Source organism: Conger conger, chromosome 3 (assembly GCF_963514075.1).
Source record: "Conger conger chromosome 3, fConCon1.1, whole genome shotgun sequence".
In the NCBI taxonomy this organism is placed as follows: domain Eukaryota; kingdom Metazoa; phylum Chordata; class Actinopteri; order Anguilliformes; family Congridae; genus Conger; species Conger conger.
In genome coordinates, this window is record NC_083762.1 from 2,463,269 (window position 1) to 2,535,357 (window position 72,089).

The 72,089-nt window shown below is 45.8% G+C and overlaps 1 protein-coding gene across 1 annotated transcript; it reads right to left on the reverse strand.

The window, feature by feature from the left end:
* Positions 1-29,331: 29,331 nt before the first annotated feature.
* On the reverse strand, positions 29,332-56,548 carry LOC133125281 (uncharacterized). Its single transcript, XM_061237079.1, has 18 exons — positions 53,016-56,548; positions 52,366-52,411; positions 51,998-52,103; positions 45,258-45,407; positions 44,126-44,419; positions 43,714-43,990; positions 43,164-43,209; positions 42,802-42,907; positions 42,434-42,669; positions 42,142-42,300; positions 41,963-42,034; positions 35,923-36,028; positions 35,557-35,792; positions 35,265-35,423; positions 35,086-35,157; positions 29,805-29,910; positions 29,437-29,672; positions 29,332-29,353 (listed from the first exon to the last, which is right to left on the reverse strand). Exons 1-18 carry the CDS (start codon positions 56,410-56,412, stop codon positions 29,332-29,334), a joined length of 5,826 nt encoding a protein of 1,941 aa, XP_061093063.1. The 5' UTR covers positions 56,413-56,548.
* Positions 56,549-72,089: the final 15,541 nt, after the last annotated feature.

The following is a 72,089-nucleotide window of genomic DNA, read 5'->3' on the forward strand; positions in this document are numbered from 1 at the left end:
AGCAGGCGAGTCGCCCCCATGACCTCCACCAGGGCCTCCAGCAGACGGGCGTTGCAGGCCCTGATCCCTGCGTTCCGGTCACTAGCAAGAGAAAAACCCACTTGTGAACACACCCACAACTCAAATTCTGTCTGATTGGCAAATTACACACATTAAACACCATGCCAAGTTTGACTGAAACTCCACGATGGTGTTTGAGGGTAAGCCCGCCCACCTCAGGCCCCCGTTCAGCAGGACTTTGATGCAGCGGTTGGGGCTGCAGTTGTGCACCATGTGACCCAAGGCCACATGCACATCCTGCTGGATGAAGTGGCTGGTCTCTCCAGCCTTCTGGAGCAGCACCCTGGCGGTCCAGTGCAGCTCGGGGTCCATGGCTCTCTGCAGGCAGAGGTACATGTCCCCCAGCGTTGTCATGGCAGCACGCGATATCATGGAGCGCAGATTCTGCACCTGGAGACAAACAAACAGGTGTGTGAGCAACTGTACACACCATCAGAACAATGGCAGAAGCACAAACACAAACCAGTGTGAAGCAGAATAAACACACACACTCGACAGGTTCAGACAGGAAAACCCGAGTACCTCTTGCGTGACTGCCAAGCAGACCCTATGGAGGTTGGCGGTCAGTAGCTCAGGGTGACAGTGAGCCAGCCGGCGGATGGAGGTCAGCCCTTCGATCTTCTTCTCCCTGCAGGTCCACAGACACCAATCATAACTATATTTTCACACATATGTGCAATAAATCGCTGTCTATTCCATTTCTACAAGAGAGTTGTGTTTTGTCCTGTTGCAAAATTAAATTACAACATCACCAATAATACATATTGCAATATCTGAAAGTGTTATTGACTGCCATTTAAGTATATTGTAAAATGTTTGTATATCTTGAAAAATTGAAGATTATTTGTTTTGGATCAGCGTGGTTAACATTAGCATCTGCCTACCAGTTTTCACCATTGATGAGCTGCAAGCTCTGGTCCAAGGCCACATCTGGATTTGCAAATGGCAAAAATCCAGGCACATCTGTGGAGTCACATGATCAGTGAGTGATGTCATACCAGTGAAAACAAGACAGAGCATAAACCAGTCCTACTGAACCATTCACCTTCGGTACAGAATACATGCCACATGTCATCTATTAATACATTTCAAGTGTATTCTGCTTGTCGGCCATTTTATTTTGCTAGTCGGCCATTTTGTTTTTTCATCTCATTTTTCCCTTTCAGCAGATGGTGATGCAAATCCTATTGGCCATTTTATTGACATTAATGTAATCTGTCTGTTTAGTTGTCATCACCATGTGCTCATTGGTTTTTTCCATGTTTTCTTTTTATGCAGATAGCATTGCAGATGGTAGAGAAATTCCTTTGAGAGATTCCCCATCTGTACACCGTGAGATGGTTTCTGATACAAGCAACAAGATAGGACCGATTGAATCGTCACACGTAAATGTGAGCGTAATTATGAATATAATGAGCCGTTCAGGGTGGGGTGGGCTCACCGGAGTTGGTGGAGCAGGGAGTGGGAGCCGCTTTGGCCGAGAAGAGAGAAAAGCGGGATTTCTTCTTCTTCGGCTCGGTGGGAGGTGTGGGGATCAGCAGGGGCCCCTGGCTCTCTGCGATGACTGACGGGGCGCTTTGGGGAGGAGGGGGGGTGGCTGCAGACCTGGATAGGCGCTGCAGGAGGGCCCTTGCCCGGGCCGGAATGGCTCTGCTGGGAGTCGAGCTGGGAGGCTTGGGGACTCTCGTGGGTGGGGTCTCAGGCGGGGTGGAGCTCCGCTTTTGGAGGAGGGCACGTGCCCTGTGCCGCGCAATCATGGCCTCGGAAGTCTCCGGAGTCGGCAGGCATGATGGCAGGCTGGGGGTGTTGGGTCTGGTGGGGGTGTTGGGGCCGGGGGTGTTGGGGCTGGTGGGGGTGTTGGGGCCGGGGGTGTTGGGTCTGGTGGGGGTGTTGGGGCCGGGGGTGGTGGGGCTGGCTTCCTCTCCCTGCAGGTCTTCCAGGGACAGGTCAGGCCTCTCCCCGGAGCTCCCCAGGGTGAAGGAGAACCCAGGCAGACGCAGCCAGGGCTGAGGGGGGTTCAGTGTGGAGAGAGAGGGGAACGCAGTCCTCACTGTGGTCTGGGGCGAACAGCGTGAGGCGATGGGCGGGTGGAGCAGGTTCTGCCGCCGGGCGGGGCCAGGTGAGCCATCAGCCTGCAACGTCACACCTGTGTGTCAGCCTCCCACATTCAGAGCAGCAACACCACGGACAGAATCGTCATCCCCATTTCACATTATACACTAAAAATACGATAAAGAATCTGCACTCAAGGTCAGTTTGTTGTACAGCGATACTTTATGTCTACATTGGGCGTCTGCTAAATTACTCAAATGTAAGTTAATACATGAATAATTATATAACGATTATAATCACAAGTAAACTTGTGTTGTAGGGATTTGGCATTTAATTTTACAAAACAATTTACACTAAGTGAGCATTTTATTAGGTATTAGGTATTATTGTTAGGTTTTAGGTATTAGACTCATTTATTTGACTTATTAACTCTTCTGTTGCTGTAGCCTATCCACTTAGAGGTTTGACACATTGTGTGTTCAGAGACGCTCTTCTGCATACCACTGTTGTAATGCATGGTTATTTGCGTTCCTGTCACCTTCCTGTCGGTTTTCACCTGTCTGGCCGAGTCTGGCTCCTCTGACCTCTCTCATTAATAACGTGTCTTTGCACGAAGAACTGCTGTCTTTTTTTTTTACCTTCAGGCCACAGACTTATTACCAGTGTCAGCCATGTTTCCATTTCCCGTGACTGTCTTTAGTTTTTCAAGTGTTAAATTAGCTTGTTTTGGATGAGAGCTGTGATGGAATTAATAATGGCTTCCAAACAAGTTTGATTTATCCTTTGGATTTCCGGGTTGTAACATCATTATTGCATACAGACTCATGGGAAACCTGACTAAAGTACATTTAAGAATATGTCATGCAAATTACACGCTTTAGAGTTTCTAAAGATTTACCTGAATGCGGATGAACGCTTCTATCTTCTGGAGTCGCTCCTCAAATGGAGCCAGTCTCCGGGCCACCTCCCTCGCCACCTCCCTCTCTATCACCTCCTTGAGGGCCTTCTCCAGCTGGGCCAGAGAGTCCTTCATTGCCTGTTCCCCTCTCTGCCCAAAATCATTAAGCCATAATGTCCAGCATTATCAACATGCACAAACACACACTAGGATTTAGACCAGGGGTCTCCAACCCAAACCCTGGAGGGCCACAGTGCCTGTTGGCCTTCTGGCGATTTCAAGTCCTCAGTTATACTTTTCAGAATTTGTTTCCAAAGAATCCACACATGTCATTTATGTTGGACAGTGAAATAACAAATATCTCCAGGCCTGGAGGTAAGAGATCTCCGGATTATCATTGCCTAAAATTCATGAGGCTTTAGGATAAATAATTAAAAACTCCTTTCAATATTTGTTTCTCTTCTTTAAGGTTTTTTAAACTATGTTGCAGCTCTGGAAGCATTACTCCATTCCATACAGAATAACAGATCATTCGCATTTTGCATTAATAATTATGAAAAGTACATATTTACAAGCTATAGACTACGTCAGAATTCCCATGGAAGGTTACTTCAATTGTATTTTTTAAACCAAGCAGCAACACGCGCGTTTAGACACAGAGTGTAGATGGAGCTACTTACAGTTTTCTGTAAATTTGCAGTTAGATACTGCTGAACAATCTCCATTATGTTTTCCATAACTAAATTGTTTGATAAGTTACTTAATAACTAACTTCGATAAATAACTTCGTGGTTTATATAGGCCAAAGAATAGTGAGATTATTCGCAGTGTTACCTCATAGAGCGAAGCTCACCTTGAGATGACGTCATACGGGCCGGTTGCATCTTTCCCTGTATGGTTTGATGTTGTTTGAAGAAGAACCTTCTGCGTCACTTCCATTCTTAAAAACATTGTATTGACCAACAGCGTTTGGATAATCCTAAGTGCGCCCTTAAAATAAATTGGAGGTTTAGTGTTTCAAGTTTATTACATTTATTGAGTCAGCACATTTAAAGGCATTGATTTATCAAAAACGTCCCATCTATGTGCCACCGTTGTTTCACCCCAACGTGCTATGAGCGTTCATGTACACATAAGCTTATGTTACATTGGAAAGTAGACTGATGGTTATCTGCATTGGTGTGCGCACTTACGTAAGGCAACTTGGATGTTTAATTTCTCATTAGGCTATTTGAACGAATTATGCAAAAGTTTTTTAGCTGATGCTTTCGCACGCAAAACTACGCAAAATGAACAACTTGAAACTTTGGATCTATTGCAGTCCTTTGTCGTTTTTATAAACATTTAGCCCAACATATATAATCCGTTATTGCAGTTCTAAGAGGTTTGGCACACAACAGGTAACATACTGCCAGGCCGATAAAAAATGAATCTTTCCTAAAGTGTCCACTAGGTGGAGGTAAACCCCTGGCTGTAACCTGTGACCTGTAACGTGCACCCAGCGTACGGCCTTTCCCTGTCTCCATTTCCTCAGCACGGTTATTTCATTTGATTTTATTGGATCATGGGACAAACCTACTTAATTCCTTTATTCGGACTCATCAGATGGCACTAGTTTAGCCCAACTACGGAATGAAATGTTTAGGCTATTGTTTATTGATGAAACGTTTACCAGGATCCACATGGGTAGTTATTTAAAGTTTCGAGATATTTTGTGAATGCGGTCAGTGTTGCAAAACACATTTAGCATAACTCATCTAATGATTCGCCTCGATGGGCTGATTGGCTTGTTTTTGTCATGTAGCTTATTCTGATGTGTTGCTCCGTCACCCTCTTAACGTAGATCTTTAAAATGATATTATAACCTTTGAATGTAACTGAAAATGGGCTCGGAACTAAATAGGCATTAAGCATGCATATGTTAACTTTTTCATGAAAAAGTTATTGTCGGACATATATGAAAATAATAAATGTAGATATCGGTTGTTGATTTTCACTTGCCATGATTATATTTTTAAGACACTGCTCTGAGTGCTAACATTGTGGTTTTTAGAACACAGGAAGGTATGGGACGCATATAGCCAATAGAAACAGACACAAAGCCAACCCAAAATGGCGGCCGTGAACCTGGCCGTTTTCTGAGAGTCTGTGACGTCGCGACGTGAGTCACGTGCTCCATTTTCTTCTTCTTCTGTTCTGAAGGCCTTTGTTCTCCGTTCCTATCCGGAGGCTCTGCAGCATGGTAGTGTTGCAACAAATTCTAACTTATCCCCTGCTAGATAGGGAGCTAACTTAAATATATCTACCTATGTCGTGCTTATGTAATAGAGTGATGATGTTACACTATTTATGAACAAGCACTTTTACTGTGAAATATAGCACTCGCAGAGGTATTTGGCCGAGTGTATCAACACTTTCGGATAGTGTTGTTAAAATGAATGTTTTTATTGCTTTAATAAACGTAAGTACTGTATATTATTATTTTATCTGGAATTCCAGGTACTGTTGTTGTTACGTGAATATTTGGTGCTTGATAGGATCTACCCTGTTAGTTACGCCCACGAAGGGTTAACGTTCTGACGTCAATCTCTGATCGTTCCTTTGCTAAAGTTAACGATACGAGGATGTACGTTTTTCTTTGCCCTCATGATATTTTATTGTTAATCGTATACAGACTGTATTTTCAATTAAATATTTTGTTATGAGAAGTTTATGTCACTTGTTCGGGACATCTTCCTTTTAGTTTATTTTTACCATCGTGCACAAATGGTTTTAATATTGGTAAAGATCGCCATCACAGCGGCTACGCAACATTGATAGTATGACAGTCTGGACGGTGCTAAAACTGCAACATTCATGCTTAATAGGCGCTGCTAAGGGCTGGTGTGGTATCCCGTGTATGCACCGTTGATGAGTTCTCTATTATCACAGGTATGATTTGTGCACTGTATTTTATTTTTGGTATGTCTTTTGTATTTTCGTAAAACCAATACTGTACGATTCGCACTACTTTTGTACTATACGATGTTTGCTGCGGTGTGTCGGTCTGTTTATATTGTCACCGCCCTCACGCACGCTGGGGCCCTTTTGCAAAAATTAACGGTACGAGGAGGCGCTGCTAAGGGCTGGTGGGGTATCTATTATCACAGGTGGAGAAATAAAGTGCCTTTGAAGGGGATTCAGCGCGTCGATCTCGTCATTATCCAAAACAGACACAACGCAGATTAGACCCCGCTACACTTATCTACTTCTCTACATATATTTATTGCCGAATGGTTTGCTGTCCGTTTCACTAACTAGCGAGCGGTACTGATATTAGCCCACCGAGAGATGAGCAGAGATGGGGACTCGAGTTTGCGACTTGGACTCGAGTCGCACTTAAGTCGCACACAGACTTGACTTGAGACTTGACTCGAGTCTCGTCCTCAAAAGATTTGAGACTTGACTCGGACTCGAGGTTTGCGACTCGTGAACAATTCTTATTATTTTTTTCTTTAATTTTTTGGCGCATTAAGGAAATGTCTTGCGAGCTGAATGTCGTTCCCGCCATCACACGTAACCGTACGCATGTGGCGCGCGCCGCCACGGCCACAGATGACTGTAAGACACCATGGCTAGCACACCTGCTACTGCTCTGCCATTTGTTATAGCCTTTGGCTATACTAATTTGACACAAAGCCCAAAGAAAAGGATCGCTAAATGCAAAGTCTGCGGGCTCTACATGAAGGGTGCTGGGTCGACCAAATCCAACTTTATCAGGCGCCTGAAAACGCACCCAGATAGGTCAGTCACTTGCTAATGAAGTTAACGTTAGCGCCTGACGGTTAGCAAACATGTTTAGCTCAGCATCAGCTATCGTAGAAATGGACTAACGAACGCCAATCTAATCAAGTTAACCTCATTAGCTAGCTACAAAGCTAGGAGCACGCTAACGTAAAATAGAGTAGCTAAGAGGTTAACTTGATTAGATTAGCGTTCGTTAGTCCATATCCATTTTTAGCCACCCTCTATATTCAGAAATAAATATTGATATAGCCTGCAACATTATTAGAAGAACCAGTTCTTCTCTCAGAGCCCGGTGGTTCCAGATGGATTTTTCTAGTTGCTACACAAAGAAAATGGTAGTTAACGTTATATCATCCAGATCTTAGTACTATAATTGTTTGCTTGCCAAAGACGCAAATTGTTCTTTCTATATAATCTTTACTTAGTATTATTCCTGGTTCTTCCAGACGTATCTCCTATAGTTTTTAAGCTAGACATGTGGCCACCGTAAGCTATACTGGTCAGGTTGCTTTTTCTAGATTTATACATTTTAAACTATAAAGCTTGAAAAAAACTACCTAAATTGACTTAACATTGGTGGAATGTTGAGCGTGCTAAACTGCTAAGAGGCTAACGTTACTAAGCAACAATTAACGTCTTTTTTGTGCTCATTGATGTCTTGGGGTTCTTTAAGCGATTATATGTAATATGTGCGGTATAATTGTGCATTTCAACAAATTTGGTACACGAACGGTATGGCTGTGAGAAAAAAAAGCTCCACCTCTGAACGCTCGGTTTCGAAAGGTTTTTCCTACTCGACAGTCTGATATATTTCGAGGTCGCACAGATTCAATTAGTATAGTTCCCCTTTAATAAATAGTTCCCCTTAATAAATTTAGCTCTAACAGCATGCTTGGCAGTTAGATGGATTGCCGGACATTTTGAAATAACTTTCCTTTTGATACGGAGGGCAAAGTGGAGCTTTAGAATGTAGACCGCTGTGTGTGCACGTGAGTTCGCCAATACATTTCTCACAGAAAACGTAATTTGTCCACTTTTTTACTTCACAGTAGAGGTGATCAAACTTGTGCTCGCGTGTCGTAAGCCTTTACTGGTCCCTGTACGATGTTAGCATGATGTTGCTAGCATACGCGAATAGCACAAAGCCAGACAATTTGCTTTTTAATGGCACTTGGTCATTCGAACGATATAAATAAAAGCATTCGATTAAGTTCAACGGCACCGAAAGTTTCTGTCTCACCGTCCATGAATGGCAAAAGTCCCACCATAGGATTGTTTTAAAACTTTAAAAGTTATACATTTTCTGAATCGTCATTAATATCTCTTGGCGCTATCAGTGATTCGGCGTGATCAGACAGTTCAGTTGCTATGTAAATTACGTTAGAAGGATACAACACGGTTATTTGCAACTTAAACGTAGACGCACGCTCGTTATACCAAACAACTAATCAATGCTGATACTGTATGCTAATAGATGAAGGAGTAATACAGTACATGTTTTGAATTCCTTAGATATAGCTATGCAGTGTTGGCATGCAGCAGATGATAGAACGCTCATTACAACCATAAGAGACTTGAGGCTTGACTTGGACTCGTGACCAAAGACTTGAGACTTGACTTGGACTCGTGACCAAAGACTTGAGACTTGACTTGGACTCGTGACCAAAGACTTGAGACTTGACTTGGACTCGTGACCAAAGACTTGAGACTTGACTTGGACTCGTGACCAAAGACTTGAGACTTGACTTGGACTCGTGACCAAAGACTTGAGACTTGACTTGGACTTGTGACCAAAGACCTGTGAGCATCTCTGGAGGTAAGCACTAGCTATCTCATTGCTATCTTAAACTGTTGGGGAATTGGCAATTCATATGTTTCGCTAACTTAGATACACCTGACTAAATAAATGCTTATTGACAGAGTAATGACTAAGCGTATGCCGTTCACAAAAAGACATGCTAGCCAGTTGGCGCTACCATACGCATCAGGGGAATGTATCTTATAGATCGCATCATAGCATAAAGCTTGGCAACCACGCTGTCGACTTGACGCTAACTCATGACGCTAACTTCCACATGAGGGGAACGTAACCGGAAACCGGAAACGTGATCCCAGAGGGGATACGTTCTGTCAATCCTGGTCAAAATACAAAGTCAATCCCACAAGAACATTTAGGAGCAAAACGTTTTTATTTGTTCAGCTAATGTGTCCCCTGTTGACGTTGAAGTTATTGTGTTATTAGGACAATAGCGCAATACGATGTGGACAAATCAGGGACAGATCACGTCACTCTCTCTCACACGCTTAGTGGAGGAGCCACATCCGCTTCCCTACTGCGCCGTCTCTGGCTCCCTTTGTACAACATGTCGTCGCCTGTAAAACTAAACTCTGGCTTGAAAAAACACTTTTCACAAGCCCACGTGGGACATCAGTGGGTGATGTAACCGGCACATGGTCCATACGTTGTGTATGGGCGACATGGCTCAGGCAGTAAGAGCAGTCGTCTGGCAGTCGGAGGGTTGCCGGTTCGATCCCCTGCCCGGGCTGTGTCCAAGTGTCCCTGAGCGAGACAACCTAACTCCCAAATGCTCCTGACGAGCTGGTTGGCGCCTTTCATGGCAGCCAATCGCTGTTGGTGTGTGAATGTGTGTGTGAATGGGTGAATGAGAAGCATCAATTGTACAGCGCTTTGGATAAAGGCGCTATATAAATGCCAACCATTTATCATTTCTGCTCGGTCTGTGTGTTTTTGCGCCCCCTGCAGGTGCATTAGCAGAAGTGCTTGGTGGCGCAGACAGTGCCCGTCAGGTCCAAAATGCCGCAGGGTGGAGCCAAGGTGAAATGGACCGCCTCCATGGTCATCTCGCACTTCCACCCTCGTCACCACGTGAACTCCCCCCAAATTTGGAACGTCCAGTGTCACAGGAGCTTGATCAGCTTCCTGTTCAGTCTTTTGTCGGCTGACACCACTCCGATGATCTTCCTTCCGCAGCTCCTGGAGAAAGGGGAGGGTATATTTATCAGGATAGGATGTGCTGTCCTCTCTACGGAGCGAATGTGTGGACAGACAGACAGCCAGGTGTGTAAAGATGTGCTGCCCACCTGACAGCTGGTGAGGCGTTGTGGGGCAGTCGGCTGGCAGCAGACAGGAAGCTGTTCAGAATTTCTCTTTTCAGCCCAAGCAGGCGAGTCGCCCCCATGACCTCCACCAGGGCCTCCAGCAGACGGGCGTTGCAGGCCCTGATCCCTGCGTTCCGGTCACTAGCGAGAGAAAAACCCACCTGTGAACACACCCACAACTCAAATTCTGTCTGATTGGCAAATTACACACATTAAACACCATGCCAAGTTTGACTGAAACTCCACGATGGTGTTTGATGGTAAGCCCGCCCACCTCAGGCCCCCGTTCAGCAGGACTTTGATGCAGCGTTTGGGGCTGCAGTTGTGCACCATGTGACCCAAGGCCACATGCACATCCTGCTGGATGAATTGGCTGGTCTCTCCAGCCTTCTGGAGCAGCACCCTGGCGGTCCAGTCCAGCTCGGGGTCCATGGCTCTCTGCAGGCAGAGGTACATGTCCCCCAGCGTTGTCATGGCAGCACGTGACACCATGGAGCGCAGATTCTGCACCTGGAGACAAACAAACAGGTGTGTGAGCAACTGTACACCGTGACCGGCAAGCGTGGATCAGCGTGGTTAACATTAGCGTCTGCCTACCAGTTTTCAGAGTTGATGAGCTGCAAGCTCTGATCCAAGGCCACATCTGGATTTGCAAACGGCAAAAATCCAGGCACAACTTTGGAGTCACATGATCAGTGCGTGATGTCATACCAGTGAAAACAAAACAGCATAAACCAGTCCTACTGAACCGGTCACCTTCGGTACAGAATAGATTTTATTTATTTATTTATTATATTTTATTGATATTAATGTCGTCTGTCGGTTTAGTTACATCACCACGTGCTCATTGGTTCTCTTATTTTTCCATGTTTTCTTTTTGTGCAGATAGCATTGCAGATGATAGAGAAATTCCTTTGAGCGATTCCCCATCTGTACACCGTGAGATGGTTTCGTATACAAGTAACAAGATAGGACCGATTGAATCGTCACACGTAAATGTGAGTGTGATTATGAATATAATGAGCTGTTCAGGGTGGGGTGGGCTCACCGGAGTTGGTGGGGCAGGGAGTGGGAGCCGCTTTGGCCGAGAAGAGAGAAAAGCGGGATTTCTTCTTCTTTGGCTCGGTGGGAGGTGTGGGGGTCAGCAGGGGCCCCTGGCTCTCTGCGATGACTGACGGGGTGCTTTGGGGAGGGGGGGGGGGGGGGGGGGCGTAGACCTGGATAGGCGCTGCAGGAGGGCCCTGGCCCGGGCCGGAATGGCTCTGCTGGGAGTCGAGCTGGGAGGCTTGGGGACTCTCGTGGGTGGGGTCTCAGGCGGGGTGGAGCTCCGCTTTTGAGGAGGGCACGTGCCCTGTGCCGCGCAATCATGGCCTCGGAAGTCTCCGGAGTCGGCAGGCGTGATGGCAGGCTGGGGGTGTTGGGGCCGGTGGGGGTGTTGGGGCCGGTGGGGGTGTTGGGGCTGGCTGAGGCATTGGGGCCGGTGGGGGTGTTGGGGCTGGCTTAGGCGTTGGGGCCGGTGGGGGTGTTGGGGCTGGCTGAGGCGTTGGGGCCGGTGGGGGTGTTGGGGCTGGCTGAGGCGTTGGGGCCGGTGGGGGTGTTGGGGCTGGCTGAGGCGTTGGGGCCGGTGGGGGTGTTGGGGCTGGCGGCGGTGTTGGGGCTGGCTGAGGTGTTGGGGCCGGTGGGGGCTTGGTGGCGCAGTTCGTGCCCGTCAGGTCCAAAATGCCGCAGGGCGGAGCCAAGGTGAAACGGACCGCCTCCATGGTCATCTCGCACTTCCACCCTCGTCACCACGAAAACTCCCCAAATTCGGAACGTCCAGCGTCACGGGAGCTTGATCAGCCTCGTGTTCAGCCTTTTGTCGGCTGACACCACTCCAATGGTCTTCCTTCCGCAGCTCCTGGAGAAAGGGGAGGGTATATTTATCAGGATGGGCTGTGCTGTCCTCTCTACGGAGCGAATGTGTGGACAGACAGACAGCCAGGTGTGTAAAGATGTGCTGCCCACCTGACTTCCGGTGAGGCGTCGTGGGGCAGGCGGTTGGCAGCGGACAGGAAGCTGTCCAGCATTTCTCTCTTCAGCCCAAGCAGGCGAGTCGCCCCCATGACCTCCACCAGGGCCTCCAGCAGACGGGCGTTGCAGGCCCTGATCCCTGCGTTCCGGTCACTAGCGAGAGAAAAACCCACTTGTGAACACACCCACAACTCAAATTCTGTCTGATTGGCAAATTCCGCACATTAAACACCATGCCAAGTTTGACTGAAACTCCACGATGGTGTTTGAGGGTAAGCCCACCCACCCAGGCCCCCGTTCAGCAGGACTTTGATGCAGCGTTTGGGGCTGCAGTTGTGCACCATGTGACCCAAGGCCACATGCACATCCTGCTGGATGAAGTGGCTGGTCTCTCCAGCCTTCTGGAGCAGCACCCTGGCGGTCCAGTCCAGCTCGGGGTCCATGGCTCTCTGCAGGCAGAGGTACATGTCCCCCAGCGTTGTCATGGCAGCACGCGATACCATGGAGCGCAGATTCTGCACCTGGAGACAAACAAACAGGTGTGTGAGCACCTGTACACACCATCAGAACAATGGCAGAAGCACAAACACAAACCAGTGTGAAGCAGAATAAACACACACACTCGACAGGTTCAGACAGGAAAACCCGAGTACCTCTTGTGTGACCGCCAAGCAGACCCTATGGAGGTTGGCGGTCAGTTGCTCAGGGTGGCAGTGAGCCAGCCGGCGGATGGAGGTCAGCCCTTCGATCTTCTTCTCCCTGCAGGTCCACAGATACCAATCATAACTATATTTTCACACATATCTGCAATAAATCGCTGTCTATTCCATTTCTACAAGAGAGTTGTGTTTTGTCCTGTTGCAAAATTAAATTACAACCACACCAATAATACATATTGCAATATCTGAAAGTGTTATTGACTGCCATTTAAGTATATTGTAACATGTTTGTATATCTTGAAAAATTGAAGATTATTTGTTTTGGATCAGCGTGGTTAACATTAGCGTCTGCCTACCAGTTTTCACCGTTGATGAGCTGCAAGCTCTGGTCCAAGGCCACATCTGGATTTGCAAATGGCAAAAATCCTGGCACATCTGTGGAGTCACATGATCAGTGAGTGATGTCATACCAGTGAAAACAAACCATAAACCAGTCCTACTGAACCGTTCACCTTCGGTACAGAATACATGCCACATGTCATCTATTAATAAATTTCAAGTGTATTCTGCTTGTCGGCCATTTTGTTTTGCTAGTCGGCCATTTTGTTTTTTCATCTCATTTCTCCCTTTCAGCAGATGGTGATGCAAATCCTATTGGCCATTTTATTGACATTAATGTAATCGGTCTGTTTAGTTATCATCACCATGTGCTCATTGGTTTTTTCCATGTTTTCTTTTTGTGCAGATAGCATTGCAGATGATAGAGAAATTCCTTTGAGAGATTCCCCATCTGTACACCGTGAGATGGTTTCTTATACAAGTAACAAGATAGGACCGATTGAATCGTCACACGTAAATGTGAGCAGAATTATGAATGTAGGAGATCTCCGGGTTATCATTGCCTAAAATTCATGAGGCTTAAGGATAAATAATAAAAAACTCAATATTTAAAATTATTTTGTGAAAGCGGTTGTTGCAAAACACAATTAGCATAACTCATCTAATGATTTGCGATGGGCTGAATGGCTTGTTTTTGTCATGTAGCTTATTCTGGTGTGTTGTTCCGTCACCCTCTTAACATAGATTTTTTAAATGATATTATAACCTTTGAATGTAACTGAAAATTCACTCGGGCAAGCTAGCTAAACTAGCCAGCTAGTACCTCGCGAAGCTAGTTTCCGAACATGAGAATTACTGAACCGAGACATTGGCGGTAAACAAGCGGTAAATTAATATGATTAACATCGACTAAACAATATAAAGTCATGAAACACGCAGAAAGAATCACGTTGTTATATTACATGAACTTTCTAACACTGATAATTAAACTTACATCGTCAGTGACTAACTGTTGCACCGGTAGTGACAGCATAAAACAGAAGCCAGTATACGGCACGAGAATAAACGGAAACAAACCGTCCGAATAAAGCGTTAATTTCAGAATAAAAGTGTCTGAACATGAAGAATTCACAACACTCGCAACTAAATAGGCATTAAGCATGTATACGTTAACTTTTTCATGAAAAAGTTATTAGCCGACATATAAGAATATAATGAATCGAGATATCTGTGGTTAAATTTGAACTTGTCATGGGTATATTTTTAAGACACTGCTCGACCCCATCAAAATTGGCCACATACAGTATTTAATCTGTTTGCTTGTCCTCCTGCATCCCAGAATGCAAGGCTTCCTTGGATGCTTTCGACGCAAATTCAAAACACAATGTCACTCTCTGAGTCGAGTTTAGCCAACAAAATAAGAAATGTACCAATATGAATTCACAAAGAAAAGATAGGATTTAAAATATGATTGCTGTTATGTCTATGAGGACATGTTTTGTCAGCGATTTAAAAAAGTAATGCCTGATATTGGGGTGCATTGATCTGTCTGGGGGTTCAGGGGCAGAAAGCACGTGGCTTTTCCATATTGATTTGAGACCCCACATGTATGCCATGACGTGTATGCGTATGCGGAAGACATCTGAGCATGACTGGGAATGCCGCTTAAAAGGGAATGCCGTTACATGTAGCCCCTCCCATATTTCCCATCATGCATTGCTGTATCAGACAAATAAACTCAGGTCTCCTTGTTATTGAAGAAGATAAAATAAAATAAAACGCGTATGGAACAGGACTGTATCCTCACATGCAATAACATGTATATCAAAATGCCTCGCTGAAGAGAATTGGTTTGAAATGCTGTCATTAAAGATTCATGTAGAAATGTATGTGTGCTTTTCTATTCATAGCAATAGTGGAATCTATATTTACAGTAAATTAGCACAAAGGGTAGTGAGATGTCATGTAAATGCAGCTGACCTTTTTTATTGGAATAATAACACAGTTATGCTGGATCAAAGTTGTGGTCTGTACTGGATCAATAAAACTGAATTGCTTGGGAATCTGTGACTGACTTGTAGCCTATTTGGCGTGTGTGTGTGGTGTGTGTGTCGGTGAGTGTGTTCAGACTACTGTAGAGTTATGATGTTTTGTGTGTTCAGAATTGCTCTTCTTCATATTGTCACCTTCCTCTCAGCTTTGACCAGTCTGGCCCTTCTCCTCTGACACCTCTCATTAACAAGGCATTTCTGTCTGAAGAACTGCTGCTCATTGGATTCTTTTTGTTTTTTGATCTTTGCAACTCCAGAGACTAGTGTGCTTGAAAGTCCCAGGAGATCAGCAGTTTCTGAGATACTCAAACCACCCTGTCTGCCACCAACAATCATTCCACGGTCAATGTCACTTGGATAAACTTTTTTCCTCAATCTGATGCTTGATGTGAACATTAACTGAAGCTCCTGAACCGTATCTACATGATTGTATGCATTGCACTGCTGCCCCACAATTGGCTGATTAGATAATCACAGGAATAAATAGATAGAATAAAGTTAAAACATTCCTAATAAAGTGCTCTGTGAGTATATATTACTGGATATACATTATATTATAAGATCTTAATAATTTTTGTCTCATTTTGCGAAGCCTCATAATTCCACCGCAGGGCCTGAATGGTCATACATGTGTTTCTGCAACTGATTTCTGGAGCTAAAACTCCATCTTCACATCTGCTTCGAGCTTCACTGATCAACATGGCCAACCCAGGGCCCAAACTGATGTCGTAGTGATCTCACTTGCTGTGAGGAGAATGTGTGTGACATCATCCTGTTCTCAACCAATTTCACAAAGTGTCGTACATCATATCTAAAGTACTTACCAGTAGAGATACCAACAGACATTTATCCACTGGGCTCCAAATCTGAGGGTTGGTCAATCTACTGAGGGACACACATGCCCATTTTGGTCAAATGATGTAAGTTTTGGCCACTAATGGAACACCACTTAGGGTGTAAAGTGGGGGGGGGATCCACAGATACTGCTCTGAATTACCAGTGGTGTTAACATGGATGAGCAGGGCTTTCACATCTCCAAATAAGAAGACCCCTATGTACATCCAGCTCAGGGGAAAGAGACACACCTCCTGTAGCGTGACTAGTCTATCGCTTGCCCCCTAGGTTCAACATTTTAAGAAAAAAAAAAGCCTATTCATCACGTTGACCCAAAACGAGTCGGTTAATAGATGTAAGTTTAGGCTACAAGTTTGAGAGGCAAAAAACTCTTGATTCCAAGCGCAGAGCAACGCTAAGATCTGGGTACAAATCCAACGCGTTTTCCTGGTAGATGTACCCAAGCATGCCAATGGGTGAATTACGAAGGGCGGCGGGGGAAGAAGCAAACATCCTCCCATACTTACACACGGACTCCACCATTCCTCCGGTCGGTCCATCTCTCCGTGGAGCTGCAGGTTTGGGGGTTTTGGGGTTTGGATCTGATGGGGTGTCCTGAGCCTCTCCAGTCCATGTTTGGCATTCCTCAGATGGGGCAGGTGTGCCACACAGTTATAGATTAATGTGTAGTGGAAACATGGTGATGAATAGAATATGTGGATTGTCGAAGAGTGGTTAAAAACCCATTTGAGCTAAAAAAAATTTAATAAAACAAAAGATCCTGAAATAAGATATTATATGTACCTGCGAGCCAGTTTTTAGGCATTGAATGTAAGTTAATGATTGAGTGAGTGAATGTTTGACTGATTTAGTGAGTGAGTGTTTGTGTAAGCAAGTGTTTGAGTGAGTGAGTGTTAAGGACGACTCAATGTCACCGATCACATGTTGATTTTATTTAAACACAAGGCTCATCTAGCCCCCATCTCCAGAACCACCATATATCCACAGCAGGCAGGCAGCACGGATGGTGCAGTGGGTAGCACTGCCACCTCACAGCAAGGAGGTCCTGGGTTCGAATCCCCATCGGCCGGGGCCTCTCTGTGCAGAGTTCTCCCTGTGTTTGCGTGGGTTTCCTCCGGGTACTCTGGTTTCCTCCTACAGTCATGCAGGTTAGGCTGATTATAGAGTCTAAATTGTCCGTGGGTAGGAGTGTGTGAGCGAAAGGTGTGTGTGCCCTGCGATGGCCTGGTGACCTGTCCAGGGTGTATTCCTGCCTTTCGCCCCAAGGTATGCTGGGATAGGCTGTTCAGGATAAGCAGGTTAGGATAATGAATGTTCCACAGCAGTGGGGCTCTGTATCAGAAAGCTCTAACACCCGTGTAGGAGTGAGTGAGTGTGTGAGTGTTTTGAGTGTTGTTTGAGCGAGTGTGTGAGTGAGTGAGTGAGTGAGTGAGCAAGTGAGTGTTTGAGTGAGTGAGTGAGTGAGTGAGTGTTTGAGTATGGCATTTGATTCGTGCCAAAAACCATACGTATGAGAGGCCGAGGGTGGCTAGTCACGTATTGCGCTAAGCCAATGATGCAGCGACTGATGTGCCGGCGATCACAAATGAGAGACTGTACAAGTGCCTGGCTACTGAAACTCCTTGGCTGGCAACTCACCTGCCTGGAATTGCAACTGGCTCCTACCTAGGTATTTACACGTATTACACTTTTAAACAACAGCAGTAGGGCCAGCCTACAACATTCAGTTACATTAATAACAATATGAAGAGGATAACGAAGGTTAACCATCGAGGCATCAGAGAGCGAGGGATTATGAGCAGTGTGTTAGCGCAATGCAAACCAAGGAGGCTAGGTGGTTAGCCTAGACAGGTGAGTTGCTCCGTCTAGGCGAGTGAATTGTTAGTCTAGTCTAGGCGATTGGCTGCCAATGCAAGGCGCCGACCAGCTCGTCAGGAGCATTTGGCGGTTAGGTGACTTGCTCAGGGACACTTTGACACAGCCCGGGCGGGGGATCAAACCCTCCGACTGCCAGACGACTGCTCTTACTGCCTGAGCCATGTCGTCCTAGTCATTAGTCTAGGTGAGTGAATTGTTAGTCTAGGTGAGTGAGTTGTAGGTCCAGGTGAGTGAGTTGTTAGACCGGGATAGTGAATTGCTCGTCTAGGCAGGTGAGTTGCCAGCCTAGGCGAGTGAATTGTTAGCCTAGGTGAGTGAGTTGTTAGTCCAGGATAGTCAGTAGCTTGTCTAGACATGTGAGTTGCTAGTCTAGACAGGTGAGTTGCTAGTCTAGCCAGGTGAGTTGCCAGCCTAGGAGTGTCAGTAGCCAGGAACTTGTACAGTCTCTCATTCGCCACTGCCATCAGTCGCTGTATCATTGGCTTACTGCAATACCAGTAGCCGCCCTTGGCCTCTCATACGTCTGATTTTTGGTCCGAATCAAACGGCATAGTTTCATGTGAGTGAGTGTTTGGGTGGGGGAGTGAGTGAGTGAATGAGTGAGTGAGTGAGTCAGTGTTTGAGTGAGTGATTGAGTGAGTGAGTCAGTGTTTGAGTGAGTGAGTGAGTGAGTGAGTCAGTATTTGAGTGAGTGTTTGAGTGAGTGTTTGAGTGAGTGAGTGAGTGAGTGAGTGAGTCAGTATTTGAGTGAGTGTTTGAGTGTTTGAGTGAGTGAGTGAGTGAGTGAGTTTTTGAGTGAGTCAGTGTGTGAGTGAGTGAGTGAGTGAGTGTTTCAGTGAGTGAGTGAGTGAGTGTTTGAGTGAGTGAGTGAGTGAGTGTTTGAGTGAGTGAGTGAGTGTTTGAGTGAGTCAGTGTGTGAGTGAGTGAGTGAGTCAAAGAGTGAGTGAGTGTTTCAGTGAGTTAGTGAGTGTGTGAGTGAGTGAGTGAGTGAGTCAGTGAGTGAGTGAGTGAGTGAGTGAGTGTTTCAGTGAGTGAGTGAGTGAGTGAGTGTTTGAGTGAGTGAGTGAGTGAGTGTTTGAGTGAGTGAGTGAGTGTTTGAGTGAGTCAGTGTGTGAGTGAGTGAGTGAGTCAAAGAGTGAGTGAGTGTTTCAGTGAGTGAGTGAGTGAGTGAGTGAGTGTGTGAGTGAGTGAGTGAGTGAGTGAGTGAGTGAGTGAGTGTTTCAGTGAGTGTGTGAGTGAGTGAGTGAGTGAGTGAGTGTTTCAGTGAGTGAGTGAGTGAGTGAGTGAGCGATGGCTTCACAGGAGCTTGATCAGCTTCCTGTTCAGCCTTTTGTCGGCTGACACCACTCCAATGATCTTCCTTCCGGAGCTCCTGGAGAAAGGGGAGGGTATATTTATCAGGATGGGCTGTGTTGTCCTCTCTACGGAGGGAATGTATGGACAGACAGACAGCCAGGTGCGTAAAGATGTGCTGCCCACCTGACTTCCCGTGAGGCGTCGTGGGGCAGGCGGTTGGCAGCGGACAGGAAGCTGTCCAGCATTTCTCTCTTCAGCCCAAGCAGGCGAGTCGCCCCCATGACCTCCACCAGGGCCTCCAGCAGACGGGCGTTGCAGGCCCTGATCCCTGCGTTCCGGTCACTAGCGAGAGAAAAACCCACTTGTGAACACACCCACAACTCAAATTCTGTCTGATTGGCAAATTACACACATTAAACACCATGCCAAGTTTGACTGAAACTCCACGATGGTGTTTGATGGTAAGCCCGCCCACCTCAGGCCCCCGTTCAGCAGGACTTTGATGCAGCGTTTGGGGCTGCAGTTGTGCACCATGTGACCCAAGGCCACATGCACATCCTGCTGGATGAATTGGCTGGTCTCTCCAGCCTTCTGGAGCAGCACCCTGGCGGTCCAGTCCAGCTCGGGGTCCATGGCTCTCTGCAGGCAGAGGTACATGTCCCCCAGCGTTGTCATGGCAGCACGCGACACCATGGAGCGCAGATTCTGCACCTGGAGACAAACAAACAGGTGTGTGAGCACCTGTACACACCATCAGAACAATGGCAGAAGCACAAACACAAACCAGTGTGAAGCAGAATAAACACACACTCGACGGGTTCAGACTGAAAAACCCGAGTACCTCTTGCGTGACATCCAAGCAGACCCTATGGAGGTTGGCGGTCAGTAGCTCAGGGTGACAGTGAGCCAGCCGGCGGATGGAGGTCAGCCCTTCGATCTTCTTCTCCCTGCAGGTCCACAGACACCAATCATAACTATATTTTCACACATATCTGCAATAAATCGCTGTCTATTCCATTTCTACAAGAGAGTTGTGTTTTGTCCTGTTGCAAAATTAAATTACAACCACACCAATAATACATATTGCAATATCTGAAAGTGTTATTGACTGCCATTTAAGTATAATGTAAAATGTTTGTATATCTTGAAAAATTGAAGATTATTTGTTTTGGATCAGCGTGGTTAACATTAGCGTCTGCCTACCAGTTTTCACCGTTGATGAGCTGCAAGCTCTGGTCCAAGGCCACATCTGGATTTGCAAATGGCAAAAATCTGGGCACATCTGTGGAGTCACATGATCAGTGAGTGATGTCATACCAGTGAAAACAAACCATAAACCAGTCCTACTGAACCATTCACCTTCGGTACAGAATACATGCCACATGTCATCTATTAATACATTTCAAGTGTATTCTGCTTGTCGGCCATTTTGTTTTTTCATCTCATTTTTCCCTTTCAGCAGATGGTGATGCAAATCCTATTGGCCATTTTATTGACATTAATGTAATCTGTCTGTTTAGTTGTCATCACCATGTGCTCATTGGTTTTTTCCATGTTTTCTTTTTGTGCAGATAGCATTGCAGATGATAGAGAAATTCCTTTGAGAGATTCCCCATCTGTACACCGTGAGATGGTTTCTGATACAAGCAACAAGATAGGACCGATTGAATCGTCACACGTAAATGTGAGCGTAATTATGAATATAATGAGCCGTTCAGGGTGGGGTGGGCTCACCGGAGTTGGTGGAGCAGGGAGTGGGAGCCGCTTTGGCCGAGAAGAGAGAAAAGCGGGATTTCTTCTTCTTCGGCTCGGTGGGAGGTGTGGGGATCAGCAGGGGCCCCTGGCTCTCTGCGATGACTGATGGGGCGCTTTGGGGAGGAGGGGGGGTGGCTGCAGACCTGGATAGGCGCTGCAGGAGGGCCCTGGCCCGGGCCGGAATGGCTCTGCTGGGAGTCGAGCTGGGAGGCTTGGGGACTCTCGTGGGTGGGGTCTCAGGCGGGGTGGAGCTCCGCTTTTGGAGGAGGGCACGTGCCCTGTGCCGCGCAATCATGGCCTCGGAAGTCTCCGGAGTCGGCAGGCATGATGGCAGGCTGGGGGTGTTGGGGCTGGTGGGGGTGTTGGGTCTGGTGGGGGTGTTGGGGCCCGGGGTGTTGGGTCTGGTGGGGGTGTTGGGGCCGGGGGTGGTGGGGCTGGCTTCCTCTCCCTGCAGGTCTTCCAGGGACAGGTCAGGCCTCTCCCCGGAGCTCCCCAGGGTGAAGGAGAACCCACGCAGACGCAGCCAGGGCTGAGGGGGGTTCAGTGTGGAGAGGGAGGGGAACGCAGTCCTCACTGTGGTCTGGGGCGAACAGCGTGAGGCGATGGGCGGGTGGAACAGCCTGCAACGTCACACCTGTGTGTCAGCCTCCCACATTCAGAGCAGCAACACCACGGACAGAATCGTCATCCCCATTTCACATTATACACTAAAAATACGATAAAGAATCTGCACTCAAGGTCAGTTTGTTGTACAGCGATACTTAATGTATTTTTATATGTCTACATTGGGCGTCTGCTAAATTACTCAAATGTAAGTGAATACATGAATAATTATATAACGATTATAATCACAAGTAAACTTGTGTTGTAGGGATTTGGCATTTAATTTTACAAAACAATTTACACTAAGTGAGCATTTTATTAGGTATTACGTATTATTGTTTGGTTTTAGGTATTAGACTTATTTATTTGACTTATTAACTCTTCTGTTGCTGTAGCCTATCCACTTAGAGGTTTGACACATTGTGTGTTCAGAGACGCTCTTCTGCATACCACTGTGGTAATGTGTGGTTATTTGTGTTACTGTCAGCTTCCTGTCGGTTTTCACCTGTCTGGCCGAGTCTGGCTCCTCTGACCTCTCTCATTAATAACGTGTCTTTGCACAAAGAACTGCTGTATTTTTTTTTTACCTTCAGGCCACAGACTTATTACCAGTGTCAGCCAAGTTTCCAATTCCCGTGACTGTCTTTAGTTTTTCAAGTGTGTTTTTCAAACCTGACTAAAGTACATTTAAGAATATGTCATGCAAATTACACGCTTTAGAGTTTCTAAAGATTTACCTGAATGCGGATGAACGCTTCCATCTTCTGGAGTCGCTCCTCAAATGGAGCCAGTCTCCGGGCCACCTCCCTCGCCACCTCCCTCTCCATCACCTCCTTGAGGGCCTTCTCCAGCTGGGCCAGAGAGTCCTTCATTGCCTGTTCCCCTCTCTGCCCAAAATCATTAAGCCATAATGTCCAGCATTATCAACATGCACAAACACACACTAGGATTTAGACCAGGGGTCTCCAACCCAAACCCTGGAGGGCCACAGTGCCTGTTGGCCTTCTGGCGATTTCAAGTCCTCAGTTCTACTTTTCAGAATTTGTTTCCAAAGAATCCACACATGTCATTTATATTGGACACTGAAATAACAAATATCTCCAGGCCTGGAAGTAAGAGATCTCCGGATTATCATTGCCTAAAATTCACGAGGCTTTAGGATAAATAATTAAAAACTCCTTTCAATATTTGTTTCTCTTCTTTAAGGTTTTTTAAACTATGTTGCAGCTCTGGAAGCATTACTCCATTCCATACAGAAAAACAGATCATTCGCATTTTGTATTAATAATTATGAAAAGTACATATTTACAAGCTATAGACTACGTCAGAATTCCCATGGAAGGTTACTTCAATTGTATTTTTTAAAACAAGCAGCAACACGCACGTTTAGACACAGAGTGTAGATGGAGCTACTTACAGTTTTCTGTAAATTTGCAGTTAGATACTGCTGAACAATCTCCATTATGTTTTCCATAACTAAATTGTTCGATAAGTTACTTAATAACTAACTTCGATAAATAACTTCGTGGTTTATATAGGCCAAAGAATAGTGAGATTATTCGCAGTGTTACCTCATAGAGCGAAGCTCACCTTGAGATGACGTCATACGGGCCGGTTGCATCTTTCCCTGTATGGTTTGATGTTGTTTGAAGAAGAACCTTCTGCGTCACTTCCATTCTTAAAAACATTGTATTGACCAACAGCGTTTGGATAATCTTAAGTGCGCCCTTAAAATAAATTGGAGGTTTAGTGTTTCAAGTTTATTACATTTATTGAGTCAGCACATTTAAAGGCATTGATTTATCAAAAACGTCCCATCTATGTGCCACCGTTGTTTCACCCCAACGTGCTATGCGCGTTCATGTACACATAAGCTTACGTTACAATGGAAAGTAGACTGATGGTTATCTGCATTGGTGTGCGCTCTTACGTAAGGCAACTTGGATGTTTATTTTCTCATTAGGCTATTTGAACGAATTATGCAAAAGTTTTTTAGCTGATGCTTTCGCACGTAAAACTACGCCAAATGAACAACTTGAAACTTTGGATCTATTGCAGTCCTTTGTCGTTTTTATAAACATTTAGCCCAACATATATAATCCGTTATTGCAGTTCTAAGAGGTTTGGCACACAACAGGTAACATACTGCCATAAAATGAATCTTTCCTAAAGTGTCCACTAGGTGGAGGTAAACCCCTGGCTGTAACCTGTGACCTGTAACGTGCACCCAGCGTACGGCCTTTCCCTGTCTCCATTTCCTCAGCACGGTTATTTCATTTGATTTTATTGGATCATGGGACAAACCTACTTAATTCCTTTATTCGGACTCATCAGATGGCACTAGTTTAGCCCAACTACGGAATGAAATGTTTAGGCTATTGTTTATTGATGAAACGTTTACCAGGATCCACATGGGTAGTTATTTAAAGTTTCGAGATATTTTGTGAATGCGGCCAGTGTTGCAAAACACATTTAGCATAACTCATCTAATGATTCGCCTCGATGGGCTGATTGGCTTGTTTTTGTCATGTAGCTTATTCTGATGTGTTGCTCCGTCACCCTCTTAACGTAGATCTTTAAAATGATATTATAACCTTTGAATGTAACTGAAAATTGGCTCGGAACTAAATAGGCATTAAGCATGCATACGTTAACTTTTTCATGAAAAAGTTATTGTCGGACATATATGAAAATAATAAATGAAGATATCGGTTGTTGATTTTTTCTTGCCATGATTATATTTTTAAGACACTGCTCTGAGTGCTAACATTGTGGTTTTTAGAACACAGGAAGGTATGGGACGCATATAGCCAATAGAAACAGACACAAAGCCAACCCAAAATGGCGGCCGTGAACCTGGCCGTTTTCTGAGAGTCTGTGACGTCGTGACGTGAGTCACGTGCTCCATTTTCTTCTTCTTCTGTTCTGAAGGCCTCTGTTCTCCGCTCCTATCCGGAGGCTCTGCAGCATGGTAGTGTTGCAACAATTTCTAACTTATCCCCTGCTAGCTAGAGAGCTAACTTAAATATATCTACCTATGTCGTGCTTATGTAATAGAGTGATGATGTTACACTATTTATGAACAAGCACTTTTAATGTGAAATATAGCACTCGCAGAGGTATTTGGCCGAGTGTATCAACACTTTCGGATAGTGTTGTTAAAATGAATGTTTTTATTGCTTTAATAAACGTAAGAGTACTGTATATTATTATTTTATCTGGAATTCCAGGTACTGTTGTTACGTGAATATTTGGTGCTTGATAGGATCTACCCTGTTAGTTACGCCCACGAAGGGTTAACGTTCTGACGTCAATCTCTGATCGTTCCTTTGCTAAAGGATACGAGGAGGTACGTTTTTCTTTGCCCTTATGATATTTTATTGTTAATCGTATAAAGACTGTATTTTCAATTAAATATTTTGTTATGAGAAGTTTATGTCACTTGTTCGGGACATATAGTCGTGATCTTCCTTTTAGTTTATTTTTACCATCGTGCACAAATGGTTTTAATATTGGTAAAGATCGCCATCACAGCGGCTACGCAGCATTGATAGTATGACAGTCTGGACGGTGCTAAAACTGCAACATTCATGCTCAATAGGCGCTGCTAAGGACTGGTGTGGTATCCCGTGTATGCACCGTTGATGAGTTCTCTATTATCACAGGTATGATTTGTGCACTGTATTTTATTTTTGGTATGTCTTTTGTATTTTCGTAAAACCAATACTGTACGATTCGCACTACTTTTGTACTATACGATGTTTGCTGCGGTGTGTCGGTCTGTTTATATTGTCACCGCCCTCACGCACACTGGGGCCCTTTTGCAAAAATTAACGGTACGAGGAGGCGCTGCTAAGGGCTGGTGGGGTATCTATTATCACAGGTGGAGAAATAAAGTGCCTTTGAAGGGGATTCAGCGCGTCGATCTCGTCATTATCCAAAACAGACACAACGCAGATTAGACCCCGCTACACTTATCTACTTCTCTACATATATTTATTGCCGAATGGTTTGCTGTCCGTTTCACTAACTAGCGAGCGGTACTGATATTAGCCCACCGAGAGATGAGCAGAGATGGGGACTCGAGTTTGCGACTTGGACTCGAGTCGCACTTAAGTCGCACACACTGTGACTTGAGACTTGACTCGAGTCTCGTCCTCAAAAGATTTGAGACTTGACTCGGACTCGAGGTTTGCCACTCGTGAACAATTATTATTATTTTTTCCTTTAATTTTTTGGCGCATTAAAAAAATGTATGGCGAGCTGAATGTCATTCCCGACATCATACTTAACCGTACGCATCTGGCGCGCGCCGCCACGGCCACAGATGACTGTAAGACACCATGGCTAGCACACCTGCTACTGCTCTGCCATTTGTTATAGCCTTTGGCTATACTAATTTGACACAAAGCCCAAAGAAAAGGATCGCTAAATGCAAAGTCTGCGGGATCTACATAAAGGATGCTGGATCGACCAAATCCAACTTTATCAGGCGCCTGAAAACGCACCCAGATAGGTCAGTCACTTGGTAATGACGTTAACGTTAGCGCCTGACGGTTAGCAAACATGTTTAGCTCAGCATCAGCTATCGTAGAAATGGACTAACGAACGCCAATCTAATCAAGTTAACCTCATTAGCTAGCTAGAAAGCTAGTAGCACGCTAACGTAAGATAGAGTAGCTGGGAGGTTAACGTGATTAGATTAGCGTTCGTTAGTCCATATCCATTTTTAGCCATTCTCTATATTCAGAAATAAATATTGATATAGCCTGCAACATTATTAGAAGAACCAGTTCTTCTCTCAGAACCCGGTGGTTCCAGATGGATTTTGCTAGTTGCTACACATAGAAAATGGTAGTTAACGTTATCTCGTCCAGATCTTAGTACTATAATTAGTTTGCTTGCCAAAGACGCAAACTGTTCTTTCTATATAATCTTTACTTATCATTATTATTCCTGGTTCTTCCGGGCGTATCTCCTACAGTTTTTAAGATAGACATGTGGCCACCATAAGCTATACTGGTCAGGTTGCTTTTTCTAGATTTATACATTTTAAACTATAAAGCTTGGAAAAAAAAACGACCTCCGTTGACTTAACATTGGTGGAATGTTGAGCTTGCTAAACTGCTAAGAGGCTAACGTTACTAAGCAACAATTAACGTCTTTTTTTGTGCTCATTGATATCTTGGGGTTCTTTAAGCGATTATATGTAATATGTGCGGTATAATTGTGCATTTCAAAGAAATTTGGTACACGAACGGTATCGCTGTGAGAGAGAAAAAAAAGCTCCAGTACTGAACGCTCGGTTTCGAAAGGTTTTTTTCTGCTCGACACAGTGATATATTTCGAGGTCGCACAGATTAAATTTCGTGAGTATATGCGAAATTGTCGTAATTTCGAGCTCTGTACAGATAAATAAAGAGTTTTTTTTGATCTGTGAATCATGAAAAGCTACTCTAGTGAAGTCCCAGAATGAATATGAATATAGAGAGTGGAAATGAGCACAGGTCCCCTTTAATAAATTTAGCTCTAACGGCATGCTTGGCAGTTAGATGGCTTGCCGGACATTTTGAAATAACTTTCCTTTTGATAGGGAGGGCAAAGTGGAGCTTTAGAATGTAGACCGCTGTGTGTGCACGTGAGTTCGCCAATACATTTCTCACAGAAAACGTAATTTGTCCACTTTTTTACTTCACAGTAGAGGTGATCAAACTTGTGCTCGCGTGTCGTAAGCCTTTACTGGTCCCTGTACGATGTTAGCATGATGTTCCTAGCATACGCGAATAGCACAAAGCCAGACAATTTGCTTTTTAACGGCACTTGGTCATTCGAACGATATAAATAAAAGCATTCGATTAAGTTCAACGGCACCGAAAGTTTCTGTCGCACCGTCCATAAATGGCAAAAGTCCCACCATAGGATTGTTTTAAAACTTTAAAAGTTATACATTTTCTGAATCGTCATTAATTTCTCTTGGCGCTATCAGTGATTCGGCGTGATCAGACAGTTCAGTTGCTATGTAAATTACGTTAGAAGGATACAACACGGTTATTTGCAACTTAAACGTAGACGCACGCTCGTTATACCAAACAACGAATCAATGCTGATACTGTATGCTAATAGATGAAGGAGTAATACAGTACATGTTTTGAATTCCTTAGATATAGCTATGCAGTGTTGGCATGCAGCAGATGATGGAACGCTCATTACAACCATAAGAGACTTGAGGCTTGACTTGGACTCGTGACCAAAGACTTGAGACTTGACTTGGATTTGTGACCAAAGACTTGAGACTTGACTCGGACTCGTGACCAAAGACTTGAGACTTGACTCGGACTCGTGACCAAAGACTTGAGACTTGACTCGGACTCGTGACCAAAGACTTGAGACTTGACTTGGATTTGTGACCAAAGACTTGAGACTTGACTTGGACTCGTGACCAAAGACTTGAAACTTGACTTGGACTTGTGACCAAAGACTTGTGAGCATCTCTGGAGATAAGCACTAGCTATCTCATTGCTATCTTAAACTGTTGGGGAATTGGCAATTCATATGTTTCGCTAACTTAGATACACCGGACTAAATAAATGCTTATTGACAGAGTAATGACTAAGCGTATGCGTTCACAAAAAGACATGCTAGCCAGTTGGCGCTACCATACGCATCAGGTGAATGTATCTTATAGATCGCATCATAGCATAAAGCTTGGCAACCACGCTGTCGACTTGACGCTAACTCATGACGCTAACTTCCACATGAGGGGAACGTAACCGGAAACCGGAAACGTGATCCCAGAGGGGATACGTTTTGTCAATCCTGGTCAAAATACAAAGTCAATCCCACAAGAACATTTAGGAGCAAAACGTTTTTATTTGTTCAGCTAATGTGTCCCCTGTTGACGTTGAAGTTATTGTGTTATTAGGTCAATAGCGCAATACGATGTGGACAAATCAGGGACAGATCACGTCACTCTCTCTCACACGCTTAGTGCAGGAGCCACATCCGCTTCCCTACTGCGCCGTCTCTGGCTCCGTTTGTACAACATGTCGTCGCCTGTAAAACTAAACTCTGGCTTGAAAAAACACTTTTCACGAGCCCACGTGGGACATCAGTGGCTGATGTAACCGGCACATGGTCCATACGTTGTGTATGGGCGACATGGCTCAGGCAGTAAGAGCAGTCGTCTGGCAGTCGGAGGGTTGCCGGTTCGATCCCCTGCCCGGGCTGTGTCCAAGTGTCCCTGAGCGAGACAACCTAACCCCCAAATGCTCCTGACGAGCTGGTTGGCGCCTTGCATGGCAGCCAATCGCTGTTGGTGTGTGAATGTGTGTATGAATGGGTGAATGAGAAGCATCAATTGTACAGCGCTTTGGATAAAGGCGCTATATAAATGCCAACCATTTATCATTTCTGCTCGGTCTGTGTGTTTTTGCGCCCCCTGCAGGTGCATTAGCAGAAGTGCTTGGTGGCGCAGACGGTGCCCGTCAGGTCCAAAATGCCGCAGGGTGGAGCCGAGGTGAAACGGACCGCCTCCATGGTCATCTCGCACTTCCACCCTCATCACCACGAAAACTCCCCCCGAATTTGGAACGTCCAGCGTCACAGGAGCTTGATCAGCTTCCTGTTCAGTCTTTTGTCGGCTGACACCACTCCGATGATCTTCCTTCCGCAGCTCCTGGAGAAAGGAGAGGGCATATTTATCAGGATGGGCTGTGCAGTCCTCTCTATGGAGCGATTGTGTGGACAGACAGACAGCCAGGTGTGTAAAGATGTGCTGCCCACCTGACACCTGGTGAGGGGTCGTGGGGCAGTCGGCTGGCGGCAGACAGGAAGCTGTTCAGAATTTCTTTCTTCAGCCCAAGCAGATGAGTCGCCCCCATGACCTCCACCAGGGCCTCCAGCAGACGGGCGTTGCAGGCCCTGATCCCTGCGTTCCGGTCACTAGCGAGAGAAAAACCCACTTGTGAACTCACCCACGACTCAAATTCTGTCTGATTGGCAAATTACGCAAATTAAACACCATGCCAAGTTTGACTGAAACTCCACGATGGTGTTTGATGGTAAGCCCGCCCACCTCAGGCCCCCGTTCAGCAGGACTTTGATGCAGCGGTTGGGGCTGCAGTTGTGCACCATGTGACCCAAGGCCACATGCACATCCTGCTGGATGAAGTGGCTGGTCTCTCCAGCCTTCTGGAGCAGCACCCTGGCGGTCCAGTCCAGCTCGGGGTCCATGGCTCTCTGCAGGCAGAGGTACATGTCCCCCAGCGTTGTCATGGCAGCACGCGATACCATGGAGCGCAGATTCTGCACCTGGAGACAAACAAACAGGTGTGTGAGCACCTGTACACACCATCAGAACAATGGCAGAAGCACAAACACAAACCAGTGTGAAGCAGAATAAACACACACACTCGACAGGTTCAGACAGAAAAACCCGAGTACCTCTTGTGTGACCGCCAAGCAGACCCTATGGAGGTTGGCGGTCAGTAGCTCAGGGTGACAGTGAGCCAGCTGGCGGATGGAGGTCAGCCCTTCGATCTTCTTCTCCCTGCAGGTCCACAGACACCAATCATAACTATATTTTCACACATATCTGCAATAAATCGCTGTCTATTCCATTTCTACAAGAGAGTTGTGTTTTGTCCTGTTGCAAAATTAAATTACAACCACAGCAATAATACATATTGCAATATCTGAAAGTGTTATTGACTGCCATTTAAGTAAAATGTTTGTAAATCTTGAAAAATGGAAGACTGAGTTCATTTGTTTTGGATCAGCGTGGTTAACATTAGCATCTGCCTACCAGTTTTCACAGTTGATGAGCTGCAAGCTTTGGTCCAAGGCCACATCTGGATTTGCAAATGGCAAAAATCCTGGCACATCTGTGGAGTCACATGAGTGAATGATGTCATACCAGTGAAAACAAGACGGAGCATAAACCAGTCCTACTGAACCATTCACCTTCGGTACAGAATACATGCCACATGTCATCTATTAATACATTTCAAGTGTATTCTGCTTGTCGGCCATTTTGTTTTGCTAGTCGGCCATTTTGTTTTTTCATCTAATCTTTCACCCTCTTAACATAGATTTTTGAAATGATATTATAACCTTTGAATGTAACTTAAAATTCACTCGGTGTTGGGGATTGGACCCCTGAAACTGGTTGTGGGATAATTGACCACTACAGGGCTCTGGTCAGAGAGCATGGAGTCATCAGTTTGGTTTGAAACTGTTTACTTGCAGAATGTCAGCAGAGCCAGTAGTATAAATGGTACAACGTAATGGTGCATACTGTTATATGTAGATATATATATGTGTGTAGTTTCTGAAACAAAACAAATAAATACATTAATATTTGAATTGTTACTGATAAACAACATTTACTCAAAGCATTTAAGGACTGTATTGATCTGCATATCTCTGGATGAATACTAACTTTAACTATTGCAGTAACCACTATCGACATACACTGAAATCACGTTAACTGTGCTTGTAGTGATACAGGGCAAGCTAGCTAAACTAGCCAGTTAGCTAGTACCTCGCGAAGCTAGTTTCCGAACATGAGAATTACAGAACCGAGACATTGGCGGTAAACAGGCGGTAAATGAATATGATTAACATCGACTAAACAATATAAAGTCATGAAATACGGAGAAAGAATCACGTTGTTATATCACATGAACTTTCTAACACTGATAATTAAACTTACATCGTCAGTGACTAACTGTTGCACCGGTAGTGACAGCATAAATCAAGCCAATATACGGCACGAGAATAAACGGAAACAAACCGTCCGAATAAAGCGTTAATTTCAGAATAAAAGTTTCTGAACATGAAGAATTCACAACACTCGCAACTGAATAGGCATTAAGCATGTATACGTTTACTTTTTCATGAAAAAGTGATTGGCGGACATATAAGAAAATAATGAATCAAGATATCTGTGGTTAAATTTGAACTTGTCATGATTATATTTTTAAGACACTGCTCGACCCCATCAAAATTAAAATTGTATTACATATTACTGGACACATACAGTATTTGAGCTCGACAGGGAATGCCGTTACAGGTAGCCCCTCCCGTATTTCCCATCATGCATTGCTGTATAAGACAAACTCAGGTCTCCTTGTTATTGAAGAAGATAAAATAAAAGGCCTATGGAAAAGGACTGTATCCTCACATGTAATTACATGTATATCAAAATGCCTCGCTGAAGAGAATTGGTTTGAAATGCTGTCATTAAAGATTCATGTAGAAATGTATGTGTGCTTTTCTATTCATACCAATAGTGGAATCTATATTTGCAGTAAATTAGCACAATGGGTAGTGAGATGTCATGTTAATGCAGCTGACCTTTTTTATTGGAATAATAACACAGTTATGCTGGATCAAAGTTGTGGTCTGTACTGGATCAATAAAACTGAATTGCTTGGGAATCTGTGACTGACTTGTAGCCTATTTGGCGTGTGTGTGTGTGGTGTGTGTGTCGGTGAGTGTGTTCAGACTACTGTAGATTTATGATGTTTTGTGTGTTCAGAGATGCTCTTCTTCATATTGTCACCTTCCTCTCAGCTTTGACCAGTCTGGCCCTTCTCCTCTGACACCTCTCATTAACAAGGCATTTCTGTCTGAAGAACTGCTGCTCATTGGATTCTTTTTGTTTTTTGATCTTTGCAACTCCAGAGACTAGTGTGCTTGAAAGTCCCAGGAGATCAGCAGTTTCTGAGATACTCAAACCACCCTGTCTGCCACCAACAATCATTCCACGGTCAATGTCACTTGGATAAACTTTTTTCCTCAATCTGATGGTTGATGTGAACATTAACTGAAGCTCCTGACATGTATCTACATGATTGTATGCATTGCACTGCTGCCCCACAATTGGCTGATTAGATAATCACAGGAATAAGTAGATAGAATAAAGTAAAAACATTCCTAATAAAGTGCTCTGTGAGTATATGTACTGTATATACATTATATTTTAAGATCTTAATAATATTTGTCTAATTTTGTCCAAGATCTGGGTACAAATCCAAAGCCTTTTCCTGGTAGATGTACCCAAGCATGCCAATGGGTGAATTACGAAGGGCGGCGGGGGAAGAAGCAAACATCCTCCCATACTTACACACGGACTCCACCATTCCTCCGATCGGTCCATCTCTCTGTGGAGCTGCAGGTTTGGGGGTTTTGGGGTTTGGATCTGATGGGGTGCCCTGAGCCTCTCCAGTCCATGTTTGGCATTCCTCAGATGGGGCAGGTGTGCCACACAGTTATAGATTAATGTGTAGTGGAAACATGGTGATGAATAGAATATGTGGATTGTCGAAGAGAGGTTAAAAACCCATTTGAGCTAAAAAAAAATTAATAAAACAAAAGATCCTGAAATAAGATATTATATGTACCTGCGAGCCAGTTTTTAGGCAATGAATGTAAGTTAATGATTGAGTGAGTGAATGTTTGACTGATTTAGTGAGTGAGTGTTTGAGTGAGTGAGTGTTTGTGTTAGCAAGTGTTTGAGTGTGTGAGTGTTAAGGACGACTCAGTGTCACCGATCACATGTGGATTTTATTTAAACACAAGGCTGATCCAGCCCCCATCTCCAGAACCACCATATATCAGGAAGGGTGTTCCACAGCAGGCAGGCAGCACGGATGGTGCAGTGGGTGGGGCATGGATGGTGCAGTGGGTAGCACTGCCGCCTCACAGCAAGGAGGTCCTGGGTTCGAATCCCCGTCGGCCGGGGACTCTTTGTGCGGAGTTTGCATGTTCTCCCCGTGTTTCCGTGGGTTTCCTCCGGGTACTCCGGTTTCCTCCCACAGTCCAAAGACATGCAGGTTAGGCTGATTATAGAGTCTAAATTGTCCGTGGGTAGGAGTGTGTGAGCAAATGGTGTGTGTGCCCTGTGATGGACTGGCGACCTGAACAGGGTGTATTCCTGCCTTTCGCCGCAAGGTATGCTGGGATAGGCTGTTCAGGATAAGCAGGTTAGGATAATGAATGTTCCACAGCAGTGGGGCTCTGTATCAGAAAGCTCTAACAGCCGTGTAGAAGTGAGTGAGTGGGTGTGTGAGTGTTGTTTGAGCGAGTGTGTGAGTGAGTGAGCAAGTGAGTGTTTTGGGTGTGTGAGTGTTTTGAGTGTTTGAGCGAGTGTGTGAGTGAGTGAGTGAGTGAGTGAGCAAGTCAGTGTTTGAGTGAGTGAGTTAGTGAGTGAGTGTGTGAGTGTTTTGGGTGTGTGAGTGTTTTGAGTGTTTGAGCGAGTGTGTGAGTGAGTGAGTGAGTGAGCAAGTGAGTGTTTGAGTGAGTGAGTGAGTGAGTGTTTGAGTATGGCATTTGACTCGTGCCAAAAACCATACGTATGAGAGGCCGAGGGTGGCTAGTCACGTATCGCGCTAAGCCAATGATGCAGCGACTGATGTGCCGGCGATCACAAATGAGAGACTGTACAAGTGCCTGGCTACTGAAACGCCTTGGCTGGCAACTCACCTGCCTGGAATAGCAACTGGCTCCTACCTAGTAATTTACGCGTATTACACTTTTAAACAACAGCAGTAGGGCCAGCCTACTACATTCAGTTACATTAATAACAATATGAAGAGGATAACGAAGGTTAACCAACAAGGCATCAGAGAGCGAGGGATTATGAGCAGTGTGTTAGCGCAATGCAAACTTGTGGTCCAATTGGAAAAGAATGATAATATGATAGGGAGAAGCCAACCAAGGAGGCTAGGTTGTTAGCCTAGACAGGTGACTTGCTCCGTCTAGGCGAGTGAATTGTTAGTCTAGGTGAGTGAGTTGTAGGTCCAGGTGAGTGAGTTGTTAGTCCAGGATAGTGAGTTGCTTGTCTAGGCAAGTGAGTCATTAAATGGTAAATGGTTGGCATTTATATAGCACCTTTATCCAAAGCGCTGTACAATTGATGCTTTTAATTCACCTATTCATACACACACTCACACACCGACGGCGATTGGCTGCCATGCAAGGCGCCGAACAGCTCGTCAGGAGCATTTGGCGGTTAGGTGTCTTGCTCAGGGACACTTCGACACAGCCCGGGCGGGGGATCAAACCCTCCGAATGCCAGACGACTGCTCTTACTGCCTGAGCCATGTCGTCCTAGTCATTAGTCTAGGTGAGTGAATTGTTAGTCCAGGTGAGTGAGTTGTTAGACCAGGATAGTGAGTTGCTCGTCTAGGCAGGTGAGTTGCCAGCCTAGGCGAGTGAATTGTTAGTCTAGGTGAGTGAGTTGTTAGTCTAGGCATGTGAGTTGCTAGTCTAGACAGGTGAGTTGCTAGTCTAGGCAGGTGAGTTGCCAGCCTAGGAGTGTCAGTAGCCAGGAACTTGTACAGTCTCTCATTCGCCACTGCCATCAGTCGCTGTATCATTGGCTTACTGCAATACCAGTAGCCGCCCTTGGCCTCTCATACGTCTGATTTTTTGCCCCAATCAAACGGCATAGTTTCATGTGAGTGAGTGTTTGGGTGGGGGAGTGAGTGAGTGAGTGAGTGAGTGTTTGAGTGAGTGAGTGAGTGAGTGTTTGAGTGAGTGAGTGAGTGAGTGAGTGAGTGAGTGAGTGAGTGAGTGAGTGAGTGAGTGAGTATTTGAGTGAGTGTTTGAGTGAGTCAGTGTGTGAGTGAGTGAGTGAGTGAGTGAGTGAGTCAGTGAGTGAGTGAGTGTTTCAGTGAGTTAGTCAGTGAGTGAGTGAGTGAGTGAGCGATGGCTTCACAGGAGCTTGATCAGCTTCCTGTTCAGCCTTTTGTCGGCTGACACCACTCCAATGATCTTCCTTCCGGAGCTCCTGGAGAAAGGGGAGGTTATATTTATCAGGATGGGCTGTGTTGTCCTCTCTACGGAGGGAATGTATGGACAGACAGACAGCCAGGTGCGTAAAGATGTGCTGCCCACCTGACTTCCGGTGAGGCGTCGTGGGGCAGGCGGCTGGCAGCGGACAGGAAGCTGTCCAGCATTTCTTTCTTCAGCCCAAGCAGGCGTGTCGCCCCCATGACCTCCACCAGGGCCTCCAGCAGACGGGCGTTGCAGGCCCTGATCCCTGCGTTCCGGTCACTAGCGAGAGAAAAACCCACTTGTGAACACACCCACAACTCAAATTCTGTCTGATTGGCAAATTACACACATTAAACACCATGCCAAGTTTGACTGAAACTCCACGATGGTGTTTGAGGGTAAGCCCGCCCACCTCAGGCCCCCGTTCAGCAGGACTTTGATGCAGCGTTTGGGGCTGCAGTTGTGCACCCTGTGACCCAAGGCCACATGCACATCCTGCTGGATGAATTGGCTGGTCTCTCCAGCCTTCTGGAGCAGCACCCTGGCGGTCCAGTCCAGCTCGGGGTTCATGGCTCTCTGCAGGCAGAGGTACATGTCCCCCAGCGTTGTCATGGCAGCACGCGATACCATGGAGCGCAGATTCTGCACCTGGAGACAAACAAACAGGTGTGTGAGCAACTGTACACACCATCAGAACAATGGCAGAAGCACAAACACAAACCAGTGTAAAGCAGAATAAACACACACTCGACAGGTTCAGACAGAAAAACCCGAGTACCTCTTGCGTGACTGCCAAGCAGACCCTATGGAGGTTGGCGGTCAGTAGCTCAGGGTGACAGTGAGCCAGCCGGCGGATGGAGGTCAGCCCTTCGATCTTCTTCTCCCTGCAGGTCCACAGACACCAATCATAACTATATTTTCACACATATCTGCAATAAATCGCTGTCTATTCCATTTCTACAAGAGAGTTGTGTTTTGTCCTGTTGCAAAATTAAATTACAACCACAGCAATAATACTTATTGCAATATCTGAAAGTGTTATTGACTGCTATTTAAGTATATTGTAAAATGTTTGTAAATCTTGAAAAATGGAAGACTGAGTTCATTTTTACATTAGCATCTGCCTACCAGTTTTCACAGTTGATGAGCTGCAAGCTCTGGTCCAAGGCCACATCTGGATTTGCAAATGACAAAAATCCTGGCACATCTGTGGAGTGAATGATGTCATACCAGTGAAAACAAGACAGCATAAACCAGTCCTACTGAACCATTCACCTTCGGTACAGAATACATGCCACATATCATCTATTAATACATTTCGAGTGTATTCTGCTTGTCGGCCATTTTGTTTTGCTAGTCGGCCATTTTGTTTTTCCATCTAATTTTTCACCCTCTTAACATAGATTTTTGAAATGATATTGGGGATTGGAACCCTGAAACTGGTTGTGGGATAATTGACCACTACAGGGCTCTGGTCAGAGAGCATGGAGTCATCAGTTTGGTTTGAAACTGTTTACTTGCAGAATGTCAGCAGAGCCAGTAGTATAAATGGTACAACGTAATGGTGCATACTGTTATATGTAGATATATATATGTGTGTAGTTTCTGAAACAAAAATAAACAAATACATTAATATTTGAATTGTTACTGATAAACAACATTTACTAAAAGCATTTAAGGACTATTGATCTGCATATCTCTGGATGAATACTAACTTTAACTATTGCAGTAAACACTATCGACATAACACTGAAATCACGTTAACTGTGTGCTTGTAGTGATACAGGGCAAGCTAGCTAAACTAGCCAGTTAGCTAGTACCTCGCGAAGCTAGTTTCCGAACATGAGAATTACAGAACCGAGACATTGGCGGTAAACAAGCGGTAAATTAATATGATTAACATCGACTAAACAATATAAAGTCATGAAACACGGAGAAAGAATCTCGTTGTTATCTTACATGAATTTTCTAACACTGATAATTAAACTTACATCGTCAGTGACTAACTGTTGCACTGGTAGTGACAGCATAAAACAGAAGCCAATATACGGCACGAGAATAAATGGAAACAAACCGTCCGAATAAATCGTTAATTTCAGAATAAAAGTGTCTGAACATGAAGAATTCACAACACTCGCAACTAAATAGACATTAAGCATGTATACGTTTACTTTTTGATGAAAAAGTTATTAGCGGACATATAAGCATGACTGGGAATGCCGCTTAAAAGGGAAAGCCGTTACATGTAGCCCCTCCCATATTTCCCATCATGCATTGCTGTATAAGACATAAACTCAGGTCTCCTTGTTATTGAAGAAGATAAAATAAAAAGCTGATGGAAAAGGACTATCGTCGCATGTAATAACATGTATATCAAAATGCCTCGCTGAAGAAAATTGGTTTGAAATGCTGTCATTAAAGATTCATGTAGAAAGTGTAGAAGTAGAAGTGTGCTTTTCTATTCATACCAATAGTGGAATCTATATTTGCAGTAAATTAGCACAAAGGGTAGTGAGATGTCATGTAAATGCAGCTGACCTTTTTTATTGGAATAATAACACAGTTATGCTGGATCAAAGTTGTGGTCTGTACTGGATCAATAAAACTGAATTGCTTGGGAATCTGTGACTGACTTGTAGCCTATTTGGTGTGTGTGTCAGGTGTACATGTAGGTGAGTGTGTGAGGTGTGTGTCGGTGAGTGTGTTCAGACTGCTGTAGAGTTATGATGTTTTGCGTGTTCAGACATGCTCTTCTGCATACCATACAGTTCTAATCCGTGGTGATTTGCATTACTGTCACCTTCCTCTCAGCTTTGACCAGTCTGGCCATTCTCCTCTGACACCTCTCATTAACAAGGCATTTCTGTCTGAAGAACTGCTGCTCTTTGGATTCTTTTAGTTTTTTGTTCTTCGCAACTCCAGAGACTAGTGTGCTTGAAAGTCCCAGGAGATCAGCAGTTTCTGAGATACTCAAACCACCCTGTCTGCCACCAACAATCATTCCACGGTCAGTGTCACTTGGATAAACTTTTTTCCTCAATCTGATGGTTGATGTGAACATTAACTGAAGCTCCTGACCTGTATCTACATGATTGTATGCATTGCACTGCTGTCCCACAATTGGCTGATTAGATAATCACAGGAATAAGTAGAATAAAGTTAAAACATTCCTAATAAAGTGCTCTGTGAGTATATATACTGGATATACATTATATTATAAGATCTTAATAATTTTTGTCTCATTTTGCGAAGCCTCATAATTCCACCGCAGGGCCTGAATGGTCATACATGTGTTTCTGCAACTGATTTCTGGAGCTAAAACTCGGTCATCACATCTGCTTCGAGCTTCACTGATCAACATGGCCGACCCAGGGCCCAAACTGAAGTCGTAGTGATCTCACTTCCTGTGAGGAGAATGTGTGTGACATCATCCTGTTCTCAACCAATTTCATTAAAGTGTCGTACATCATATCTAAAGTACATACCGGTAGAGATACCAACAGACATTTATCCACTGGGCTGCAAATCTGAGGGTTGGTCAATCTACTGAGGGACACACATGCCCATCTTGGTCAAATGATGTAAGTTTTTGCCACTAATGGAACACCACTTAGGGTGTAAAGTGGGGGGGGGGGGGGGTTGAATCCACAGATACTGCTCTGAATTATCAGTGGTGTTAACAAGGATGAGCAAGGCTTTCACATCTCCAAATTAGAAGACCCCTATGTACATCCAGCTCAGGGGAAAGAGACACACCTCCTGTCGTGTGACTAGTCTATCGCTTGCCCCCTAGGATCAACATTTTAAGAAAAAAAAAGCCTATTCATCACGTTGACCCAAAACTAGTCGGTTAATAGATGTAAGTTTAGGCTACAAGTTTGAGAGGCAAAAAACTCTTGATGCCAAGCGCAGAGCAACGCTAAGATCTGGGTACAAATCCAAAGCCTTTTCCTGGTAGATGTACCCAAGCATGCCAATGGGTGAATTACGAAGGGCGGCGGGGGAAGAAGCAAACATCCTCCCATACTTACACACGGACTCCACCATTCCTCCGATCGGTCCATCTCTCTGTGGAGCTGCAGGTTTGGGGGTTTTGGGGTTTGGATCTGATGGGGTGCCCTGAGCCTCTCCAGTCCATGTTTGGCACTCCTCAGATGGGGCAGGTGTGCCACACAGTTATAGATTCATGTGTAGTGGAAACATGGTGATGAATAGAATATGTGGATTGTCGAAGAGAGGTTAAAAACCCATTTGAGCTAAAAAAATTAATAAAACAAAAGATCCTGAAATAAGACATATGTACCTGCGAGCCAGTTTTTAGGCATTGAATGTAAGTTAATGATTGAGTGAGTGAATGTTTGACTGATTTAGTGAGTGAGTGTTTGAGTGAGTGAGTGTTTGTGTTAGCAAGTGTTTGAGTGTGTGAGTGTTAAGGACGACTCAGTGTCACCGATCACATGTGGATTTTATTTAAACACGAGGCTGATCCAGCCCCCATCTCCAGAACCACCATATATCAGGAAGGGTGTTCCACAGCAGGCAGGCAGCACGGATGGTGCAGTGGGTGGGGCATGGATGGTGCAGTGGGTAGCACTGCCGCCTCACAGCAAGGAGGTCCTGGGTTCGAATCCCCGTCGGCCGGGGACTCTTTGTGCGGAGTTTTCATGTTCTCCCCGTGTTTGCGTGGGTTTCCTCCGGGTACTCCGGTTTCCTCCCACAGTCCAAAGACATGCAGGTTAGGCTGATTATAGAGTCTAAATTGTCCGTGGGTAGGAGTGTGTGAGCGAATGGTGTGTGTGCCCTGCGATGGACTGGCGACCTGAACAGGGTGTATTCCTGCCTTTTGCCCCAAGGTATGCTGGGATAGGCTGTTCAGGATAAGCAGGTTAGGGTAATGAATGTTCCACAGCAGTGGGGCTCTGTATCAGAAAGCTCTAACACCCGTGTAGGAGTGAGTGAGTGTGTGAGTGTTTTGAGTGTTGTTTGAGCGAGTGTGTGAGTGAGTGAGTTAGTGAGTGAGTGTGTGAGTGTTTGGGGTGTGTGAGTGTTTTGAGTGTTTGAGCGAGTGTGTGAGTGAGTGAGTGAGTGAGTGAGTGTGTGAGTGTTTTGGGTGTGTGAGTGTTTGAGCGAGTGTGAGTGAGTGAGTGAGTGAGTGAGTGAGCAAGTGAGTTTTTTAGTGAGTGAGTGAGTGTTTTGGGTGTGTGAGTGTTTTGAGTGTTTGAGCGAGTGTGTGAGTGAGTGAGTGAGTGAGTGAGCAAGTCAGTGTTTGAGTGAGTGAGTTAGTGAGTGAGTGTGTGAGTGTTTGGGGTGTGTGAGTGTTTTGAGTGTTTGAGCGAGTGTGTGAGTGAGTGAGTGAGCGAGTGAGTGTTTGAGTATGGCATTTGATTCGTGCCAAAAACCATACGTATGAGAGGCCGAGGGTGGCTAGTCACGTATCGCGCTAAGCCAATGATGTAGCGACTGATGTGCCGGCGATCACAAATGAGAGACTGTGCAAGTGCCTGGCTACTGAAACGCCTTGGCTGGCAACTCACCTGCCTGGAATAGCAACTGGCTCCTACCTAGGTATTTACACGTATTACACTTTTAAACAACAGCAGTAGGGCCAGCCTACTACATTCAGTTACATTAATAACAATATGAAGAGGATAACGAAGGTTAACCATCGAGGCATCAGAGAGCGAGGGATTATGAGCAGTATGTTAGCGCAATGCAAACCAAGGAGGCTAGGTGGTTAGCCTAGACAGGTGAGTTGCTCCGTCTAGGCGAGTGAATTGTTAGTCTAGTCTAGGCGATTGGCTGCCAATGCAAGGCGCCGACCAGCTCGTCAGGAGCATTTGGCAGTTAGGTGTCTTGCTCAGGGACACTTTGACACAGCCCGGGCGGGGGATCAAACCCTCCGACTGCCAGACGACTGCTCTTACTGCCTGAGCCATGTCGTCCTAGTCATTAGTCTAGGTGAGTGAATTGTTAGTCTAGGTGAGTGAGTTGTAGGTCTAGGTGAGTGAGTTGTTAGACCAGGACAGTGAATTGCTCGTCTAGGCAGGTGAGTTGCCAGCCTAGGCGAGTGAATTGTTAGTCTAGATGAGTGAGTTGTTAGTCCAGGATAGTCAGTTGCTAGTCTAGGCATGTGAGTTGCTAGTCTAGACAGGTGAGTTGCTAGTCTAGCCAGGTGAGTTGCCAGCCTAGGAGTGTCAGTAGCCAGGAACTTGTACAGTCTCTCATTCGCCACTGCCATCAGTCGCTGTATCATTGGCTTACTGCAATAACAGTAGCCGCCCTTGGCCTCTCATACGTCTGATTTTTGGTCCGAATCAAACGGCATAGTTTCATGTGAGTGAGTGTTTGGGTGGGGGAGTGAGTGAGTGAATGAGTGAGTGAGTGAGTCAGTGTTTGAGTGAGTGATTGAGTGAGTGAGTCAGTGTTTGAGTGAGTGAGTGAGTGAGTGAGTCAGTCAGTATTTGAGTGAGTGTTTGAGTGTTTGAGTGAGTGAGTGAGTCAGTGTTTGAGTGAGTCAGTGTGTGAGTGAGTGAGTGAGTGAGTGAGTGTTTCAGTGAGTGAGTGAGTGAGTGAGTCAGTATTTGAGTGAGTGTTTGAGTGAGTGAGTGAGTGAGTGTTTGAGTGAGTCAGTGTGTGAGTGAGTGAGTGAGTCAAAGAGTGAGTGAGTGAGTGTTTCAGTGAGTTAGTGAGTGTGTGAGTGAGTGAGTGAGTGAGTGTTTCAGTGAGTCAGTGAGTGAGTGAGTGAGTGAGTGAGTGAGTGAGTGTTTCAGTGAGTGAGTGAGTGAGTGAGTGAGTGAGTGAGTGAGCGATGGCTTCACAGGAGCTTGATCAGCTTCCTGTTCAGCCTTTTGTCGGCTGACACCACTCCAATGATTTTCCTTCCGGAGCTCCTGGAGAAAGGGGAGGGTATATTTATCAGGATGGGCTGTGTTGTCCTCTCTACGGAGGGAATGTATGGACAGACAGACAGCCAGGTGCGTAAAGATGTGCTGCCCACCTGACTTCCGGTGAGGCGTCGTGGGGCAGGCGGCTGGCAGCGGACAGGAAGCTGTCCAGCATTTCTCTCTTCAGCCCAAGCAGGCGAGTCGCCCCCATGACCTCCACCAGGGCCTCCAGCAGACGGGCGTTGCAGGCCCTGATCCCTGCGTTCCGGTCACTAGCGAGAGAAAAACCCACTTGTGAACACACCCACAACTCAAATTCTGTCTGATTGGCAAATTACACACATTAAACACCATGCCAAGTTTGACTGAAACTCCACGATGGTGTTTGAGGGTAAGCCCGCCCACCTCAGGCCCCCGTTCAGCAGGACTTTGATGCAGCGTTTGGGGCTGCAGTTGTGCACCATGTGACCCAAGGCCACATGCACATCCTGCTGGATAAATTGGCTGGTCTCTCCAGCCTTCTGGAGCAGCACCCTGGCGGTCCAGTCCAGCTCGGGGTCCATGGCTCTCTGCAGGCAGAGGTACATGTCCCCCAGCGTTGTCATGGCAGCACGCGATATCATGGAGCGCAGATTCTGCACCTGGAGACAAACAAACAGGTGTGTGAGCAACTGTACACACCATCAGAACAATGGCAGAAGCACAAACACAAACCAGTGTGAAGCAGAATAAACACACACACTCGACAGGTTCAGACAGGAAAACCCGAGTACCTCTTGCGTGACTGCCAAGCAGACCCTATGGAGGTTGGCGGTCAGTAGCTCAGGGTGACAGTGAGCCAGCCGGCGGATGGAGGTCAGCCCTTCGATCTTCTTCTCCCTGCAGGTCCACAGACACCAATCATAACTATATTTTCACACATATGTGCAATAAATCGCTGTCTATTCCATTTCTACAAGAGAGTTGTGTTTTGTCCTGTTGCAAAATTAAATTACAACATCACCAATAATACATATTGCAATATCTGAAAGTGTTATTGACTGCCATTTAAGTATATTGTAAAATGTTTGTATATCTTGAAAAATTGAAGATTATTTGTTTTGGATCAGCGTGGTTAACATTAGCGTCTGCCTACCAGTTTTCACCCTTGATGAGCTGCAAGCTCTGGTCCAAGGCCACATCTGGATTTGCAAATGGCAAAAATCTGGGCACATCTGTGGAGTCACATGATCAGTGAGTGATGTCATACCAGTGAAAACAAACCATAAACCAGTCCTACTGAACCATTCACCTTCGGTACAGAATACATGCCACATGTCATCTATTAATACATTTGAAGTGTATTCTGCTTGTCGGCCATTTTGTTTTGCTAGTCGGCCATTTTGTTTTTGTCATCTAATTTTTCCCTTTCAGCAGATGGTGATGCAAATCCTATTGGCCATTTTATTGACATTAATGTAATCTGTCTGTTTAGTTATCATCACCATGTGCTCATTGTTTTTTTCCATGTTTTCTTTTTGTGCAGATAGCATTGCAGATGATAGAGAAATTCCTTTGAGAGATTCCCCATCTGTACACCGTGAGGTTTCTTATACAAGTAACATGATAGGACCGATTGAATCGTCACACGTAAATGTGAGCGTAATTATGAATATAATGAGCCGTTCAGGGTGGGGTGGGCTCACTGGAGTTGGTGGAGCAGGGAGTGGGAGCCGCTTTGGCCGAGAAGAGAGAAAAGCGGGATTTCTTCTTCTTTGGCTCGGTGGGAGGTGCGGGGATCAGCAGGGGCCCCTGGCTCTCTGCGATGACTGATGGGGCGCTTTGGGGAGGAGGGGGGGTGGCTGCAGACCTGGATAGGCGCTGCAGGAGGGCCCTGGCCCGGGCCGGAATGACTCTGCTGGGAGTCGAGCTGGGAGGCTTGGGGACTCTCATGGGTGGGGTCTCAGGCGGGGTGGAGCTCCGCTTTTGGAGGAGGGCACGTGCCCTGTGCCGCGCAATCATGGCCTCGGAAGTCTCCGGAGTCGGCAGCCGTGATGGCAGGCTGGGGGTGTTGGGGCTGGTGGGGGTGTTGGGGCCGGTGGGGGTGTTGGGGCTGGCTGAGGCGTTGGTGCCGGTGGGGGTGTTGGGGCCGGGGGTGTTGGGTCTGGTGGGTCTGGTGGGGGTGTTGGGGCTGGCTTCCTCTCCCTGCAGGTCTTCCAGGGACAGGTCAGGCCTCTCCCCGGAGCTCCCCAGGGTGAAGGAGAACCCAGGCAGACGCAGCCAGGGCTGAGGGGGGTTCAGCGTGGAGAGGGAGGGGAACGCAGTCCTCACTGTGGTCTGGGGCGAACAGCGTGAGGCGATGGGCGGGTGGAGCAGGTTCTGCAGCCGGGCGGGGCCAGGTGAGCCATCAGCCTGCAATGTCACACCTGTGTGTCAGCCTCCCACATTCAGAGCAGCAACACCACCGTTTCACGCACAGAATCGTTATCCCCATTTCACATTATACACTTAAAATACGATAAAGAATCTGCACTCAAGGCCAGTTTGTTGTACAGCGATACTTTATGTATTTTTATATGTCTACATTGGGCGTCTGCTAAATTACTCAAATGTAAGTTAATACATGAATAATTATATAACGATTATAATCACAAGTAAACTTGTGTTGTAGGGATTTGGCATTTAATTTTACAAAACAATTTACACTAAGTGAGCATTTTATTTGGTATTAGGTATTATTATTAGGTTTTAGGTATTAGACTTATTTATTTGACTTATTAACTCTTCTGTTGCTGTAGCCTATCCACTTAGAGGTTTGACACATTGTGTGTTCAGAGACGCTCTTCTGCATACCACTGTTGTAATGCGTGGTTATTTGCGTTCCTGTCACCTTCGTGTTAGCTTTCACCTGTCTGGCCGAGTCTGGCTCCTCTGACCTCTCTCATTAATAACGTGTCTTTGCACAAAGAACTGCTGTATTTTTTTTTTACCTTCAGGCCTCAGACTTATTACCAGTGTCAGCCATGATTCCAATTCCTGTGACTGTCTTTAGTTTTTCAAGTGTTAAATTAGCTTGTTTTGGATGAGAGCTGTGATGGAATTAATAATGGCTTCCAAACAAGTTTGATTTATCCTTTGGATTTCCGGGTTGTAACATCATTATTGCATACAGACTCATGGGAAACCTGACTAAAGTACATTTAAGAATATGTCATGCAAATTACACGCTTTGGAGTTTCTAAAGATTTACCTGAATGCGGATGAACGCTTCCATCTTCTGGAGTCGCTCCTCAAATGGAGCCAGTCTCCGGGCCACCTCCCTCGCCACCTCCCTCTCCATCACCTCCTTGAGGGCCTTCTCCAGCTGGGCCAGAGAGTCCTTCATTGCCTGTTCCCCTCTCTGCCCAAAATCATTAAGCCATAATGTCCAGCATTATCAACATGCACAAACACACACTAGGATTTAGACCAGGGGTCTCCAACCCAAACCCTGGAGGGCCACAGTGCCTTTTGGCCTTCTGGCGATTTCAAGTCCTCAGTTATACTTTTCAGAATTTGTTTCCAAAGAATCCACACATGTCATTTATATTGGACACTGAAATAACAAATATCTCCAGGCCTGGAGGTAAGAGATCTCCGGATTATCATTGCCTAAAATTCACGAGGCTGTAGGATAAATAATTAAAAACTCCTTTCAATATTTGTTTCTCTTCTTTAAGGTTTTTTAAACTATGTTGCAGCTCTGGAAGCATTACTCCATTCCATACAGAAAAACAGATCATTCACATTTTGTATTAATAATTATGAAAAGTACATATTTACAAGCTATAGACTACGTCAGAATTCCCATGGAAGGTTACTTCAATTGTATTTTTTAAACCAAGCAGCAACACGCGCGTTTAGACACAGAGTGTAGATGGAGCTACTTACAGTTTTCTGTAAATTTGCAGTTAGATACTGCTGAACAATCTCCATTATGTTTTCCATAACTAAATTGTTCGATAAGTTACTTAATAACTAACTTCGATAAATAACTTCGTGGTTTATATAGGCCAAAGAATAGTGAGATTATTCGCAGTGTTACGTCATAGAGCGAAGCTCACCTTGAGATGACGTCATACGGGCCGGTTGCATCTTTCCCTGTATGGTTTGATGTTGTTTGAAGAAGAACCTTCTGCGTCACTTCCATTCTTAAAAACATTGTATTGACCAACAGCGTTTGGATAATCCTAAGTGCGCCCTTAAAATAAATTGGAGGTTTAGAGTTTCAAGTTTATTACATTTATTGAGTCAGCACATTTAAAGGCATTGATTTATCAAAAACGTCCCATCTATGTGCCACCGTTGTTTCACCCCAACGTGCTATGAGCGTTCATGTACACATAAACTTACGTTACAATGGAAAGTAGACTGATGGTTATCTGCATTGGTGTGCGCTCTTACGTAAGGCAACTTGGATGTTTATTTTCTCATTAGGCTATTTGAACGAATAATGCAAAAGTTTTTTAGCTGATGCTTTCGCACGCAAAACTACGCAAAATGAACAACTTGAAACTTTGGATCTATTGCAGTCCTTTGTCGTTTTTATAAACATTTAGCCCAACATATATAATCCGTTATTGCAGTTCTAAGAGGTTTGGCACACAACAGGTAACATACTGCCATAAAATGAATCTTTCCTAAAGTGTCCACTAGGTGGAGGTAAACCCCTGGCTGTAACCTGTGACCTGTAACGTGCACCCAGCGTACGGCCTTTCCCTGTCTCCATTTCCTCAGCACGGTTATTTAATTTGATTTTATTGGATCATGGGACAAACCTACTTAATTCCTTTATTCGGACTCATCAGATGGCACTAGTTTAGCCCAACTACGGAATGAAATGTTTAGGCTATTGTTTATTGATGAAACGTTTACCAGGATCCACATGGGTAGTTATTTAAAGTTTCGAGATATTTTGTGAATGCGGCCAGTGTTGCAAAACACATTTAGCATAACTCATCTAATGATTCGCCTTGATGGGCTGATTGGCTTGTTTTTGTCATGTAGCTTATTCTGATGTGTTGCTCCGTCACCCTCTTAACGTAGATCTTTAAAATGATATTATAACCTTTGAATGTAACTGAAAATGGGCTCGGAACTAAATAGGCATTAAGCATGCATACGTTAACTTTTTCATGAAAAAGTTATTGTCGGACATATATGAAAATAATAAATCAAGATATCGGTTGTTGATTTTCACTTGCCATGATTATATTTTTAAGACACTGCTCTGAGTGCTAACATTGTGGTTTTTAGAACACAGGAAGGTATGGGACGCATATAGCCAATAGAAACAGACACAAAGCCAACCCAAAATGGCGGCCGTGAACCTGGCCGTTTTCTGAGAGTCTGTGACGTCGTGACGTGAGTCACGTGCTCCATTTTCTTCTTCTTCTGTTCTGAAGGCCTCTGTTCTCCGCTCCTATCCGGAGGCTCTGCAGCATGGTAGTGTTGCAACAAATTCTAACTTATCCCCTGCTAGCTAGGGAGCTAACTTAAATATATCTACCTATGTCGTGCTTATGTAATAGAGTGATGATGTTACACTATTTATGAACAAGCACTTTTAATGTGAAATATAGCACTCGCAGAGGTATTTGGCCGAGTGTATCAACACTTTCGGATAGTGTTGTTAAAATGAATGTTTTTATTGCTTTAATAAACGTAAGAGTACTGTATATTATTATTTTATCTGGAATTCCAGGTACTGCTGTTGTTACGTGAATATTTGGTGCTTGATAGGATCTACCCTGTTAGTTACGCCCACGAAGGGTTAACGTTCTGACGTCAATCTCTGATCGTTCCTTTGCTAAAGTTAACGATACGAGGATGTACGTTTTTCTTTGCCCTTATGATATTTTATTGTTTATCGTATACAGACTGTATTTTCAATTAAATATTTTGTTATGAGAAGTTTATGTCACTTGTTCGGGACATATAGTCGTGATCTTCCTTTTAGTTTATTTTTACCATCGTGCACAAATGGTTTTAATATTGGTAAAGATCGCCATCACAGCGGCTACGCAACATTGATAGTATGACAGTCTGGACGGTGCTAAAACTGCAACATTCATGCTCAATAGGCGCTGCTAAGGACTGGTGTGGTATCCCGTGTATGCACCGTTGATGAGTTCTCTATTATCACAGGTATGATTTGTGCACTGTATTTTATTTTTGGTATGTCTTTTGTATTTTCGTAAAACCAATACTGTACGATTCGCACTACTTTTGTACTATACGATGTTTGCTGCGGTAGCCGTTAGCTAGCTACATGTTATTATTATTTGGCGCCACACTCGGTGTGAGTGTGTCGGTTTATTTATATTGTCACCGCCCTCACGCACGCTGGGGCCCTTTTGCAAAAATTAACGGTACGAGGAGGCGCTTCTAAGGGCTGGTGGGGTATCTATTATCACAGGTGGAGAAATAAAGTGCCTTTGAAGGGGATTCAGCGCGTCGATCTCGTCATTATCCAAAACAGACACAACGCAGATTAGACCCCGCTACACTTATCTACTTCTCTACATATATTTATTGCCGAATGGTTTGCTGTCCGAGTTTGCGACTTGGACTCGAGTCGCACTTAAGTCGCACACACTGTGACTTGAGACTTGACTCGAGTCTCGTTCTCAAAAGATTTGAGACTTGACTCGGACTCGAGGTTTGCGACTCGTGAACAATTATTATTATTTTTTCCTTTAATTTTTTTGGCGCATTAAGGAAATGTCTGGCGAGCTGACTGTCATTCCCGCCATCACACTAACCGTACGCATGTGGCGCGCGCCGCCACGGCCACAGATGACTGTAAGACACCATGGCTAGCACACCTGCTACTGCTGTGCCATTTGTTATAGCCTTTGGCTATACTAATTTGACACAAAGCCCAAAGAAAAGGATCGCTAAATGCAAAGTCTGCGGGATCTACATAAAGGATGCTGGATCGACCAAATCCAACTTTATCAGGCGCCTGAAAACGCACCCAGATAGGTCAGTCACTTGGTAATGAAGTTAACGTTAGCGCCTGACGGTTAGCAAACATGTTTAGCTCAGCATCAGCTATCGTAGAAATGGACTAACGAACGCCAATCTAATCAAGTTAACCTCATTAGCTAGCTAGAAAGCTAGTAGCACGCTAACGTAAGATAGAGTAGCTGGGAGGTTAACGTGATTAGATTAGCGTTCGTTAGTCCATATCCATTTTTAGCCATTCTCTATATTCAGAAATAAATATTGATATAGCCTGCAACATTATTAGAAGAACCAGTTCTTCTCTCAGAACCCGGTGGTTCCAGATGGATTTTGCTAGTTGCTACACATAGAAAATGGTAGTTAACGTTATCTCGTCCAGATCTTAGTACTATAATTAGTTTGCTTGCCAAAGACGCAAACTGTTCTTTCTATATAATCTTTACTTATCATTATTATTCCTGGTTCTTCCGGGCGTATCTCCTACAGTTTTTAAGATAGACATGTGGCCACCATAAGCTATACTGGTCAGGTTGCTTTTTCTAGATTTATACATTTTAAACTATAAAGCTTGAAAAAAAAAACGACCTCCGTTGACTTAACATTGGTGGAATGTTGAGCTTGCTAAACTGCTAAGAGGCTAACGTTACTAAGCAACAATTAACGTCTTTTTTTGTGCTCATTGATATCTTTGGGTTCTTTAAGCGATTATATGTAATATGTGCGGTATAATTGCATTTCAAAGAAATTTGGTACACGAACGGTATCGCTGTGAGAGAGAAAAAAAAGCTCCAGTACTGAACGCTCGGTTTCGAAAGGTTTTTTTCTGCCCGACACAGTGATATATTTCGAGGTCGCACAGATTAAATTTCGTGAGTATATGCGAAATTGTCGTAATTTCGAGCTCTGTACAGATAAATAAAGAGTTTTTTTTGATCTGTGAATCATGAAAAGCTACTCTAGTGAAGTCCCAGAATGAATATGAATATAGAGAGTGGAAATGAGCACAGGTCCCCCTTAATAAATTTAGCTCTAACAGCATGCTTGCCAGTTAGATGGCTTGCCGGACTTGACATTTTGAAATAACTTTCCTTTTGATAGGGAGGGCAAAGTGGAGCTTTAGAATGTAGACCTCTGTGTGTGCACGTGAGTTCGCCAATACATTTCTCGCAGAAAACGTAATTTGTCCACTTTTTTACTTCACAGTAGAGGTGATCAAACTTGTGCTCGCGTGTCGTAAGCCTTTACTAGTCCTTGTACGATGTTAGCATGATGTAGCTAGCATACGCGAATAGCATATTCAATACAATAGCCATACAATTTGCTTTTTAACGGCACTTGGTCATTCGAACGACATAAATAAAAGCATTCGATTAAGTTCAACGGCACCGAAAGTTTCTGTCGCACCGTCCATAAATGGCAAAAGTCCCACCATAGGATTGTTTTAAACCTTCAAAAGTTATACATTTTCTGAATCGTCATTAATTTCTCTTGGCCCTATCAGTGATTCGGCGTGATCAGACAGTTCAGTTGCTATGCAAATTACGTTAGAAGGATACAACACGGTTATTTGCAACTTAAACGTAGACGCACGCTCTTTATACCGAACAACTAATCAATGCTGATACTGTATGCTATTAGATAAAGGAGCAATACAGTACATGCTTTGAATTCCTTAGATATAGCTATGCAGTGTTCTAAGCAGTCCGGATGGCATGCAGCAGATGATAGAACGCTCATTACAACCATAAGAGACTTGAGGCTCGACTTGGACTCATGACCAAAGACTTGAGACTTGACTTGGACTCGTGACCAAAGACTTGAGACTTGACTTGGACTCGTGACCAAAGACTTGAGACTTGACTTGGACTTGTGAACAAAGACTTGTGAGCATCTCTGGAGATGAGCACTAGCTATCTGATTGCTATCTTAAACTGTTGGGAAATTGGCAATTCATATGTTTCGCTAACTTGGATACACCTGACTAAATAAATGCTTATTGACAGAGTAATGACTAAGCGTATGCCGTTCACAAAAAGACACGCTAGCCAGTTGGCGCTACCATACGCATCAGGGGAATTTATCTTTTAGGTCGCATCATAACATAAAGCTTGGCAACCACGCTGTCGACTTGACGCTAACTCATGACGCTAACTTCCACATGAGGGGAACGTAACCGGAAACGTGATTCCGGAGGGGATACGTTTTGTCAATCCTGGTCAAAATACAAAGTCAATCCCACAAGAACATTTAGGAGCAAAACGTTTTTATTTGTTCAGCTAATGTGTCCCCCGTTGACGTTGAAGTTATTGTGTTATTAGGACAATAGCGCAATACTATGTGGACAAATCAGGGACAGATCACGTCACTCTCTCTCACACGCTTAGTGCAGGAGCCACATCGGCTTCCCTACTGCGCCGTCTCTGGCTCCGTTTGTACAACATGTCGCCGCCTGTAAAACTAAACTCTGGCTTGAAAAAACACTTTTCACGAGCCCACGTGGGACATCAGTGGGTGATGTAACCGGCACATGGTCCATACGTTGTGTATGGGCGACATGGCTCAGGCAGTAAGAGCAGTCGTCTGGCAGTCGGAGGGTTGCCGGTTCGATCCCCTGCCCGGGCTGTGTCCAAGTGTCCCTGAGCGAGACAACCTAACTCCCAAATGCTCCTGACGAGCTGGTTGGCGCCTTGCATGGCAGCCAATCGCCGTTGGTGTGTGAATGTGTGTATGAATGGGTGAATGAGAAGCATCAATTGTCAGCTCGGGGTCCATGGCTCTCTGCAGGCAGAGGTACATGTCCCCCAGCGTTGTCATGGCAGCACGCGATACCATGGAGCGCAGATTCTGCACCTGGAGACAAACAAACAGGTGTGTGAGCCACTACACACACCATCAGAACAATGGCAGAAGCACAAACACAAACCAGTGTGAAGCAGAATAAACACACACACTCGACAGGTTCAGACAGGAAAACCCGAGTACCTCTTGCGCGACCGCCAAGCAGACCCTATGGAGGTTGGCGGTCAGTAGCTCAGGGTGACAGTGAGCCAGCCGGCGGATGGAGGTCAGCCCTTCGATCTTCTTCTCCCTGCAGGTCCACAGACACCAATCATACCTATATTTTCACACATATCTGCAATAAATCACTGTCTATTCCATTTCTACAAGAGAGTTGTGTTTTGTCCTGTTGCAAAATTAAATTACAACCACAGCAATAATACATATTGCAATATCTGAAAGTGTTATTGACTGCCATTTAAGTATATTGTAAAATGTTTGTAAATCTTGAAAAATGGAAGACTGAGTTCATTTGTTTTGGATCAGCGTGGTTAACATTAGCATCTGCCTACCAGTTTTCACAGTTGATGAGCTGCAAGCTCTGGTCCAAGGCCACATCTGCATTTGCAAATGGCAAAAATCCTGGCACATCTGTGGAGTCACATGAGTGAATGATGTCATACCAGTGAAAACAAGACGGAGCATAAACCAGTCCTACGGAACCATTCACCTTCGGTACAGAATACATGCCACATGTCATCTATTAATACATTTCAAGTGTATTCTGCTTGTCGGCCATTTTGTTTTGCTAGTCGGCCATTTTGTTTTTTCATCTAATCTTTCACCCTCTTAACATAGATTTTTGAAATGATATTATAACCTTTGAATGTAACTGAAAATTCACTCGGTGTTGGGGATTGGACCCCTGAAACTGGTTGTGGGACAATTGACCACTACAGGGCTCCGGTCAGAGAGCATGGAGTCATCAGTTTGGTTTGAAACTGTTTACTTGCAGAATGTCGGCAGAGCCAGTAGTATAAATGGTACAACGTAATGGTGCATACTGTTATATGTAGATATATATATATATGTGTGTAGTTTCTGAAACAAAACAAATAAATACTGTAGCATGTCACAAACCAGACAGAAGGGTTCTCGTTACCGCACTTTATTCTCCTTAATCACTCGGCATATCACCCAAAAAACAAGACAACCCGGTTACCGCGCCGTTCACCCCCTTCTCCTGGGGGGGTGCCCGTGCCCCGGTAGGGGGCCAGTCTATCTCGATGCAGGGCGACTCTCCTACCTCTTGCCGGCAGCTGGACCCTGTACACGACTTCGCCCAGTCTCTCGAGGACCCTGCAGGGCCCCATCCACTTGCTGTCCAGTTTGGGGCACCTGCCTTTCTTTCTCTGGGGGTTGTAAACCCAGACCAGCTCCCCGGCCGTGAAATGCTGCCCCTTGGTGTGCACGTCGTAATTTCTCTTCTGTCTCGCCCCTGCGCTCCGTAGCTGATTCCTGGCGAACTCGTGGGCACACTCCAATCGATCCTGCAGCTTCCGGGCATATTCAAGCCCCGGGGGGTCCGCCGGGAGGTCGGGCGGCCTGCCCAACATCATCTCAGCCGGGGTCCTAATCTCCCTGCCAAGCATGAGAAGGGCGGGGGAGCAGGAGGTGGAGTCTTGCGTCGCAGACCGGTACGCCATCAACACCAGGGGGACATGCGCGTCCCAGTCTCGCTGGTGTTTAGCCGTCACTATGGCCAGTTGCTGTCCCAGCGTGCGGTTAAATCTTTCGACTAGTCCGTCGCTTTGCGGGTGGAGGGGTGTGGTGCGAGTCTTGTGGGAGCCAAGCTTTTCGCACATGGCCGCAAACACGCGGGATTCAAAGTTTCTGCCTTGGTCAGTGTGAATGACCTCCGGGACCCCCAGTCTGCTGAACATCCCCTCCACCAGCGCATCTACTATCGTCTCTGCTTCTTGGTCCGGCAGGCAGTATGCCTCCGGCCACTTAGTGAAGTAATCCATGGCAGTGAGGATGTAGCGGTTACCTTTCTCCGAGCGAGGAAACGGCCCGAGCACGTCAATCCCCACTCTCTCCATGGGACAGCCTGTCGGAAACTGCTGGAGTTGGCAGTGAGATGTGCCCGTGGGGCCTTTACGTGCTGTGCAGCTGTCACAGCGGCGGCAGTAGTCCCCCACGTCCCGCCCATGTTGGCCCCAGTAGAACCCCTGACGAAGGCGGCGGAGCGTTTTGCTGACCCCGAAATGACCAGATCCAGGGGCTCCGTGGACTGATTGTAGCACCGTTTCCCGCAGGGCCCTGGGCACGACCACCTGCCACAGCGTCTCCCCTGTGGCCGCGTCTTTCCACCCCCTCTGCAGTACCCCGTCACACAGACGCAGGTTAGGAAACATACTCCACAGTCCCTTTGTAGCCCTTGAACACAGGCCGATTTCTTCCAACCGGGGTTGGTGTTGTGCCGCTACCCACGTGAGCACGGGTCTGATGTCAGCGTCCTCTTCCTGTTTGCGTCTCCACTCTCCAGTGTCGATAGCTGTTAGGGCCGCTGTTGCGCATCTCACTCCTTGTCGCAGCTGCTCCTCCTCCCGCACCTCTCTTCTTTCACAGTAGCGACAGCCGTCAGCGGCGCAGGGCCGGCGGGAAAGCGCGTCCGCGTTCCCATGCTGTCTACCCGCACGGTGGATCACGTTGAAGTCGTACGCCTGTAGTTCCTCGATCCAGCGTGCCAACTGACCCTCTGGCTCTCTGAAGGTCATGAGCCACTGCAAGGCGGAGTGGTCACTCCTGACTGTGAAGTGCAGGCCCCCGAGGTAATACTTGAAGTGTTCGACAGCCATGACCACGGCGAGCAGTTCCCGCCTGGTGACGCAGTAGCGGCGTTCGTGCTTATTGAGTGATCCGCTGTAGTACGCCACTACCTTCTCCCCCTCCGAGGTCACCTGCGACAGCACCGCCCCCACGCCGACATTGCTGGCGTCCGTGTCGAGTATGAAGGGCAGGGTGGGGTCGGGGGGGGTGAGGACGGGGGCCTCCAAGAGGGCCTTCTTCAGCGAGGTGAATGCTCTCTGGCACTCGTCTGTCCAGATGAACTTCTCCCTGGGCCGTTGCAGCCGGAACAGGGGTGCGGCTATTGTGGAGAAGTCCCTCACAAATCTCCTGTAGTAGGAGGCTAGTCCTGTGAAACTTTTCACTTCGGAACCGGAGCTGGGGGTGGGCCAGTCTTCCACCGCCTGCACCTTTTCATGCGCGGTGCCGATGCCACCAGAACCCAGCTTGTGCCCCAGAAATCTGACCTCCCGTCTCATGAAGCGGCATTTCTGGGGGTTTAACTTCAGACCCGCTGCAGTCACCCTCTCCAGTACGCGTCTGAGCGCCCCGAGGGCCGTCTCAAATGAGTCTCCATGGGCCAGGATGTCATCTAGATATACGACACACTCCTGACGGGGGATCCCCGCGAGCACGTTGTCCATCAGCCTCTCGAACGTGGCGGGTGCATTGCAGAGGCCGAAGGGAAGAACTTTGAACTGCCACAGGCCCCCGTGTGTGACGAAGGCGGTTTTGGGTCTGGCATCGGGGGTGAGGGGGACCTGCCAGTATCCGCTGCGTAGATCCAACGACGTGAACCAGGAGGACCCTGCCACTGCATCGAGGGACTCGTCGACTCGTGGAAAGGGGTAGGCGTCCCTTTTGGTCACGCCATTGAGGCGTCTGAAGTCCACGCAGAAGCGCCAGTCGTCCTTTGTCTTCTTGGGGACCATGACGATTGGAGCGGCCCAGGGGCTGGTGGAGGGTTCAATGAGTCCAGCACGCTGCATGTTCCGTAACGCCTTCTCCGCCGCTGCCTGTCTAGCCATCGGAAGACGGCGGGGTCTCATCCTGATGGGCGGGGCATCCCTTGTGTCGATGCTGTGTTGGGCTAGGTGGGTCTGGCCCACGTCATCCTCTGATAGGGAAAAACTGTCCTTAAACTCTAATAACAGCTGCCACAGCAGGCCCTGTTCAACGTGAGACAGTCCATCACAGTTCCCCTGCCACACCTCCCTCACAACCAAGACCCTCTCTCCGTCTTCTCCCCCCCCACTACCAGTCGGTGCAGCGGTGGTGGGCGGGGTATGGGGCAGTATTGGGTGTCTATCCGGGATGCAGACGGAAGTCGTGTTGGCCGCTGCCTCGGTTGCCAGGACTGCAACGGTGGGGGCCGGGGAACGTTTCGGCTGGGTGGGTTGTCTAGTCATTTGCACTACGTGTCCGTCTGGGAATGTGAGTGTCCCCCTCTTGGTGCTAATCACGCAGTCCAGTTTTTCGAGCACGTCCAGTCCCAATATGCAGTCTTCTAGTTCCGCTACCCATATTGGGCAGTGAAGTCTCTCCCTCCCCACCTCCACAGTCTCTAATGCCTCCCCCACCATGGGTGCCCGGTCCCCAGTGACTGTCTGTAATCTCACCGTGGTGGGTAAGACTGTGGTCCCGCTCCCCACCGCGTCGGGTCTCACCAGGGTGGCTGATGAACCCGTGTCAACCAGTGCGGAGCAGCATATCCCCCCAAATGTCACCGGGGCGTACCAGCAGTTTCCTGTCCCCGTCCGGCCCAGCATAACGACTTGCACCTGCTGGCCGCCCTCACTCTCCCCTGTTTGCAATGTCCCCACCTGGCCGTGTTGTGTTGTCTCCCCGCCTGTGCAGGGTCGGGACGTCGCCCCGGGGAGTCGCACCGTCCCGGTTATGCGTTCCCCGTCCCGTTTCCCGGTTTCTCAGCCGTGTTGGGGCACTCTCTGGCCAGGTGGCCGGGCTTTCCACATGCCCAGCAGAGTCTCGCGCCCGTCCATGGCCGCTGTTGCCCACTCAGCGAGGCAGCCCGCACCAGTTGTGTTAGTTCCACCGCCCAGGCCGGTGCCACTTCACCACTCACTGACACACCAGCAGCTCTCACCCTGGGTGTGTCCTCCAACGTAGCGGTAGGGGGGCCAGCGCCCAGCATCTCCCTCTCCGAAGCCAACTCCAATGCCTCCAGGAGAGACTTAGGATGAGCTAGCAGTGTCTGGATACGCAGGTCACTCGGCAGCAGTGCCTGCAGGAAGTGGTCTCGAGCTAATTCACTCAGGATGGAAGGGGGCATGTGAGCATAGGCGCGGTGAACGAGCCCTTCCACTTCGTTGGCGAGGTCTCTCAATGGTTCCCCGGGCCGCCTCTTCCGACTGCACAGCTCGGAGCGGAGCAAGCTGGCTGCTGAACACTGTCCAAATCGCCTCTTTAATGCCCCCACTAAAGCATCATAGTCACTCCTATCATCGGGGGTCAGTAACAGCAGGCTCGACAGCGCATCCCCAGAAAGGCACATTGCAAGCTGGAGGGCCTTAGCTTCATTGGACCAATTGTTAGCCCGGGATAACAGTTCAAATTGTGCATGAAAAGCCTCCCAATCAGCCTTGCCATCGTACCTGGGGGTCTTCACTGATAGAGGAGCCACGATGACGTTATCGCTCCCCGCGGCCAGCGGTCCCCTGCGCGCCGCACGTCCGTCCATACTGTGGGCAGCCGGTTTAAACCCGGCCTCAGCAGCCATTTGAGCGGTCATTCTCCTCACCCGCTCTCTGCGCTCTGCCTCCTCGGCGGTTTCGTGTCGACTCCGCTCACTGTGTTCCGCCTGCCAGGCAGCCGTGTATCGACCCCACGCGCTGTTTTCCTCCTCCCGCTTGATTTTGTTCACCTCGCCGGGCAGCATGACTCCGCTTGGGAGGTTTTGAGTGCGTTAGGTTAGGTTAGGTTAGGTTAGGTTAGCTTAGGTTAGCTTAGGTTAGGTTAGCTTAGGTTAGCGGCGTAGGCGTACTTCCCTCGTAGCTTCGTTTCTTTCTTTCTTATTATTTATTTTTACTTCTGACACCAGTGTAGCATGTCACAAACCAGACAGAAGGGTTCTCGTTACCGCACTTTATTCTCCTTAATCACTCGGCATATCACCCAAAAAACAAGAACAGTTTACCCCAGCTCAAAACACACGAGCTCCTCCCTCGCTTCCCGGGTCTCTCCCTTCCTGCCCCCTGACCCCAAAACAATCCCTCCCTCATCAACGTCATCAACAGTCTCTTAAAGTAACAGCAACAGCTACTAACCAGAACTCAGTCCGTTACAATACATTAATATTTGAATTGTTACTGATAAACAACATTTACTCAAAGCATTTAAGGGCTGTATTGATCTGCATATCTCTGGATGAATACTAACTTTAACTATTGCAGTAACCACTATCGACATACACTGAAATCACGTTAACTGTGTGCTTGTAGTGCTACAGGGCAAGCTAGCTAAACTAGCCAGTTAGCTAGTACCTCGCGAAGCTAGTTTCCGAACATGAGAATTACAGAACCGAGACATTGGCGGTAAACAGGCGGTAAATGAATATGATCAACATCGACTAAACAATATAAAGTCATGAAACACGGAGAAAGAATCACGTTGTTATATTACATGAACTTTCTAACACTGATAATTAAACTTACATCGTCAGTGACTAACTGTTGCACCGGTAGTGACAGCATAAAACAAGCCAATATACGGCACGAGAATAAACGGAAACAAACCGTCCGAATAAAGCGTTAATTTCAGAATAAAAGTGTCTGAATAATTCACAACACTCGCAACTGAATAGGCATTAAGCATGTATACGTTTACTTTTTCATGAAAAAGTGATTGGCGAACATATAAGAAAATAATGAATCAAGATATCTGTGGTTAAATTTGAGCTTGTCATGATTATATTTTTAAGACACTGCTCGACCCCATCAAAATTAAAATTGTATTACATATTACTGGCCACATACAGTATTTGAGCACGACAGGGAATGCCGTTACATGTAGCCCCTCCCATATTTCCCATCATGCATTGCTGCATAAGACAGACAAACTCAGGTCTCCTTGTTATTGAAGAAGATAAAATAAAAGGCCTATGGAAAAGGACTGTATCCTCACATGTAATTACATGTATATCAAAATGCCTCACTGAAGAGAATTGGTTTGAAATGCTGTCATTAAAGATTCATGTAGAAATGTATGTGTGCTTTTCTATTCATACCAATAGTGGAATCTATATTTGCAGTAAATTAGCACAATGGGTAGTGAGATGTCATGTAAATGCAGCTGACCTTTTTTATTGGAATAATAACACAGTTATGCTGGATCAAAGTTGTGGTCTGTACTGGATCAATAAAACTGAATTGCTTGGGAATCTGTGACTGACTTGTAGCCTATTTGGCGTGTGTGTGTGGTGTGTGTGTCGGTGAGTGTGTTCAGACTACTGTAGAGTTATGATGTTTTGTGTGTTCAGAATTGCTCTTCTTCATATTGTCACCTTCCTCTCAGCTTTGACCAGTCTGGCCCTTCTCCTCTGACACCTCTCATTAACAAGGCATTTCTGTCTGAAGAACTGCTGCTCATTGGATTCTTTTTGTTTTTTGATCTTTGCAACTCCAGAGACTAGTGTGCTTGAAAGTCCCAGGAGATCAGCAGTTTCTGAGATACTCAAACCACCCTGTCTGCCACCAACAATCATTCCACGGTCAATGTCACTTGGATAAACTTTTTTCCTCAATCTGATGCTTGATGTGAACATTAACTGAAGCTCCTGAACCGTATCTACATGATTGTATGCATTGCACTGCTGCCCCACAGTTGGCTGATTAGATAATCACAGGAATAAGTAGATATAATAAAGTTAAAACATTCCTAATAAAGTGCTCTGTGAGTATATATTACTGGCTATACATTATATTATAAGATCTTAATAATTTTTGTCTCATTTTGCGAAGCCTCATAATTCCACCGCAGGGCCTGAATGGTCATACATGTGTTTCTGCAACTGATTTCTGGAGCTAAAACTCCATCTTCACATCTGCTTCGAGCTTCACTGATCAACATGGCCAACCCAGGGCCCAAACTGATGTCGTAGTGATCTCACTTCCTGTGAGGAGAATGTGTGTGACATCATCCTGTTCTCAACCAATTTCACAAAGTGTCGTACATCATATCTAAAGTACTTACCAGTAGAGATACCAACAGACATTTATCCACTGGGCTCCAAATCTGAGGGTTGGTCAATCTACTGAGGGACACACATGCCCATTTTGGTCAAATGATGTAAGTTTTTGCCACTAATGGAACACCACTTAGGGTGTAAAGTGGGGGGGGGATCCACAGATACTGCTCTGAATTACCAGTGGTGTTAACATGGATGAGCAGGGCTTTCACATCTCCAAATAAGAAGACCCCTATGTACATCCAGCTCAGGGGAAAGAGACACACCTCCTGTAGCGTGACTAGTCTATCGCTTGCCCCCTAGGTTCAACATTTTAAGAAAAAAAAAAGCCTATTCATCACGTTGACCCAAAACTAGTCGGTTAATAGATGTAAGTTTAGGCTACAAGTTTGAGAGGCAAAAAACTCTTGATTCCAAGCGCAGAGCAACGCTAAGATCTGGGTACAAATCCAAAGCCTTTTCCTGGTAGATGTACCCAAGCATGCCAATGGGTGAATTACGAAGGGCGGCGGGGGAAGAAGCAAACATCCTCCCATACTTACACACGGACTCCACCATTCCTCCGGTCGGTCCATCTCTCTGTGGAGCTGCAGGTTTGGGGGTTTTGGGGTTTGGATCTGATGGGGTGCCCTGAGCCTCTCCAGTCCAGGTTTGGCATTCCTCAGATGGGGCAGGTGTGCCACACAGTTATAGATTAATGTGTAGTGGAAACATGGTGATGAATAAAATATGTGGATTGTCGAAGAGAGGTTAAAAACCCATTTGAGCTAAAAAAAAATTTATTAAAAGATTCTGAAATAAGATATGATATGTACCTGTGAGCCAGTTTTTAGGCATTGAATGTAAGTTAATGATTGAGTGAGTGAATGTTTGACTGATTTAGTGAGTGAGTGTTTGAGTGAGTGAGTGTTTGTGTTAGCAAGTGTTTGAGTGTGAGAGTGTTAAGGACGACTCAGTGTCACCGATCACATGTTGATTTTATTTAAACACAAGGCTCATCTAGCCCCCGTCTCCAGAACCACCATATATCAGGAAGGGTGTTCCACAGCAGGCAGGCAGCACGGATGGTGCAGTGGGTGGGGCATGGATGGTGCAGTGGGTTGCACTGCCGCCTCACAGCAAGGAGGTCCTGGGTTCGAATCCCCGTCGGCCGCGGACTCTTTGTGCGGAGTTTGCATGTTCTCCCCATGTTTGCGTGGGTTTCCTCCCACAGTCCAAAGACATGCAGGTTAGGCTGATTATAGAGTCTAAATTGTCCGTGGGTAGGAGTGGGTGAGCGAATGGTGTGTGTGCCCTGCGATGGACTGGCGACCTGAACAGGGTGTATTCCTGCCTTTCGCCCCAAGGTATGCTGGGATAGGCTGTTCAGGATAAGCAGGTTAGGATAATGAATGTTCCACAGCAGTGGGGCTCTGTATCAGAAAGCTCTAACAGCCGTGTAGGAGTGTGAGTGAGTGAGTGAGTGTGTGAGTGTTTTGAGTGTTGTTTGAGCGAGTGTGTGAGTGAGTGAGTGAGCAAGTGAGTGTTTTGGGTGTGTGAGTGTTTTGAGTGTTTGAGCGAGTGTGAGTGAGTGAGTGAGTGAGCAAGTGAGTGTTTGAGTGAGTGAGTGTGTGAGTGTTTTGGGTGTGAGTGTTTTGAGTGTTTGAGCGAGTGTATGAGTGAGTGAGTGAGTGAGCAAGTCAGTGTTTGAGTGAGTGAGTTAGTGAGTGTGTGTGTGAGTGTTTTGGGTGTGTGAGTGTTTTGAGTGTTTGAGCGAGTGTGTGAGTGAGTGAGTGAGTGAGTGAGTGAGTGTTTGAGTATGGCATTTGATTCGTGCCAAAAACCATACTTATGAGAGGCCGAGGGTGGCTAGTCACGTATCGCGCTAAGCCAATGATGCAGCGACTGATGTGCCGGCGATCACAAATGAGAGACTGTACAAGTGCCTGGCTACTGAAACGCCTTGGCTGGCAACTCACCTGCCTGGAATAGCAACTGGCTCCTACCTAGGTATTTACACGTATTACACTTTTAAACAACAGCAGTAGGGCCAGCCTACTACATTCAGTTACATTAATAACAATATGAAAAGGATAACGAAGGTTAACCATCGAGGCATCAGAGAGCGAGGGATTATGAGCAGTGTGTTAGCGCAATGCAGACTTGTGGTCCAATTGGAAAAGAATGATAATATGATAGGGAGTAGCCAACCAAGGAGGCTAGGTTGTTAGCCTAGACAGGTGACTTGCTCCGTCTAGGCAAGTGAATTGTTAGTCTAGGTGAGTGAGTTGTAGGTCCAGGTGAGTGAGTTGTTAGTCCAGGATAGTGAGTCATTAAATGGTAAATGGTTGGCATTTATATAGCACCTTTATCCAAAGCGCTGTACAATTGATGCTTTTCATTCACCTATTCATACACACACTCACACACCGACGGCGATTGGCTGCCATGCAAGGCGCCGACCAGCTCGTCAGGAGCATTTGGCGGTTAGGTGTCTTGCTCAGGGACACTTCGACACAGCCCGGGCGGGGGATCAAACCCTCCGAATGCCAGACGACTGCTCTTACTGCCTGAGCCATGTCGTCCTAGTCATTAGTCTAGGTGAGTGAGTTGCCAGCCTAGGCGAGTGAATTGTTAGTCTAGGTGAGTGAGTTGTTAGTCCAGGATAGTCAGTTGCTAGTCTAGGCATGTGAGTTGCTAGTCTAGACAGGTGAGTTGCTCGTCTAGGCAGGTGAGTTGCCAGCCTAGGAGTGTCAGTAGCCAGGAACTTGTACAGTCTCTCATTCGCCACTGCCATCAGTCGCTGTATCATTGGCTTACTGCAATACCAGTAGCCGCCCTTGGCCTCTCATACGTCTGATTTTTGGTCCAAATCAAACGGCATAGTTTCATATGAGTGAGTGTTTGGGTGGGGGAGTGAGTGAGTGAGTGAGTGAGTGAGTGAGTGTTTCAGTGAGTTAGTCAGTGAGTGAGTGAGTGAGTGAGTCAATGAGTGAGTGAATGAGTGAGTGTTTCAGTGAGTTAGTGAGTGTGTGAGTGAGTGTGTGAGTGAGTGAGTGAGTGAGTGAGTGAGTGAGTGAGTGAGTGAGTGAGTGAGTGAGTGAGTGTTTCAGTGAGTGAGTGAGTGAGTGAGTGAGTGAGTGAGCGATGGCTTCACAGGAGCTTGATCAGCTTCCTGTTCAGCCTTTTGTCGGCTGACACCACTCCAATGATCTTCCTTCCGGAGCTCCTGGAGAAAGGGGAGGGTATATTTATCAGGATGGGCTGTGTTGTCCTCTCTACGGAGGGAATGTATGGACAGACAGACAGCCAGGTGCGTAAAGATGTGCTGCCCACCTGACTTCCGGTGAGGCGTCGTGGGGCAGGCGGCTGGCAGCGGACAGGAAGCTGTCCAGCATTTCTCTCTTCAGCCCAAGCAGGCGAGTCGCCCCCATGACCTCCACCAGGGCCTCCAGCAGACGGGCGTTGCAGGCCCTGATCCCTAGCGAGAGAAAAGCCCACTTGTGAACACACCCACAACTCAAATTCTGTCTGATTGGCAAATTACACACATTAAACACCATGCCAAGTTTGACTGAAACTCCACGATGGTGTTTGAGGGTAAGCCCGCCCACCTCAGGCCCCCGTTCAGCAGGACTTTGATGCAGCGTTTGGGGCTGCAGTTGTGCACCATGTGACCCAAGGCCACATGCACATCCTGCTGGATGAATTGGCTGGTCTCTCCAGCCTTCTGGAGCAGCACCCTGGCGGTCCAGTCCAGCTCGGGGTCCATGGCTCTCTGCAGGCAGAGGTACATGTCCCCCAGCGTTGTCATGGCAGCACGCGATACCAGGGAGCGCAGATTCTGCACCTGGAGACAAACAAACAGGTGTGTGAGCACCTACACACCATCAGAACAATGGCAGAAGCACAAACACAAACCAGTGTGAAGCAGAATAAACACACACTCGACAGGTTCAGACTGAAAAACCTGAGTACCTCTTGCGTGACTGCCAAGCAGACCCTATGGAGGTTGGCGGTCAGTAGCTCAGGGTGACAGTGAGCCAGCCGGCGGATGGAGGTCAGCCCTTCGATCTTCTTCTCCCTGCAGGTCCACAGACACCAATCATAACTATATTTTCACACATATGTGCAATAAATCGCTGTCTATTCCATTTCTACAAGAGAGTTGTGTTTTGTCCTGTTGCAAAATTAAATTACAACCACACCAATAATACATATTGCAATATCTGAAAGTGTTATTGACTGCCATTTAAGTATAATGTAAAATGTTTGTATATCTTGAAAAATTGAAGATTATTTGTTTTGGATCAGCGTGGTTAACATTAGCGTCTGCCTACCAGTTTTCACCGTTGATGAGCTGCAAGCTCTGGTCCAAGGCCACATCTGGATTTGCAAATGGCAAAAATCCGGGCACATCTGTGGAGTCACATGATCAGTGAGTGATGTCATACCAGTGAAAACAAACCATAAACCAGTCCTACTGAACCATTCACCTTCGGTACAGAATACATGCCACATGTCATCTATTAATACATTTGAAGTGTATTCTGCTTGTCGGCCATTTTGTTTTGCTAGTCGGCCATTTTGTTTTTTCATCTCATTTTTCCCTTTCAGCAGATGGTGATGCAAATCCTATTGGCCATTTTATTGACATTAATGTAATCTGTCTGTTTAGTTGTCATCACCATGTGCTCATTGGTTTTTTCCATGTTTTCTTTTTGTGCAGATAGCATTGCAGATGATAGAGAAATTCCTTTGAGAGATTCCCCATCTGTACACCGTGAGATGGTTTCTGATACAAGCAACAAGATAGGACCGATTGAATCGTCACACGTAAATGTGAGCGTAATTATGAATATAATGAGCCGTTCAGGGTGGGGTGGGCTCACCGGAGTTGGTGGAGCAGGGAGTGGGAGCCGCTTTGGCCGAGAAGAGAGAAAAGCGGGATTTCTTCTTCTTTGGCTCGGTGGGAGGTGTGGGGATCAGCAGGGGCCCCTGGCTCTCTGCGATGACTGACAGGGCGCTTTGGGGAGGAGGGGGGGTGGCTGCAGACCTGGATAGGCGCTGCAGGAGGGCCCTGGCCCGGGCCGGAATGGCTCTGCTGGGAGTCGAGCTGGGAGGCTTGGGGACTCTCGTGGGTGGGGTCTCAGGCGGGGTGGAGCTCCGCTTTTGGAGGAGGGCACGTGCCCTGTGCCGCGCAATCATGGCCTCGGAAGTCTCCGGAGTCGGCAGGCATGATGGCAGACTGGGGGTGTTGGGGCTGGTGGGGGTGTTGGGTCTGGTGGGGGTGTTGGGGCCGGGGGTGTTGGGGCCGGGGGTGGTGGGGCTGGCTTCCTCTCCCTGCAGGTCTTCCAGGGACAGGTCAGGCCTCTCCCCGGAGCTCCCCAGGGTGAAGGAGAACCCAGGCAGACGCAGCCAGGGCTGAGGGGGGTTCAGTGTGGAGAGAGAGGGGAACGCAGTCCTCACTGTGGTCTGGGGCGAACAGCGTGAGGCGATGGGCGGGTGGAGCAGGTTCTGCCGCCGGGCGGGGCCAGGTGAGCCATCAGCCTGCAACGTCACACCTGTGTGTCAGCCTCCCACATTCAGAGCAGCAACACCACCGTTTCACGCACAGAATCGTCATCCCCATTTCACATTATACACTAAAAATACGATAAAGAATCTGCACTCAAGGTCAGTTTGTTGTACAGCGATACTTTATGTCTACATTGGGCGTCTGCTAAATTACTCAAATGTAAGTTAATACATGAATAATTATATAACGATTATAATCACAAGTAAACTTGTGTTGTAGGGATTTGGCATTTTATTTTTACAAAACAATTTATACTAAGTGAGCATTTTATTAGGTATTAGGTATTATTGTTAGGTTTTAGGTATTAGACTTATTTATTTGACTTATTAACTCTTCTGTTGCTGTAGCCTATCCACTTAGAGGTTTGACACATTGTGTGTTCAGAGACGCTCTTCTGCATACCACTGTTGTAATGTGTGGTTATTTGTGTTACTGTCAGCTTCCTGTCGGTTTTCACCTGTCTGGCCGAGTCTGGCTCCTCTGACCTCTCTCATTAATAACGTGTCTTTGCACAAAGAACTGCTGTATTTTTTTTTTACCTTCAGGCCACAGACTTATTACCAGTGTCAGCCATGTTTCCAATTCCCGTGACTGTCTTTAGTTTTTCAAGTGTGTTTTTCAAACCTGACTAAAGTACATTTAAGAATATGTCATGCAAATTACACGCTTTAGAGTTTCTAAAGATTTACCTGAATGCGGATGAACGCTTCCATCTTCTGGAGTCGCTCCTCAAATGGAGCCAGTCTCTGGGCCACCTCCCTCGCCACCTCCCTCTCCATCACCTCCTTGAGGGCCTTCTCCAGCTGGGCCAGAGAGTCCTTCATTGCCTGTTCCCCTCTCTGCCCAAAATCATTAAGCCATAATGTCCAGCATTATCAACATGCACAAACACACACTAGGATTTAGACCAGGGGTCTCCAACCCAAACCCTGGAGGGCCACAGTGCCTGTTGGCCTTCTGGCGATTTCAAGTCCTCAGTTATACTTTTCAGAATTTGTTTCCAAAGAATCCACACATGTCATTTATATTGGACACTGAAATAACAAATATCTCCAGGCCTGGAGGTAAGAGATCTCCGGATTATCATTGCCTAAAATTCACGAGGCTTTAGGATAAATAATTAAAAACTCCTTTCAATATTTGTTTCTCTTCTTTAAGGTTTTTTAAACTATGTTGCAGCTCTGGAAGCATTACTCCATTCCATACAGAAAAACAGATCATTCGCATTTTGTATTAATAATTATGAAAAGTACATATTTACAAGCTATAGACTACGTCAGAATTCCCATGGAAGGTTACTTCAATTGTATTTTTTAAACCAAGCAGCAACACACAGAGTGTAGATGGAGCTACTTACAGTTTTCTGTAAATTTGCAGTTAGATACTGCTGAACAATCTCCATTATGTTTTCCATAACTAAATTGTTCGATAAGTTACTTAATAACTAACTTCGATAAATAACTTCGTGGTTTATATAGGCCAAAGAATAGTGAGATTATTCGCAGTGTTACGTCATAGAGCGAAGCTCACCTTGAGATGACGTCATACGGGCCGGTTGCATCTTTCCCCGTTGTTTGAAGAAGAACCTTCTGCGTCACTTCCATTCTTAAAAACATTGTATTGACCAACAGCGTTTGGATAATCCTAAGTGCGCCCTTAAAATAAATTGGAGGTTTAGTGTTTCAAATTTATTACATTTATTGAGTCAGCACATTTGATTTATCAAAAACGTCCCATCTATGTGCCACCGTTGTTTCACCCCAACGTGCTATGAGCGTTCATGTACACATAAGCTTACGTTACAATGGAAAGTAGACTGATGGTTATCTGCATTGGTGTGCGCTCTTACGTAAGGCAACTTGGATGTTTATTTTCTCATTAGGCTATTTGAACGAATTATGCAAAAGTTTTTTAGCTGATGCTTTCGCACGCAAAACTACGCAAAATGAACAACTTGAAACTTTGCATCTATTGCAGTCCTTTGTCGTTTTTATAAACATTTAGCCCAACATATATAATCCGTTATTGCAGTTCTAAGAGGTTTGGCACACAACAGGTAACATACTGCCATAAAATGAATCTTTCCTAAAGTGTCCACTAGGTGGAGGTAAACCCCTGGCTGTAACCTGTGACCTGTAACGTGCACCCACCGTACGGCCTTTCCCTGTCTCCATTTCCTCAGCACGGTTATTTCATTTGATTTTATTGGATCATGGGACAAACCTACTTAATTCCTTTATTCGGACTCATCAGATGGCACTAGTTTAGCCCAACTACGGAATGAAATGTTTAGGCTATTGTTTATTGATGAAACGTTTACCAGGATCCACATGGGTAGTTATTTAAAGTTTCGAGATATTTTGTGAAGGCGACCAGTGTTGCAAAACACATTTAGCATAACTCATCTAATGATTCGCCTCGATGGGCTGATTGGCTTGTTTTTGTCATGTAGCTTATTCTGATGTGTTGCTCCGTCACCCTCTTAACGTAGATCTTTAAAATGATATTATAACCTTTGAATGTAACTGAAAATGGGAACTAAATAGGCATTAAGCATGCATACGTTAACTTTTTCATGAAAAAGTTATTGTCGGACATATATGAAAATAATAAATCAAGATATCGGTTGTTGATTTTCACTTGCCATGATTATATTTTTAAGACACTGCTCTGAGTGCTAACATTGTGGTTTTTAGAACACAGGAAGGTATGGGACGCATATAGCCAATAGAAACAGACACAAAGCCAACCCAAAATGGCGGCCGTGAACCTGGCCGTTTTCTGAGAGTCTGTGACGTCGTGACGTGAGTCACGTGCTCCATTTTCTTCTTCTTCTGTTCTGAAGGCCTCTGTTCTCCGCTCCTATCCGGAGGCTCTGCAGCATGGTAGTGTTGCAACAAATTCTAACTTATCCCCTGCTAGCTAGGGAGCTAACTTAAATATATCTACCTATGTCGTGCTTATGTAATAGAGTGATGATGTTACACTATTTATGAACAAGCACTTTTAATGTGAAATATAGCACTCGCAGAGGTATTTGGCCGAGTGTATCAACACTTTCGGATAGTGTTGTTAAAATGAATGTTTTTATTGCTTTAATAAACGTAAGAGTACTGTATATTATTATTTTATCTGGAATTCCAGGTACTGTTGTTGTTACGTGAATATTTGGTGCTTGATAGGATCTACCCTGTTAGTTACGCCCACGAAGGGTTAACGTTCTGACGTCAATCTCTGATCGTTCCTTTGCTAAAGTTAACGATACGAGGAGGTACGTTTTTCTTTGCCCTTATAATATTTTATTGTTAATCGTATAATTGTATTTTCAATTAAATATTTTGTTATGAGAAGTTTATGTCACTTGTTCGGGACATATAGTCGTGATCTTCCTTTTAGTTTATTTTTACCATCGTGCACAAATGGTTTTAATATTGGTAAAGATCGCCATCACAGCGGCTACGCAGCATTGATAGTATGACAGTCTGGACGGTGCTAAAACTGCAACATTCATGCTCAATAGGCGCTGCTAAGGACTGGTGTGGTATCCCGTGTATGCACCGTTGATGAGTTCTCTATTATCACAGGTATGATTTGTGCACTGTATTTTATTTTTGTTATGTCTTTTGTATTTTCGTAAAACCATACTGTACGATTCGCACTACTTTTGTACTATACGATGTTTGCTGCGGTAGCCGTTAGCTAGCTACATGTTATTATTATTTGGCGCCACACTCGGTGTGAGTGTGTCGGTCTATTTATATTGTCACCGCCCTCACGCACGCTGGGGCCCTTTTGCAAAAATTAACGGTACGAGGAGGCGCTGCTAAGGGCTGGTGGGGTATCTATTATCACAGGTGGAGAAATAAAAGTGCCTTTGAAAGGGGATTCAGCGCGTCGATCTCGTCATTATCCAAAACAGACACAACGCAGATTAGACCCCGCTACACTTATCTACTTCTCTACATGTATTTATTGCCGAATGGTTTGCTGTCCGTTTCACTAACTAGCGAGCGGTACTGATATTAGCCCACCGAGAGATGAGCAGAGATGGGGACTCGAGTTTGCGACTTGGACTCGAGTCGCACTTAAGTCGCACACACTGTGACTTGAGACTTGACTCGAGTCTCGTCCTCAAAAGATTTGAGACTTGACTCGGACTCGAGGTTTGCGACTCGTGAACAATTATTATTATTTGTTCCTTTAATTTTTTGGCGCATTAAGTAAATAAATACATTTTAAACTATAAAGCTTTAAGAAAAAAACGACCCTCATTGACTTAACATTGGTGGAATGTTGAGCTTGCTAAACTGCTAAGAGGCTAACGTTACTAAGCAACAATTAACGTCTTTTTTGTGCTCATTGATATCTTGGGGTTCTTAAAGCGATTATATGTAATATGTGCTGTATAATTGTGCATTTCAAAGAAATTTGGTACACGAACGGTATCGCTGTGAGAGAGAAAAAAAGCTCCAGCTCTGAACGCTCGGTTTCGAAAGGTTTTTTCTACTCGACACAGTCTGATATATTTCGAGGTCGCACAGATTACATTTCGGGACCGTATGCGAAATGGTCGCAATTTCGAGCTCTGTACAGATAAATAAAACAATTTTTTTTTATCTGTGAATCATGAAAAGCTACTCTAGTGAAGTCCCAGAATGAATATGAATATAGAGAGTGGAAATGAGCATAGGTCCCCTTTAATAAATTTAGCTCTAACGGCAGGTTTGCCAGTTAGATGGCTTGCCGGACTTGAAATTTTGAAATAACTTTCCTTTTGATAGGGAGGGCAAAGTGGAGCTTTAGAATGTAGACCGCTGTGTGTGCACGTGAGTTCGCCAATACATTTCTCACAGAAAACGTAATTTGTCCACTTTTTTACTTTACAGTAGAGGTGATCAAACTTGTGCTCGCGTGTCGTAAGCCTTTACTGGTCCCTGTACGAGGTTAGCATGATGTAGCTAGCATACGCGAATAGCACAAAGCCATACAATTAGCTTTTTAACGGCACTTGGTCATTCGAACGACATAAATAAAAGCATTCGATTAAGTTCAACGGCACAGAAAGTTTCTGTCTCACCGTCCATAAATGGCAAAAGTCCCACCATAGGATTGTTTTAAAACTTTAAAAGTTATACATTTTCTGAATCGTCATTAATTTCTCTTGGCCCTATCAGTGATTCGGCGTGATCAGACAGTTCAGTTGCTATGTAAATTACGTCAGAAGGATACAACACGGTTTTACTACTTAAACGTAGACGCACGCTCGTTATACCAAACAACTAATCAATGCTGATACTGTATGCTAATAGATAAAGGAGTAATACAGTACATGCTTTGAATTCCTTAGATATAGCTATGCAGTGTTCTAAGCAGTCCGGATGGCATGCAGCAGATGATAGAACGCTCATTAGAGACTTGAGACTTGACTTGGACTCGTGACCAAAGACTTGAGACTTGACTTGGATTTGTGACCAAAGACTTGAGACTTGACTTGGACTCGTGACCAAAGACTTGTGAGCATCTCTGGAGATGAGCACTAGCTATCTCATCGCTATCTTAAACTGTTGGGAAATTGGCAATTCATATGTTTCGCTAACTTAGATACACCGGACAAAGAAATAAAATAAATAAATAAATAAATGCTTATTGACAGAGTAATGACTAAGCGTATGCCCTTCACAAAAAGACACGCTAGCCAGTTGGCGCTACCGTACGCATCAAGGGAATGTACCTCATAGATCGCATCATAACATAAAGCTTGGCAACCACGCTGTCGACTTGACGCTAACTCATGACGCTAACTTCCACATGAGGGGAACGTAACCGGAAACGTGATCCCGGAGGGGATACGTTCTGTCAATCCTGGTCAAAAGACAAAGTCAATCCCACAACATTTAGGAGCAGAACGGTTTTATTTGTTCAGCTAATGTGTCCCCCGTTGATGTTGAAGTTATTGTGTTATTAGGACAAATCAGGGACAGATCACGTCACTCTCTCTCACACGCTTAGTGGAGGAGCCACATCGGCTTCCCTACTGCGCAGTCTCTGGCTCGCTTTGTACAACATGTCGTCGCCTGTAAAACTAAACTCTGGCTTGAAAAGCCCACGTGGGACATCAGTGGGTGATGTAACCGGCACATGGTCCAAACGTTGTGTAAGGGCGACATGGCTCAGGCAGTAAGAGCAATCATCTGGCAGTCGGAGGGTTGCCGGTTCGATCCCCCGCCCGGGCTGTGTTGAAGTGTCCCTGAGCGAGACAACCTAACCCCCAAATGCTCCTGACGAGCTGGTTGGCGCCTTGCATGGCAGCCAATCGCCGTTGGTGTGTGAATGTGTGTATGAATGGGTGAATGAGAAGCATCAATTGTACAGCGCTTTGGATAAAGGCACTATATAAATTCCAACCATTTATCATTTATGCTCGTTCTGTGTGGGGAGGGCATATTTATTAGGATGGGCTGTGCTGTCCTCTCTACGGAGCAAATGTGTGGACAGACAGACAGCCAGGTGCGTAAAGATGTGCTGCCCACCTGACACCTGCTGAGGGGTCGTGGGGCAGGCGGCTGGCAGCGGACAGGAAGCTGTTGAGAATTTCTTTCTTCAGCCCAAGCAGGCGAGTCGCCCCCATGACCTCCACCAGGGCCTCCAGCAGACGGGCGTTGCAGGCCCTGATCCCTGCGTTCCGG

Excerpts from the sequence above, each read along its gene's own strand:
- LOC133125281 (XM_061237079.1), bottom strand. The coding sequence starts at position 56,412 with ATGCTGGGCCGGACGGGGACAGGAAACTGCTGGTACGCCCCGGTGACA. Across the intron at positions 42,908-43,163 it reads CTCATCAAGGGTGAAAACTG|GGAGAAGAAGATCGAAGGGC; the intron begins GTAGGCAGACGC and ends GTGGACCTGCAG. Across the intron at positions 36,029-41,962 it reads AGGAAGCTGATCAAGCTCCT|GGAGAAGAAGATCGAAGGGC; the intron begins GTGAAGCCATCG and ends GTGGACCTGCAG.